At 47.5% G+C, this 72,089-nt stretch overlaps 1 protein-coding gene across 1 annotated transcript; it reads right to left on the reverse strand.

Moving 5' to 3' along the window:
• Positions 1 to 45,304: 45,304 nt before the first annotated feature.
• On the reverse strand, positions 45,305 to 47,163 carry LOC123058891 (tyrosine decarboxylase 1-like). Its single transcript, XM_044481564.1, has one exon. The coding sequence runs from the start codon at positions 47,061 to 47,063 to the stop codon at positions 45,570 to 45,572; it is 1,494 nt and encodes a 497-aa protein (XP_044337499.1). The 5' UTR covers positions 47,064 to 47,163; the 3' UTR covers positions 45,305 to 45,569.
• Positions 47,164 to 72,089: the final 24,926 nt, after the last annotated feature.

Raw genomic sequence — 72,089 nt, forward strand, 5'->3', positions numbered from 1 at the left:
CATATGCCAAAGGATGGCTTATCATGGTGGGGGCGAGTAGAACATCGCCGGTGCCTGGAAACGGGATGAGGCAAAGACATGCACGCCGGCGAATCTTACCCAGCTTCAGGGCTCTCCGGGGAGATAATACCCCTACTGCTGCTCTGTGGGGTCTCCGCATGATCACTATGGCAAAGTGCTTACACGATCGCTCCTTGAGCTGTTTCCTGGAGGTAGGAGAGGGCATGGCTAGCTCTCTCCCTCCTATATGATCTGGTCTAGAGCTAATGGGTTCCAACCCTTAGCATGGGTGCCCTGGGGGGTTTATATAGGCCTACCCCCCAGGGGTACTATGGTAATCTGGCTGGATGCGGTCCCAGCCATCAGCGCCTCTGGCCTCCGTCTTCTCCGCCGACTGCTGGGGCCCGCCGACTGGTGGGCCCCGCCGACTGGCCTGGTACGGAGCCGATAGGCCGCGTCCGCCGCGGGCGGGTCTTGCCGGCTGCTGATTACTGTAGCCGTGCTTCTGATCACGCGGGCTTGATCATGGGGTCGTGGCAATAGCCCCGCCGCCTGGCGGGCGATCACTATTGCCACTCTCCATCACATCTTGATTAATGGTGCATGGGCCCCGGGAGAGGGTTCGGCCGACTCCCCGGGGCCTGCTCCAACGGGTTGGACTGGTGGTCCTCCTGCTGTTTCCTGGGGTCTCACTGACTGGTGGGACCCGCTGCCTCTGGGCCGTACAGACAAGCCATCGTGGGTGCAGTATTCGATCCTGTAGTGCTGATCTCAGGGCCGGCATGGCAACAGTGCCACGCCGCACGGAGATCTTCAGGGGTACGGCGTGCTGTGGCCATGCCTGCCCTTGGTAAGGGGCGGGAGTTGGCTTTACTATAGCCAATCCCCTGCCCCGTCCCTCTTGATGAGGTCATGGGGTTTGTTGGAGTCGCAGGCCAACTCCCCAAAGCAGGCTTCTCTGGAAGTCATCAGTCAGGAGTCGGCTTACCCCGCAGTCGTCCCTAGGACTCGGCCGTGAGTGGTCAGTCGGCCGTCTTGCCGTCGGCTCCTTAGAAGGTGGCTCTTCGCCCTGGGGTCTTGAGGGGCGCAGCCTGCCCCGATGTATTGAAAGGTTCCGGGGCTCGGGTTGGCCTACCCGTGGCCCATTACTCCGATAGTAGTCCCCAAAGCTGGTGAGGCGCCGCGGACGATTGGCCGAGAAGCCTCAGCAGTTTCTCTTTCCGGGTGCTCAACACATGGTCTTTGATTGACTTCTGCCGGGCCGACTAGAAGGAGTCGGACTCACCCAATTCTGACTCGCACAACATTTGGAACGTCGCGGCGGGATCCAAGTAGCGTGCTAGCTAAGCCTCCAGGTCGCTGTCCGTTCTAGGCCTGTCATCCGATGACACGTGGCTGGGCCATTCTGCCAGCCTACGCGCACGACGGGACAGGCCCATAGGCACGGCCCGCCACTACCGCGCCTCGGCGCCCGAGCGGATCCGTTGCGGCCCCGGAGGACGCTTGGGATTCCCATGGAGTTACTGTGCACAGTAACTTTGTTGTGGAACGTGGGGGTCATGGGGACGTGGGCGCAGTAAATCCCACGACCGCCCCCTTGGCTTCGCAGCCCACGAGGCTATAAGTAGGGGAAAGAGGGGGGCACGCGCGCCCCTCCTTCCCACTACTCCTCGCTCTCCTCCTTCTTACTGCTCCTCGCTCCCCTTCTTCTTCTTCTTCTTCACTCCGCCGCGCGCCCAAGCTCCGACGAACACCGCGGCGATCAGCTCGTGATGAATTCTTCCTCTGCCGCCGCGCCTCCCCCGGTGCGCTCCGGCACTTGGGACGGCTCCTAAGTTCATGACGACCACATCGAATTCCTCCGCAAGACTCGTCGGCTCCCCGGCGAGGATCACGTGCGGGTGCGTCTTGCGCAGAAGGGGGAGATTACCCCCACGCCGCAGGAGGGCGAGCAGGTCATCTTCCGCTCGCACTACTTGCGCGGGTTGGGGCTGTCGGCGAGCGGGTCATCTTCCGCTCGTAGTGCTTGCGCGGGTTGGAGCTGCCGGCGAGCAGTTTCTTCCGATCCTTCCTGGAGTTCTACGGCCTCCAGCCGCACCACCTCACCCCCAAACGGTGGTGCTGCTGTCCGCCTTCGTGGCCTTGTGTGAAGGCTTCCTCGGAGTCCTCCCCACCCTCGAGCTCTGGGGGGAGTTCTTCTTCTCGAAGCTCGGCACCCAGGCTGCAGGCCTGCCGGCTCAATGCGGCGCTTTTATCGCCGTGCGAAGGTTGGGGGCCGACAACCCCTTCCCCACCATCTCGCTAATTAAGTCAGTGAAGATGTGGCAGAGATCGTACTTCTACCTCAGGAGCGTCTCCCCGAGGGGCGACTGGGTCAACCTGCCGGCTTTTGAAGCCGGCCCGCCGGCTGGGAGGCTGCCCAACTGGTCGTACCGGGCCAAGTCGCTGACGCCTGCGGGAGCCGGCGCCGTTGCGCGACTCTGAGTGCTGACGCAATCGAAGGGCTTGACTGGTCTAGACCTGCTGGCTGCCTTCGTGGCGCGCCGAGTTCTCCCGCTCCAAGGTCACCCCCACATGATATGCCAAATGAGCGGGCACCACGACCCGAGTCGGATGTGCACCAAGGACATGCCTCACGAGGAGGTGGCCTACATGGTGAACTACTTCTCGGACAGCAAGCTCCTGGAGGATCGGCGGTTCGGCAAGGAGCCGTACTCCCGCGCCAACCCCCCGCCCGTGGTGAGTTGCCTTTTCTTTCTTTCTTTGGATTGTCTTCTTTCTTGCCGAGTTTGTTTTGACCAGCCGGCTTTGGTCAGAATCCCCCCTCCATCCACTAGCCGGCACCTCGGGGCCGGCCCGCAAGTTCCTTGCCGACCGGGCGGAGAGCGACATCGACAACCCTGACCTGGGGGTGGCGGCTCTGGAGGACAACGCCGAGGGAGGAGGAGGAGCAGCAGGCGGCTCCATGCCTTCAGCCGCTTTCGCCGACTGGCCTGACAACGATGCCGAGGGGGCATTCGCCCCCTGCCATCGGCCAGGAGCCAGCTAGCATGGCGCGGGCTCTTCTGCCGCGCCGGGCGCTCCGGGCGGCAGGAAGAAGCGTAGGGCCGTGCCGACTTTGTTCGGCAGTCGGCCGAAAAAACCCAAGGGTTCGGCCGCGGCGACCCGGTGGGACGAGGCGGCTGCGAAGGCCATCCGCTTCCGTAAGGAAGTGAAGAAGTCGCCGCTGGTCTCCGCGTGAGTATTCTGTCTCAACGCTTTATTCTTTCTTTGTGGCTTTGTCTGAGTCTTTTGCTTGCTCCCCTTGCTTCAGGGCTCCCCTTACTCTTGAGAGGGTCACCGCCACCTCCGTCATGGGGTCAGCGGAGACGTCCGCCACCACCCGGCGGATTGACCCCGCTACTGACCTCCGGGAGGCAACAGAGTGAAATGCGTAGGAGAAGCGCAACGAAGAAGAGGCCGCTCACCTGGCGAAGGCGGAGGCCAATAGGGCGGAGGCCTCCGCCAAGAAGAAACTGGCGGATGCCGAGGCCATCACCGCGACGAAGCGGCATGCTAAGGAAGCCGCGCACCGCCAATCGGCGGTGTTCGTCATCCCGCTGAACTCTGCGCCGCCGCCTCTGGAGTTCATGGGGCAGACTGGGGAAGCCAACGGCGAGAACCCCATCATGGAGAGGGAAGGCGACGACTCCTGTATGCCGGACGTGATCGTTCCGCCGCCGCCTCCGCCGTCGTCTGGGAGCCCGCAAGGCAAACAGCCAGCGGACCCTCTGGTGCTGCCGACCGAAGACGAGGCCGTGGCGAGGCTACTCCTCCAAGTCGGCTCGCCAACGCACCACCGTCTGGAGAAGGCGACTTCGGCACCCCGCCCCTTGGAGGCCGGCACCACCAACTCGGCGATCCCAGACGTCGAAGCGATGAGCACCACACCCATTGGGTGGGTGCGAGGAGGCGGCACAGGGCCGCTGAACCAAGCGCTTCTGGACGTCCAGGCGAAGCTTCGTGCTGAGGGCGACGCTCTCCAGAATTGCACCAAGGCGTACCTGGCATCGCGGGCAGCTGTCCGGGTATGTTTTTTCCTTTGGTCATTGTTTTCTTGTTCCTCTCTATGGGGGCGCGCCAGCGCACCCACTGGGTGTAGTCCCCGAGTTTCGGGCTGGCTGCTGAGCAGGTGGCCCGGAACTCCAATTGATGAACTCTGGGTATTAACTTTTTGTCTGAAACGCTTGTCGCAGGATTACCACAACCTCCGCGTTACTGCCTTCAACCATAACGTTGAAGAGTTGGGCAAGCAGACTGCCGATTTGTCGGAGAGCCGGAGTAAGTCCTTTTTCTTCTTTGCGGGGGCGCGCTGGCGCACCCACGGGCTGTAGTCCCTGAGATTCGGGCCGATTGCTGAGCAGTCGGGCCGGATCTCCCCGGCGACCTTCTTTATTGATGACTTAACACCTTCTTTCTTCCTTCTTTTCAGGAGCCAACGCTGCTCTTCAACAGCAGCTGAGCGAAGCCAACTCCGCATTGCGTGCCAAAGGGGAGGAGTGCAGCAAGCTCGCCACAGAGCGTGACCTGCTGGCCACTCAATTGGCAGAGCAGAGGGAGCTGCTTGTGAAGACGCAGAGGGAGGCGGAAGAGACGGAAACAGCCCTCCTGGCCGAGTTTGCGAGTGAGCGCTCCTCCTAGTCTGACAAGGAGGCGATGCTGGCCTCCGGCTTCCATGAGATTGAAGACATCGTTGATGGTGTGTTTCTTTACTTTCTTCGAGCTGCCGATTATAAGTCGTGCCGACTTCTGGTTTTTGACTTGCTTCTTCGTTTCTTCCGTCTTGGTAGACTTCTTTCCTGGGCACTCACTGGCCGCCATCCAAGCCATCGAGGCTGACCGTGAAGGTCGGAGGGCGGAGGGCGCAGATATTGCCGCTGACGCCCCCGAACCCTTGACGAGCACATCCTGAGCATCGAGGCTCACCTTCGGCCGACTCACCGGATGCTGCGCCGGCTTCAGTGCGTCGGTGCCCAGGCGATTGCCGCCCTGTGGCCGGACATGCAGGCTCCGCGCACCCCCAGCCTGACGGCCGACTGGCTAGAGGTCGCGGCTGGTCGTCTTGAGGCCTGGAAGGGTTCTTCGGCCCGAGCTAGAGCGCGCCGAGCCTTGGAGTTCGTCAAGGCATGGTATCCGGGGCTGGATCTAGACCGGCTGGCCACACTTCGGTTGGAGGCCCAGCCGGAGTTGGCAGCTGCGGAAGATGCCCTCGTCAAGCGTGTTGCAGCGATCGCGGAGTACACCGACACCAGCATCTTTGTCCCCGAGCGGTCTGAAGATGGCGAGGAGGTACCGCCGGAGTGGTTTGGGATGAACCCAGACTACGGCGAAGACTCGGCGGAGGTGATTGGCTCTAGCGTTGAGGAGGAAGGCGAGGCGGAGGACGGAGGCGAGACGGAGGTGCCAGAAGACGGAGCAGACGGCCAGCCTCAGCTCGACCGCGCCTCCAGCAACGAGCCGCGTGCGACCGAGCCGACTGCCGCCGGAGGCGATCAAGCCGAGACTACCCAGCCGGCCGCCCCAACGACTGACGCTGCCGCCTCCTCCGACCCTCCAAATCCGTCTGCTGCTTCCTAAGCTGCCGCCTTATCTTTATTTTATCTGCTTTAGTAGTCTTTGAAGAACTTGTTAATTCGCACAATTCCACCCGCGGGGTGTATTTTGAACTTCTGCTCGAAGATTCGGCCAAGGGCCTATGTTATGTAAATATATTTATCCGAGTTCTATCTTTTCTTGCTCATTGCTCTTTTGTCTTTTTTCCTATGCCGCTTTCTCTTAGTTGCCTGCCTTGCCAATCGGACAGCCGCTCTGCGGACTGCCACTAGATCAAATGCTTGGCTACTTTGGGAAGGCAAGTACTTAGCCGTTTTTAAGAGTTTTTGAGCAAGTTGAATAGAAGGCGGCAATCCGACTACTCGAGAGTCGGTTTGCAAAAAGGCTAGAAGCCATCTTGAACTATGCTTTATGCTTTGAGTCCTTAGCCATTTTTCATGCGAACGCCCATTCTACCTTACTGCTACCCACCGTACAGTCGCTCTGTGAGCTGCGGCTTCTGACAGGAGACGGTTTAGGCGTTTACACACTACTTGTCCGGCTGCAGGAAGCATTTCATAGTGCAAGGCGGCAAGTCCCTGGGCCGACTTGTCGAGCCCGGTGCCAAACGGCATAACAAAGAGTAACATATCTGTAGGCATAATTTTTATCATACAGACAAAAGGGGGCAGTCCCCGAGCTCATCTCGGGGGGCCCGAAGTCTTGGTACTTTAATACAAAAGGTAGCGTGGTACATACTGCATCAACTGTAAAATCTTCGGAGGAGATTTGGATTCCATGGCCGCTCTGTCTCCTTGCCGGAGTCATCCCTCTTGCGTGATCGGGGCTTCTGAGCGTCAATCAGGTAGTAGGAGTCATTGCCCAGTACTTTGCTGATGATGAAAGGGCCTTCCCAAGGCGCCGACAGCTTGTGCTGGCCGGCCGTTCGCTGGATCAGCCGGAGCACAAGGTCGCCTTCTTGGAAAGATCTTGACTTGACCTTCCTGTTGTGGTATCGGCGCAGGCTCTGCTGGTAGATGCTGGACCGGCTGAGTGCCAACAGCCAGCCCTCTTCCAGCAGATCGACGTCGTCTTGTCGTGCTTCTTCTGCTTCCTCCTTAGGGTACATGGTGACTCATGGGGAGTCGAACTCTATGTTCGTTGGGATGACGGCTTTGACACTATAGACGAGGAAGAAAGGCGTGAAGTCGGTTGACTTGTTTGGAGTCATGCGCAGACTCCAGAGGATGGCTGGTAGCTCGTCGAGCCAGCAGCCAGCCGAGCGCTCCAGAGGCTCGATCAGCCAGGGTTTGATGCCAGATAGGATGAGGCCTTTTGCTCGCTCCACCTGGCCGTTTGACTATGGGTGGGTGACGGACGCTAGGTCCAGTCGGATGCCCTGTGTTGCGCAGAAACGGGCCAAGGAGCCTTTGGCAAAGTTTGTGCCGTTGTCGGTGATGATGCTGTGTGGTATGCCATACCGAATTGTGATATCGGAGATGAAAGTTATGGCAGTCGGACCGTTCAGCTTCTTGATTGGCTTTGCTTCTATCCACTTGGTGAACTTGTCCACTGCGACGAGTAAGTGAGTTAAGCCACCTCGTGTTGTCTTGAATGGTCCCACCATGTCTAGACCCCAAACTGCAAAAGGCCAGGCAATGGGGATGGTCTTGAGTGCAGAAGCCGGCTGGTGCGGCTTGGAGCTGAACTTCTGGCACCCTTTGCATTTTGGACCAATTCATTGGCCTCTTCTAAGGCAGTCGGCCAGAAGAAATCATGTCGAAAGGCTTTTGCGACGAGTGCTCTTGAAGCCGCATGGTGGCCGCACTCGCCTTGATGGATGTCTTTGAGAATTGCTTGGCCTTGCTCTGGCTCTACGCAGCGCTGGTAGACACCAGTGACGCTGCGCTTGACCAGCTCTCTGTTGACTATGGTGTAGGCTGCCACCCGGCGTTGTACTTGTCGAGCTGAGGTCTCATCAGTCGGCAGCTCTTTGCTTACCAGGAATTTGAGGATGGGCTGGGCCCATGAGGGTGCTGCTATTTCTTCGACTGCCAGAACTGCGACTTGGACGAGGGCGGTTGGGCTGGGAGGCGGCGGGTTGGAGTCAACAACCGCTTGCTGGGTTAATGAAGTCCCCATGCTTACTGGAGCGGCCCTTGGGTCGAGTTCTGGAGTCTTCGAGTCCGCCGCCGCAGTCCCCGGGCCGGGTACTATGGTCCCTGGGCCGGCCTCGACTGTGCCGGCTTTGGAGTCGTCTGCCAAAATCCCCGTACCGTCTGCCGGGGCTCTGGAGTCGGATCCGACCTCCTCGGGGGGAGCCGGTACAAAGATGGAGTCTGATTCTGGTGAAGGCTTGACAGACGGCTTGAGGAGGCGTTGAAGGGCAACGCCGGATGGTATTGCTTGGTGGGTAGAGTCGATTCGTGCCAAGGCGTCTGCTTGGTCGTTGTCATTTCTTGGCACATGGAGGAATTCACACCCCTCTAAATACGCACTGAGTTGCTGCACGAGGAAACGGTAACTCGCCATGTTTGCATCTTTGGCGTCCCAGTCGCCAGATGACTGTTGGACCACTAAGTTCGAGTCGCCATAACACAAGATCCGGCGAATGCCAAGTTCTTTGGCAAGCCGGAGCCCGTGAATGAGCGCCTCGTACTCGGCGACATTGTTGGAGGCGGCAAAATGGATTTGCAGTGCGTATTTGAGCTTGTCACCTTTAGGAGAGGTGAGGACGATGCCGGCTCCCAAGCCGGTGCGCATCTTGGAGTCGTCGAAATGCATTCGCCAATGGGTGGAGTCAGGCGCTGGAGGTAGGTACTGGGTCTCGGCCTAGTCGACGAGGAAGTCGGCCAGTGCTCGTGACTTGATGGCGGTGCGGGGCTGGTAGTGGATGGTGTAGGGAGCCAGCTCTATGGCCCACTTGGCCACTCGGCCAATAGCATCTCGGCTTCCGATGATCTCGGCAAGTGGGCCGTGCAGACCACAGTGATCGGATGCTCTTGAAAGTACGGCTTCAATTTCTTGGCAGTAAAGTGTATGCCATAGTACATCTTCTAGTAGTGGGGGTAGTTCTGCTTGGAGGTCGACAGTACTTCGCTCAGGTAATATACCGGTCTCTGGACAGGTAGTGCCTTGCCTTCCTACTTGCGTTCCACTACAATGACCGTGCTGACTACCCGGCTAGTGGCGGCGATGTACAGGAGCATGGGTTCCTTGGGAGTTGGAGCTGCCAGGACGGGTGGAGTAGTCAGCATCTTCTTCAACTGGAGAAAAGCTTCATTCGCCTTATGGTTCCACTCAAAAAAAAGTGGTCTTCTTCATGAGTTGGTATAAGGGGAGAGTTTTCTCGCCCAGCCGACTAATGAATCGGCTGATGGACGCCAAGCAGCTGGTGAACTTTTGCACATCCAGCAGTCGGCTGGGTACCTCCATTCTCTCAATGGCCTTGATCTTTATAGGGTTGCATTCTATGCCGCGTTCAGAGACCAGGAAGCCAAGGAGCTGGCCGGCTGGTACTCCGAAGACACACTTCTCGGGGTTGAGCTTGATCTGGAATCGGCACAGGTTCTCAAAGGTCTCCTTGAGGTCTTCCAGCAGTGTTCCACGCTTTTCCGTCTTCACCACTACGTCGTCTACGTAGACGTGGGCGTTCCTGCCGAGCTGCTTGAGGAGGCACTTCTGCATGCAACGCTGAAAGGTGGCGCCGACATTCCTTAAGCCGAACGTCATGGTGAGGTAGCAGAAGGCTCCAAATGGCGTGATGAAGGCGGTCTTCAGTCTGTCAGCCAGGTTCAGCTTGATCTGGTGATATCCTGAGTATGCATCCAAAAAACTCAACAGCTCGCATCCGGCTGTGGAGTCTATCACCTGATCAATTCTCAGTAGAGCAAATGGGTCCTTAGGGCAGGCCTTGTTGAGGCTCGTGTAGTCAATACACATTCGCCACTGCTTGTTCTTCTTTAGTACCAGGACTGGATTTGCTAGTCATTCTGGAAAGAATACTTCCATAATGAAGCCGGCTGCTAGGAGTCGGGCTATCTCTTCTATGACAACTCTTCTCTTCTCTTCTGATAGGCGGCGCAGGGGCTGCCTGGCCGTCTTTGCATCGGATCAGACATGTAACTTGTGCTCGGCGAATTCCGTCGGTACACCTGGCATGTCTTTGGGGGACCATGCGAAGATGTCCCGATTCTCACGGAGGAAATCGACGAGCTCGCCTTCCTATTTGCTGTCGAGGTTCACGCCTACGACAGCGTACCTCTCCGGGTGCTCCAGATCCAAGGGTATCTTCTTTGTCTCTTTGGCCGGCTTGAACGAACCCTTAGCCTCCGACTCCTTTGGGTTGGGCGATACCTCTGGCTACTTGTCGGCCATCGCCAACACTCGCTCAAGGAGCCACTTCTCGGCCACGATCACCAGGGACTCGGCTAGCCGACTGCTCTCAGCCGCACAGGCAGACGACTTCCAGTAGTCGCCGGCTACAGTCAGAATACCCCTGGAACTGGGCATCTTCATTTTGAGGTAGGCGTAGTGGGGGACCGCCATGAACTTGGCCAAGGCGAGTCGGCCGAGTAGCGCATGGTATGGGCTCTCAAGGTCCACCACTTCAAACCAAACCGACTCTCGGCGGAAGTGATCTTTGTCTCCGAAGAGGACGTCCATCAAAATCTTGCCGATTGGTGAGCAGAAAAGCCCAGGAACAATGCCGTGGAACACAGTCCGGCTGTTCTGAAGCTGTCTTTGCTTGATTCCTAACTTCTCCATGGTGTCCTTGTACAGGATATTGATGCTGCTGCCTCCGTCTATCAGAACTCGCGAGAAACGTGCGGCTCGTTTATCCGGAGCAAAGGTGGCGTCCAAGACCAAGGCATAGGAGCCCGGACTCGGCATCACCTCTGGGTGGTCAGCCCTGCTCCAGCCGATGGGCTTCTCGGACCAGTGCATGAACTCTGGCGTCTCTCATGCTACCGCATTCACCTATTGTCGCTGCAGCCGTCTACTGTGTCGATCATTGGCCATACTGGTAAACACCATGTAGGCTTCGTGTTCTTCAGGGTATTCGTCTTGTACTGCACCGACTGGCCTGATAGCCGACTGCTGGGGCGGAGGCGGAGGCGGCTGCCCTGCATGCGGGGGAGGCAGGAGGCCGTCTCCCTTGGCGATCCTGGTGTGCCAGTGGCACTTCCGGGTGGTGTGATTCGACGGCTTTGCGCCGCTATGGAAATTGCAAGGCCCATCCAGAGTCTGCTCGTAGGAGAAGGCCGGCAACCAGTTGGGCTTGCCGCCTTTCGATTGCTTGGGCGGAGGCTGCCCATCCGGCTGCTGGGCTTCGACGGTCGCGACCTGCTGGCTGCTGGAAGCCGGCAGCAGGGCCTTGTGCTTGTGGTCGCCCTGCTGTTGTCGCTGATTGGCATCTCCCCCCGGAGTCCTTGGAGCTTGAGGGGCTACTTTGCCAGTTGTGCTGATTTGAATCTCCGCCTTCTTGGAGGAGTCGGCCGTGGCGTACTTGTCCGCTATGATTAGCAGCTCGTCGAGGATTTCCGGCTCGTCGCAGAGGAGCTTGTGCTTGAGGAGGGTACCTTCTCTGCACCCCGCCGTGAAGTACTCGATGGCCTGCACCTCGTGCACGCCCTCGCAGGAGTTCCGAAGCTTGGCCCAACGCGTGAGGTAATCGCGAGTCGACTCGTCGGGGCCTTGTACGCACAAGGGGAGCTGACGAGGCTTGGGAGGAAGCTTGTATGTGCTAGTGAAGTTGCGGACAAACGCTTCGGTGAAGTCGACCCAGCTGTTGATGTTGCGGGGCTTCAGGCTGTTCAGCCATGTCCGGGGCGTGCCCTGGAGCATGAGCGGAACGTACTTTACGGCGACATTCTTGTTGCCATTTGCTATGCTGACAGCCGTGGAGTAGTCGACTAGCCAGTCTTCCGGCTTCACGGAGCCGGTATACTTGGGCGTGTCTCTTGGGAGCGTGAACCCTCTGGGAAAGGGCTCGTCTCGAATGCGGGGTCCGAAACAAGGCGGACCCAACTCGTCTTCTTCTTCCAGTGCTTGGGATCGGTGAAGTCGGTCGATCCGGTGGCGGGCGTCATTCTCTCCGACTCCCTCTCGGCGGCCATGGCGATCGCCGAGAGTCAGATGGTCAACAGGCGGCAGGGAGACTCGCCTCTCCTTGCGAGGGGGAGGGGGCGGAAAGTCGTCCCGTCGTTCCACTGCTCTCGAGCGGCCATCTCGGTCGCGCTCTATGGTAATGTGAGTCCGACTCTGGCTGACAGCCGGATCCTTGTCTATTCTTCCTCGGGCGCCGCCAGTCGGCATCTGAGACGTCGCGCCTTGGTCTCGGTGAAGGTCGTCGTTTTGCCGCTGCGAAGCCTCCGTGTGGCAGCCGGCCTTGTTCTCCACGGTAGTCGCGTCGAGGAGCCGCTGGACTCGCTCCATCATCAGGTGGCGTTCTTCGCCCTCGAAATTGTCCAGCTCGTCCACCGCTGCCTGGGCGGCTCGGATGTTCTCCGCTGGTGTAGCATACACAGGGTGGCCGGCCCCAAACAGATTGGCGATGGCTATGTCGCGCTGCTGGACCGCGCCAAGGCGGCTGGGCCCTGCCGGGGCTGGCGAGCCGCCAACGGCGCGATCCATCTCCCGCTGGTAGGCTTCTGACAAGCGTCTCATGCTGGCCAGCTTCTTCGCGCCTTCGACGAGCTGAAGGCGGCGCGCCTCCAACGTCTCTGCGTCAGCGTCTTCTGGAATGGGCGCAATTAGGTCTTGTAGCGCCGCGCTGAGTGAGTCGTGCGCTCCTCCGCTGGGGAGCTCGTCATGACTGATGATGAGCAACTCGGTGACGGTGCTTCCATCGCTCTCCGCGCGAGGGACAGGTTTGTCGTAGACCACCACATTAGTGGGGAACGCGTCGAGCGACGCGGTGTCGGAGTCCACCAGCATCGGGTCGGTGGAGCCTATAGACTCCAAGTCTACGACAGGCTCACCGGAAACGTGGGGTTGATCGAGGAGGCCCGTGAGGAGGCTCTCGAAGCTGCCCGTGCCTGCGTTGGATGGAGGTTCGTCGGAGAGGCGAACCTCGACGACAAGTTCGGCCAGACAGCTGGCTGCGAAGGTGATCTCAACGCCGCGCAGCGCGTCGGCGCAAACTCCGTATGGCAAGCCTGGCTGGCTGCGCTCGCCAGGGAGGAAAAGGGTTCCCGTCCAGAATAGGTCTCCGTACGGCGGTGCACCATGCCCCACGGTGGGCGCCAAATGTCGGTGGTTTGGTGCGACATATGCCAAAGGATGGCTTATCATGGTGGGGGCGAGTAGAATGTCGCCGGTGCCTGGAAACAGGATGAGGCGAAGACATGCACACCGGCGAATCTTACCCAGCTTCAGCGCTCTCCGGGGAGATAATACCCCTACTACTGCTCTGCGGGGTCTCCGCATGATCACTATGGCAAAGTGCTTACACGATCGCTCCTTGAGCTGTTTCCTGGAGGTAGGAGAGGGCAGGGCTAGCTCTCTCCCTCCTATATGATATGGTCTAGAGCTAATGGGTTCCAACCCTTTGCATGGGTGCCCTGGGGGGTTTATATAGGCCTACCCCAAGGGGTACTATGGTAATCCGGCTGGACGCGGGCCCAGCCGTTAGCGCCTCTGTCCTCCGTCTTCTCCGCCGACTGGTGGGCCCCGTCGACTGGCCTGGTACGGAGCCGACAGGCTGCGTCCGCCGCGGGCGGGTCTTGCTGGCTGTTGATTACTGTAGCCGCGCTTCTGATGACGCAGGCTTGATCAGGGGGTCGTGGCAACAGCCCCGCCGCCTGGTGGGCGATCACTATTGCCACTCTCCATCACATCTTGATTAATGGCACGTGGGCCCCGGGGGAGGGTTCGGCCGACTCCCCGGGGCTGGCTCCAATGGGTCTGACTGGTGGTCCTTCTTCCGTTTCCTGGGGTCTCACTGACTGGTGGGACCCGCTGCCTCTGGGCTGTACAGACAAGCCGTCGTTGGTGCAGGATTCGATCCTGTAGTGCTGATGTCAGGGCCGGCATGGCAACAGTGCCACGCCGCACGGAGATCTTCCGGGGTATGGCGTGCTGCGGCCATGCCTGCCCTTGGTAAGGGGCGGGAGTGGGCTTTACTGTAGCCACTCCCGTGCCCCGTCCCTCTTGATGAGGTCATGGGGTTTGTTGGAGTCGCAGGCCGACTCCCCAAAGCCGGCTTCTCTGGAAGTCGTCAGTCAGGAGTCGGCTTACCCCGCAGTCGTCCCTAGGACTCGGCCATGAGTGGTCAGTCGGCCGTCTTGCCGTCGGCTCCTTAGAAGGCCTTGGGGTCTTGAGGGGCGCAGCCTGCCCCGATGTCTTGAAAGGTTCTAGGGCTCGGGTTGGCCTACCCATGGCCCATTACTCCGACATGCAGCCCACTGATGAAGGCCCAATAGAGAAGCCCATAATTAACTGGAAGGGAGGCTCTCACATGAATCCGGCCCAGGTACATGCTCATGGTCCCCTCAACATAAATAAGTAAATAAATAAATAAATAAATAAAGCTAAATGCTCATGCACTAGTTCTTTGGGAAAATAGGTAGCCCAGTATTTCTTTTTGAAGAATACGCAAGCTAGGCCTATTTGTTTTTTTCAAATTACTGGACTGCAAATCTTTCCAGACGAGGAGGGATGCATTCCAGCCTGGCTTAAGAGTATGGTCAATGTCTGTTAAAAGTAATATCAAAAAGGGGTTAAAATTTCCAAAAAAAATTATAGCAAATGGGATATAAGTTTTTTTTTTGTTTTTGTTCTTCACTGATATCTTATACATATTTCATTGGATTTAACATGACATAGTACTAATTTATTTTTAAATTTGTTTTAGTATGGCTATTAATTTTTGGATTAAGAATATTTCGTTCCCCAGCAAAAATTTGCGATTTTTTTCAAAATTTCCCACATATTTAGTTAATTTTTTGACCCTGGTACTGACCAAAAAATGGCCAGCAATTCTAAAAATGGAAAACGGGTTGTAATAAATTCCATATGAATTAGAAAATGAGTAAAAATTATAAAAATAATAGCAAATGGGCTGTACACGCCACAGATTTCGAGGCTGACTTGTTTACGCAAGGCTTTGTTAGTGAACACACGATTCTAGCAGCAGTGACTGTTGGATGTCCATCCAACAACCGACGTGCTTCTTCAATCTCTAATCTTCCTGCTCCTGCCGCCTAAACTAGCACCGGCGGGACTGCCTGCTCCCTCCTCTTGTGGCCCGCTATGATGCCGCGCAGGCTTCCCCGGCCCACACTACTCCCTCCGCTGGCCTGGCCGCACACAATCAACTGCCTCCTTATTACGCGAAAAAATGATTCCTCCCACTGACATCTGGGGCGCACCGGTTGGGAGGCTGACCTATGGGCCTACTAAGTTGACGCGTACGTAGGGCTTGTCAACTTAGTCAACAAACGATTCTAGCAGCAGTAATCGTTGGATTTGAATCGAACGGTCCTGCTGCTTCTTCAATCGCTGCTCTTCTTGCACCAGCCGCCCAAACCAGCGCCGGGGAGACCGCCTGCTCCTGCCTTCAGTGGGCGGCTGTGCTGCCGTTGAGGCCTCATCGCCCCCTACTACTCCCACTGCTAGCCAGGCCCTGCGGCGCACACCGCAGTCGAACCAGTGAACCCTCGTACTCCTCTCCGCGTGGGCATCCACTGCCGCGTCTTCCCCGGCTCCGCGTCGTCCCCTTCCTAGGCCTCGCCGTCGTCCACCGCCTTGGTGCTCTCGGCGCGGCATGGTCAACGTGGTCAACGACATTCCATCGGAAGAGTGCTGTACATGGAGAGGTTGACAGCTGGGTCCATGGCCACAGCCCAGTTTTTTTGTGATTTGCCAAGTAAGTCGCTTTGTCAGGCCTGTTGGGCTGCAAATCTTTCAAGATGAGGAGAGCTTTCATTCGGCTGGCCGGGAAAATGGCCCATCAGTAATGAGAAATGGGATGTACGTTTTTAAAACACATCAAACCGGCAATTAGTTTCAAATATCTTTTTTTCATTTCGAGATTACATTTATGTTTAAAATCAGTTTGAATGTGAGTCGAAATTTCGGGATTAAAAACAGTTCGGACCGCACCGAAATATGCAAAATTTCATATAATTTTTTAACCGTGGCCACAATATGGGCTGTAATACTAACAAAAAGAATATGGGCTCCAAAAAAACCTTAATAATTAGCAAATGGGCTGTAAATTATTAGAAATAATGGTAGATGGGTTGTATGTTGTTTTTCACAGATTTGAGGCTTTCCTAAAAAAAGTTTGACGCACAAGCAGTGACTGTTTGATGGCCATCCAACGGCCGTCGTGCTTCTTCAATCTCTGCTCTTCCTGCTCCAGCCGCTCAAACAAGCGCTGGCGGGACTGCCTGCTCCCTCCTCCCTGCGGCCGGCTCTGCTGCCGCACAGGCCTCACCGCCCCATCGTACTCCCATCGCTAGCCTATCCATCCCTCTACTCACCCACACCTGTTGTTATTCTCCAACGACGGCAGACAAACCAGTAAACTCTCGTACAGTCGTACTCCCCTCCGCGTGGGAAACAACTATCGAGTCTTCCCTGCCTCCGTGTCGTTCCCTTCCTAGGCCTTGTCGTCGTCCATCGCCCTGGTGCTCTCGGCATGGCCTGGTCAACATGGTCAACGACCAACATGCATCTGAAGTGGACTGTACGTGGAGAGGCCGACAGCTGGGTCCACGGCCGCACGCAAGGAAATGCCTCCTTATTACGCACAAAATAATGATTCCTCCACCTGACATCAGGGACCCACCGAAAGGGCCTCTGTATTTCGCGAAAAAATATTACCATCGCTGACAGCTCGGACCCACCAGCTATATCTTTGCACGCAAGGAAGTGCCTCCCTATTATGCACAAAAAAAAGAATACTCCCCCTGTTAGCTGGGACCCAGTATAGTGGCAGGCTGACTTGTGGGCCTACTAAGTTGATGGGCACGGAGGGCTTTGTCAACTTAGTCAATATGCATGATTCTAGCTCCAGTGACCATACGATGTCCATCCAACGGCCGTAGTGCTTCTTCAACCTCTGGTCTTCTTGCTCCAGCCGCCCAAACCAGCGCCGGTCGTGCCTCGTGCTCCGGCCTCCCGTGGCCGGCTGCGATGTGGCGGAGGCCTCACCGCCCCCTACTACTCCCACCGCTGGCCAGGCCATCCCTCTACTCACCCACACTCCCTGTTATTCTGCGGCAACGGCAGCCTCACACCGTAGCAAACCAGTGAACCCTCGTACTCCTCTATGCATGGGCATCCACTGCCGCGTCTTCCCCGGCTCCGTGTCATCCCCTTCCTAGGCCTCGCCATCGTCCACCGCCCTGGTGCTCTCGGCCCGGCGTGGTCAACATGGTCAAGGAACGGCTTCCATCGGACGTGGACTGTATGTGGAGAGGCTGATAGCTGGGTCCATGGCCGCAGCAAGGAAGTGCCTCCTTATTACGTGCAAAATAATTATTCCTCCACCTGACAGCGGGGACCCACTGGACAGGCCACCGTATTTCGCGAAAAAAACGTTTCCCCCCTGACTGTTGGGACCCACCAGCTACATCTTCGCACGCAAGGAAGTGCCTGACAGTCGGGACCCACCTGGTCAAAGCGTACGTAGCGTTGTCATTCTGATCGCGAACATGTACGTATATATATACTGGTGGATGTAGAGGCGTGCACGTGTCGTAGTAGAGGCGCGCACGTAGCATGTACACGTATGTACAACGGCCAGGGTGCAAGAAAGAAAATACGGCCACGTATGTGTACATACGGGCGGGGTCTCGAACGCCTACTCGCGCATACGTACGGCCAGGGCTCGTGTACATGGCTGGGTCGGAATGGAGAAACAGCGTCTTCATCGTGTTCATGGGGAGGCAATGCAATGCGTCGTGTTCATGGGGAGGTAACGGAATGCGTCGTGTTCATAGGGAGGCAACGGAATGCGTCGTGTTCATCAGGAGGCAACAGAACGCGTGGGAGTCAACCGGCTGGGTCGGAACGGAATGTGTGGTCGTGTTCATTGGGAGGGCTTGGACGGAACAGGCGATGGAAACGAGGCCTGGCGTACCGCAGAACGGAGGAAACGGCCTTGTGTTCGACCGGCTACGTTCGAAATAGGATCATGTTCATCGGGAGGGGTCTGGCGTACCGCAAAACGGAGGAAACGGACCTCCTACGGTCGAAACGGGGTCCTGCTGATCGAGAGGGGTGTGGCGTACCGTAAAACGAACGAAACGGACCTCCTACGGTCGAAACGGGGGTCCTTATGATTGGGAGGGGTGTGGCGTACCGCAAAACGGACGAAACGGACCTCCTACGGTCGAAACGGGGGTCCTGTCCATCGAGAGGGGTGTGGCGTACCGCAAAACAGGACTCCACGGGATACTGTTCATCTCCACCGTCGACCTCCTCCAGCCTCCACGGGCTACCATCGACCTCCTCCAGCCTCCATGGGCTCCTGTTTATCCAGCCTCCACCGCGCGCTACTCCACCGGCTACTGTTCAACCACCCCTCCACCGTTTACTGTTCATCCAGCCCTCCACACCACGTGGTCCTGTTCAACCACCCCTCCCCGGGCACCCCTCCACCGTCTACTGTTCATCCAGCCATCCACACCACGGGGTCCTGTTCATCCAGAGGCAATGCCACCGCTCACTATTCATCCAACCCCCCTGCAACACTCACTGTTCATCCAATCGATCGGCTAAGTTAGCAGCAGTAGCGAAGGAATCGCTCGATCGGGTTCAGTTATTAGCCATCGATCGATCGCTCAGGTTCAGTAACGCGTAGCCTGTAGTACAATCGCTCGGGTTCAGTTAGAGCCCAACGCCTCGCACGAGTTCAGTTAGAGCCAACGCCTCGCACACACGCGCGTACGTGTACAAGAGAAACGCGCATCGCTCAGCCCCTGACCTTCCACCGTAACCCGGAACTCCCCGGAATTTTCCTCCCCCTCGCTTCTACCACGGTTTTTTCTGTCATGGACGGCCCAAAGAATGTCATGCAGCTGCGTCTCCGGCCCTCCCAAGACGAAAAGCCCATTTTCTATCATGATTTTTTGTCATAGAAGTAGGAACCCACCACATCTATGATGATACCGGGTTTTGTCACAATTATCGTCATAGAAGTGTCATATGTATGATAGGAAAAAAATTCGTTTGACCCAAAATGTCATAGATGTGTCTTTTTTTGTAGTGCATGTCCGATCATCATGTGAGATGGAGTAGTTTTCAATGGTGAACATCACTATATTGATCATATCTTCTATATGATTCACGTTCGACCTTTCGGTCTTAGTGTTCCGAGGCCATATCTGCATATGCTAGGCTCGTCAAGTTTAAACCGAGTATTCTGTTTGTGCAAAACTGGCTTGCACCCGTTGTAGATGGACATAGAGCTTATCACACCCGATCATCACGTGGTGTCTCGGGACGACGAACTTTGGCAATGCTGCATACTCAGGGAGAACACTTTTATCTTGAAATTTAGTGAGAGATTATCTTATAATGCTACCGTCAAACTAAGCAAAATACGATGTATAAAAGATAAACATCACATGCAATCATAATATGTGACATGATACGGCCATCATCATCTTGTGTCTTTGATCTTCATCTCCAAAGCATCGTCATGATCTCCATCGTCACCGGCATGACACCATGATCTCCATCATCTTGATCTATATCATTGTGTTGTCACATGGTCGTCTCACCAACTATTGCTCTTGCAACTATTGCTATCGCATAGTGATAAAGTAAAGCAATTATTTGGCGCTTGCACCTTACACAATAGAAAGACAACCATAAGCCTTTTGCCAGTTGCCGATAACTTCAACAAAACATGATCATCTCATACAACAACTTATATCTCATCACGTCTTGACCATATCACATCACAACATGCCCTGCAAAAACAAGTTAGACGTCCTCTACTTTGTTGTTGCAAGTTTTACGTGGCTGCTACGGGCTGAGCAAGAACCGTTCTTACCTATGCATTAAAACCACAACAATAGTTCGTCAAGTTAGTGTTGTTTTAACCTTCTCAAGGACCGGGCGTAGCCACACTCGGTTCAACTAAAGTTGGAGAAACTGACACCCGCCGGCCACCTATGTGCAAAGCACGTCGGTAGAACCAGTCTCGCGTAAGCGTACGCGTAATGTCGGTCCAGGCCGCTTCATCCAACAATACCACCGAACCAAAGTATGACATGCTGGTAAGCAGTATGACTTGTATCGCCCACAACCCACTTGTGTTCTACTCATGCATATAACATCTACAAATAAAACCTGGCTCGGATGCCACTGTTGGAGAACGTAGTAATTTCAAAAAAAAATCCTATGCACACAAAGGATCATGGTGATGCGTAGCAACGAGAGGGGAGAGTGTGTCCACGTACCCTCGTAGACCGAAAGCGGAAGCGTTAGTACAACGCGGTTGATGTAGTCGTACGTCTTCACGATCCGACCGATCCAAGTACCGAACGTACGGCACCTCCGAGTTCAGCACATGTTCAGCTCGATGGCGTCCCACGAACTCCGATCCAGCAGAGCTTCGAGGGAGAGTTCCGTTAGCATGACAACCTGATGACAGTGATGATGATGCTAACGATGTAGGGCTTCGCCTAAGCACCTCTACGATATGATCGAGGTGGATTATGGTGGAGGGGGGCACCGCAAACGGCTGGGAGAGATCAACAGATCAACTTGTGTGTCTAGAGGTGCCCCCTGCCCCCGTATATAAAGGAGGGAGGGAGAGGCCGATCCTAGAGGGGGGCGCGCCAAGTGTGGGGAGTCCTACTAGGACTCCCAAGTCCTAGTAGGATTCTCCTTTCCTTTCCAGAGTAGGAGAGAAGTAAAGAGGGGGAGAGGGAAAAGGAAAAGGGGGCTACACCCCTTGTCCAATTCGGACCAGAGGGGGGGGCGCGCCTCCTTCCTTTTGGCCTCTCTCCTCTATTCTCGTATGGTCCAATAAGGCCCAATACTTCTCCCGGTGAATTCCCGTAACTCCCCGGTACTCCGAAAATACCCGAATCACTCGGAACATTTCCGATGTCCGAATATAGTCATCCAATATATCGATCTTTACGTCTCGACCATTTCGAGACTCCTCGTCATGTCCCCGATCTCATCCGGGATTCCGAACTACCTTTGGAACATCAAATCACATGAACTCATAATACAATCGTCACCGAAACTTTAAGCGTGCGGACCCTAGGGGTTCGAGAACTATGTAGACATGACCGAGACACGTCTCCGGCCAATAACCAATAGCGGAACCTAGATGCTCATATTGGCTCCCACATATTCTACGAAGATCTTTATCGGTTAAACCGCATAACAACATATGTTGTTCCCTTTGTCATCGGTATGTTACTTGCCCGAGATTCGATCGTCGGTATCTCAATACCTAGTTCAATCTTGTTACTCACAAGTCTCTTTACTCGTTTTGTAATACATCATCCCGTAACTAACTCATTAGTTACAGTGCTTGCAAGGCTTATAGTGATGTGCATTACTGAGTGGGCCCAGAGATACCTCTCCAACAATCGGAGTGACAAATCCTAATCTCGAAATACGCCAACCCAACAAGTACCTTTGGAAACACCTGTAGAGCACCTTTGTAATCACCCAGTTACATTGTGACGTTTGATAGCACACAAAGTGTTCCTCCGGTAAACGGGAGTTGCATGATCTCATAGTCATAGGAACATGTATAAGTCATGAAGAAAGCAATAGCAACAAACTAAACGATCAAGTTCTAAGCTAACGAAATGGGTCAAGTCAATCACATCATTCTCCTAATGATGTGACCCCATTAATCAAATGACAACTCTTTGTCTATGGCTAGGAAACATAAACATCTTTGATCAACGAGCTAGTCAAGTAGAGGCATACTAGTGACACTCTGTTTGTCTATGTATTCACACATGTATCATGTTTCCGGTTAATACAATTCTAGCATGAATAATAAACATTTATCATGATATAAGGAAATAAATAATAACTTTATTATTGCCTCTAGGGCATATTTCCTTTAGGTTTTCCCTTGAAGAGGAAAGCGTGGTGCAGTAAAGCAACGTAAGTATTTCCCTCAGTTTTGAGAACCAAGGTATCAATCCAGTAGGAGACCAGGCGCGAGTCACCTCGTACCTACACACACAAATAAGAACCTCGCAACCAACGTGATAAAGGGGTTGTCAATCCCTGCACGGCCACTTGCAAGAGTGAGATCTGATAGAGATGATAATAGTAAGGTAAAATATTTTTGGTATTTTTATGATATAGATTGAAAATAAAAGATAGCAAAATAAAGTAGATTGGAAACTTGTCTGATGGAAAATAGACCCGTGGGCCATAGGATTCACTAGTGGCTTCTCTCAAGATAGCATAAGTATTACAGTGGGTGAACAAATTACTGTCGAGCAATTGATAGAAAAGAGAATAATTTTGAGAATATCTAGGTATGATCATGTATATAGGCATCACGTCCGTGACAAGTAGACCAAATCCTGCATGCATCTACTACTATTACTCCACACATCGACATCTATCCAGCATGCATCTAGAGTATTAAGTTCATAAGAACAGAGTAACGCCTTAAGCAAGATGACATGATGTAGAGGGATAAACTCATGCAATATGATGTAAACCCCATCTTTTTATCCTCGATGGCAACAATACAATACGTGTCGGTTCCCTTTCTGTCACTGGGATCGAGTATCGCAAGATTGAGCCCAAAGCTAAGCACTTCTGCCATTGCAAGAAAGATCAATCTAGTAGGCCAAACCAAACTGATAATTCGAAGAGACTTGCAAAGATAAACCAATCATACATAAAAGAATTCAGAGAAGATTCAAATATTGTTCATAGATAAACTTGATCATAAACCCACAATTCATCGGACCTCGACAAACAAACCGCAAAAGAAGATTACATTGAATAGATCTCCAAGAGAATCGAGGAGTACTTTGTATTGAGATCCAAAGAGAGAGAAGAAGCCATCTAGCTACTAGCTATGGACCTGAAGGTCTGAAGTAAACTACTCACACATCATCGGAGAGGCCATGGAGTTGACGTAGAGGCCCTCCTGTTGGAAATATGCCCTAGAGGCAATAATAAAATGGTTATAATTATATTTCCTTGTTCATGATAATTGTCTATTGTTCATGCTATAATTGTGTTATCCGGAAATCGTAGTACATGTGTGAATACATAGACCACAACATGTCTCTAGTGAGCCTCTAGTTGACTAGCTCGTTGATCAATAGATGGTTACGATTTCCTAACCATGGACATTGGATGTCATTGATAACGGGATCACATCATTAGGAGAATGATGTGATGGACAAGACCCAATCCTAAGCATAGCACAAGATCGTGTAGTTCGTCTGCTAAAGCTTTTCTAATGTCAAGTATCATTTCCTTAGACCATGAGATTGTGCAACTCCCGGATACCGTAGGAATGCTTTGGGTGTGCCAAACGTCACAACGTAACCGGGTGGCTATAAAGGTGCACTACGGGTATCTTTGAAAGTGTCTGTTGGGTTGGCACGAATCGAGACTGGGATTTGTCGCTCCGTGTGACGGAGAGGTATCTCTGGGCCCACTCGGTAGGACATCATCATAATGAGCTCAATGTGATCAAGGAGTTGATCACGGGATGATGTGTTACGGATTGAGTAAAAGAGACTTTCTGGTAACGAGATTGAACAAGGTATAGGGATACCGACGATCGAATCTCGGGCAAGTATCATACCGGTAGACAAAGGGAATTGTATACGGGATTGATTAAATCCTCAACATCGTGGTTCATCTGATAAGATCATCGTGGAACATGTAGGAGCCAACATGGGTATCTAGATCCCGCTGTTGGTTATTGACCAGAGAGATGTCTCGGTCATGTCTGCATGCCTCCCGAACCCATAGGGTCTACACACTTAAGGTTCGATGATGCTAGGGTTATAGGGAAAGTTTGTCTGTGGTTACCGAATGTTGTTCAGAGTCCCGTATGAGATCCCGGACGTCACGAGGAGTTCCGGAATGGTCCGTAGGTAAATAATAATATATAGGAAGTGAGGTTTTGACCATCGGAAGTGTTTCGGGCATCACCGATAATGTATCGGGACCACCGGAGGGTTCCGGGGGTCCACCGGGAGGGGCCACCAGCCCCAAAGGCTTGCATGGCTCAAGAGTGGGAAGGGACCAGCCCCTGAGTGGGCTGGTGCGCCTCCCACCAGGGCCCAAGGCGCAGCTAGGAGGAGAAAGGGGGGAAATCCTAGGCGTAGATGGGCCTAAGGCCCACCCTAGGACGCCCCCCTCTCCCCCTCTTGGCCGCCCCCTCCATACGATCTAGGGCTGCCGCCACCCTAGGGGTGGGAACCCTAGAGGGGGCGCACCCTCCTCCCCTCCTCCTATAAATAGTGGGGGTTTTGGGGCTGCCAAGGACACGGATCTCTCTCTCTCTCTCTCTCTCTCTCTCTCTCTCTCTCTCTCTCTCTCTCTCTCTCTCTCTCTTGGTGCAGCCCTACCTCTCCACATCCTCGTTCTCCGTAGTGCTTGGCGAAGCCCTGCTGGAAACCACGCTGCTCCACCGCCACCACATCGGTGTGCTGCTGCTGGAGTTGTCTTCCCCAACCTCTCCCTCCTCCTTGCTGGATCAAGGCGCAGGAGACGTCACCGGGCTGCAGTGTGTTGAACGCGGAGGCGCCGTTGTTCGGCGCTTAGATCGGAATCGACCGCGATCTGAATCGCTGAGTGTACGACTCCTCCAACCGTGTTCTTGCAACACTTCCGCATCACGATCTTCAAGGGTATGAAGATGCACTCCCCTCTCTCTCGTTGCTAGTTTCTCCATAGATTGGCCTTGGTGATGCGTAGAAAATTTTAATTTCTGCAACGATCCCCAAAAGTGTCATCATGAGCTAGGTCTATGCGTAGTTTCTATGCACGAGTAGAACACAAGTTGTTGTGGGCATCGATTTTGTCAATTTACTTGCCGTTACTAGTCTTATCTTGATTCGGCGGCATCATGGGATGAAGCGGCTCGGACCGACCTTACACGTACGCTTACGTGAGACAGGTTCCACCGACTGACATGCACTAGTTGCATAAGGTGGCTAGCGGGTGTCTGTCTCTCCCACTTTAGTCGGATCGGATTCGATGAAAAGGGTCCTTATGAAGGGTAAATAGAAATTGGCATATCACGTTGTGGTTTTGGCGTAGGTAAGAAACGTTCTTGCTAGAAACCTATAGCAGCCACGTAAAAAAATTTGCAACAACAATTAGAGGACGTCTAACTTGTTCTTGCAGCATATGCCGTGTGATGTGATATGGCCAAAAGGATGTGATGTATGAGATTGATCATGTTCTTGTAATAGGAATCACGACTTGCATGTCGATGAGTATGACAATCGGCAGGAGCCATAGGAGTTCTCTTAATTTATTATATGACCTGCGTGTCAATGAAAACACCATGTAATTACTTTCCTTTATTGCTAACCGTTAGCCATAGTAGTAGAAGTAATAGTTGGCGAGGCAACTTCATGAAGGCACGATGATGGAGATCATGGTGTCATGCCGGTGACGATGATGATCATGGCGCCCCGAAGATGGAGATCAAAAGGAGCAAAATGATATTGGCCATATCATGTCACTATTTGATTGCATGTGATGTTTATCATGTTTTTACATCTTATTTGCTTAGAACAACGGTAGCTTAAATAAGATGATCCCTCACTATAATTTCAAGAAAGTGTTCCCCCTAACTGTGCACCGTTGCGAAGGTTCGTTGTTTCGAAGCACCACGTGATGATCGGGTGTGATAGATTCTAACATTCGCATACAACGGGTGTAAGCCAGATTTACACACGCAATACACTTAGGTTGACTTGACGAGCCTAGAATATACAGACATGGCCTCGGAACACGGAAGACCGAAAGGTCGAGCATGAGTCGTATAGAAGATACGATCAACATGAAGATGTTCACCGATGATGACTAGTCCGTCTCACGTGATGATCAGACACGGCCTAGTTGACTCGGATCATGTATCACTTAGATGACTAGAGGGATGTCTATCTGAGTGGGAGTTCATTGAATAATTTCATTAGATGAACTTAATTATCATGAACTTAGTCTAAAATCTTTACAATATGTATTGTAGATCAAATGGCCCACGCTAATGTTGCAATCAACTTCAACGCGTTCCTAGAGAAAACCAAGCTGAAAGACGATGGCAGCAACTACACGGACTGGGTCTGTAACCTGAGGATTATCCTCATAGCTGCCAAGAAAGCATATGTCCTTGAAGCACCGCTAGGTGACTCACCAATTTTCCCAACAACTCAAGATGTTATGAACTCCTGGTAGTCGCGTAGTGATGATTACTCCCTGGTTTAGTGCGGCATGCTTTACAGCTTAGAACTGGGGCTCCAAAAGCGTTTTGAGCAACACAGAGCATATGAGATGTTCCAAGAACTGAAAATGGTTTTCCAAGCTCATGCCCGAGTCAAGAGATATGAAGTCTCCGACAATTTCTATGGTTGTAAGATGGAGGAGAACAGTTCTATCAGCGAGCACATACTCAAAATGTCTGGGTTGCACAACCGCTTGTCTCAGCTGGGAGTCAATCTCCTGGATGACGCGGTCGTTGACAGAATCCTTCAGTCGCTTCCACCTAGCTACAAGAGCTTTGTGATGAACTTCAGTATGCATGGGATGGAAAAGACCATTCCCGAGGTATATTCAATGCTGAAATCAGCGGAGGTGGTGATCAAAAAGGAACTTCAAGTGTTGATGGTGAATAAAACCACTAAGTTCAAGAAAGGCAAGGGTAAAAGGAACTTCAAGAAAGATGGCAAGGGAGTTGTCGTGCCCGGTAAGCAAGCTGCCGGGAAGAAGCCAAAGAATGGACCCAAGCCTGAGACTGAGTGCTGTAATTGCAAGGGAAACAGTCACTGGAAACGGAACTGCCCCAAGTATTTAGCAGATAAGAAGGCCAACAATACCAAAGGTATATGTGATATACATGTTATGGATGTGTACCTAACCAACGCTCGTAGTAGCTCCTGGGTATTTGATACCGGTGCGGTTGCTCATATTTGTAACTCAAAACAGGAGTTGCGGAATAAGCGGAGACTGGCGAAGGACGAGGTGACGATGCACATCGGGAATGGTTCCAAGGTCGATGTGATCGCCATCGGCACGCTACCTCTACATTTACCTACGGGATTAGTTTTAAACCTCAATAACTGTTATTTAGTGCCAGATTTGAGCATGAACATTGTATCTGGATCTCGTTTAATGCAAGATGGCTACTCATTTAAATCTGAGAATAATGGTTGTTCTATTTATATGAGAGATATGTTCTATGGTCATGCCACACTGGTCAATGGTTTATTCTTATTTAATCTTGAACGTGATGTTACACATATTCACAGTGTGAATGCCAAGAAGTGTAAGGTTGATAATGATAGTCCCACATACTTGTGGCACTGCCGCCTTGGTCACATTGGTGTCAAACGCATGAAGAAACTCCATGCAGATGGACTTTTGGAGTCTCTTGATTATGAATCATTTGACACATGTGAACCATGCCTCATGGGCAAAATGACCAAGACTCTGTTCTCCGGAACAATGGAGCAAGCAACCAACTTATTGGAAATCATACATACAGATGTGTGAGGTCCAATGAGCATTGAGGCTCGCGGTGGCTATCGTTATGTTCTCACCCTCACAGATGACTTGACTAGATATGGGTATGTCTACTTAATGAAACACAAGTCTGAGACCTTTGAAAAGTTCAAGGAATTTCAGAATGAGGTAGAGAATCAACGTGACAGGAAAATAAAGTTCTTACGATCAGATCGTGGGGGAGAATATTTGAGTCACGAATTTGGCATGCACTTAAGGAAATGTGGAATTGTTTCACAACTCACACCGCCTGGAACACCTCAGCGTAATGGTGTGTCCGAACGTCGTAATCGCACTCTATTGCATATGGTGCGATCTATGATGTCTCTTACCGATCTACCGCTATCATTTTGGGTTATGCTTTAGAGACTGTCGCATTCACTTTAAATAGGGATATGTCGAAATCCATTGAGATGACACCGTATGAATTATGGTTTGGAAAGAAACCTAAGCTGTCGTTTCTGAAAGTTTGGGGATGCGATGCTTATGTCAAGAAACTTCAACCAGAAAAGCTCGAACCCAAGTCGGAAAAATGCGTCTTCATAGGATACCCTAAGGAAACTATTGGGTATACCTTCTACCTCAGATCCTAAGGCAAGATCTTTGTTGCCAAGAATGGATCCTTTCTAGAAAAAGAGTTTCTCTCGAAAGAAGTAAGTGGGAGGAAAGTAGAACTTGATGAGGTATTGCCTCTTGAACCAGAAAGTAGCGCAACTCATGAAAATGTTTCTGTGGTGCCTGCACCGATTAGAGAGGGAGTTAATGATGATGATCATGAAACTTCGGACCAAGGTACTATTGAACTTCGTAGGTCCATGAGGACATGTTCCGCACCAGAGTAGTATGGAAACCCTGTCCTGGAAATCATGTTGTTAGACAACGGTGAACCTTCGAACTATGAAGGAGCGATGGCAGGCCCGGATTCCAACAAATGGCTTGAAGCCATGAAGTTCGAGATAGGATCCATGTATGAAAACAAAGTGTGGACTTGGACTGACTTGCCTGATGATCGGCGACCCATAGAAAATAAATGGATCTTTAAGAAGAAGACAAACACAGATGGTAATGTGACCATCTATAAGGCTCGGCTTGTTGCTAAGGGTTACCGACAAGTTCAAGGGGTTGACTACGATGGACCTTCTCACCCGTAGCGAAGCTGAAGTCCGTCCGAATCATGTTAGCAATTGCCGCATTCTATGATTATGAGATATGGCAGATGGACGTGAAAACGGCATTCCTTAATGGTTTCCTTGAGGGAGAATTGTATATGATGCAGCCGGAAGGTTTTGTCGATCCTAAGAATGCTGACAAGGTGTGCAAGCTCCAGTGCTCAATCTATGGGCTGGTGCAAGCATCTCGGAGTTCGAACGTTCGCTTTGATGAGATGATCAAAGTGTTTGGGTTTACACAGACTTATGGAGAAGCCTGTGTTTACAAGAAAGTGAGTGGGAGCTTTGTGGCATTTCTCATATTATATGTGGATGACATACTATTGATGGGAAAAGATATAGAATTCTTGGAAAGCATAAAGGCCTACTTGAATAAGTGTTTTTCAATGAAGGACCTTGGAGAAGCTGCTTACATATTAGGCATCAAGATCTATAGAGATAGATCGAGACGCCTCATTGGTCTTTCACAAAGCACATACCTTGACAAGATATTGAAGAAGTTCAATATGGATCAGTCCAAGAAGGGGTTCTTGCCTGTATTGCAAAGTGTGAGATTGAGCACAGCTCAATGCCCGACCATGGCAAAAGATAGAGAAAAGATGAGTGTCATCCCCTATGCCTTGGCCATAGGGTCTATTATGTATGCCATGCTGTGTACCAGGCCTGATGTGAACCTTGCCATAAGTTTGGTAGGAAGGTACCAAAGTAATCCCGGCATGGAACACTGGACAGCGGTCAAGAACATCCTGAAGTACCTGAAAAGGACTAAGGATATGTTTCTTGTTTATGGAGGTGACGAAGAGCTCGTCGTAAAGGGTTACATTGATGCTAGCTTTGACACAGATCTGGATGACTCCAAGTCACAAACCAGATACGTGTATATTTTGAATGGTGGGCAGTCAGCTGGTGCAGTTGCAAGCAAAGCGTCGTGGCGGGATCTACTTGTGAAGCAGAGTACATGGCTGCCTTGGAGGCAGCACATGAAGCAAACTAGATGAAGGAGTTCATTACCGACCTAGGAGTTATTCCCAATGCGTCCGGCCCGATGACTCTCTTCTATGACAACACTGGAGCCATTGCCCTTGCCAAGGAGCCCAGGTTTCACAAGAAGACCAGGCATATCAAGCGTCGCTTCAACTCCATTCGTGAAAATGTTCAAGATGGAGAGATAGATATTTGTAAAGTGCATACGGACCTGAATGTCGCCGATCCGTTGACTAAACCTCTTCCACGAGCAAAACATGATCAACACCAGAACTCTATGGGTGTTCGATTCATCACACTGAAACTAGATTATTGACTCTAGTGCAAGTGGGAGACTGTTGGAAATATGCCCTAGAGGCAATAATAAAATGGTTATTATTATATTTCCTTGTTCATGATAATTGTCTATTGTTCATGATAATTGTCTATTGTTCATGATAATTGTCTATTGTTCATGCTATAATTGTGTTATCCGGAAATCGTAATACATGTCTGAATACATAGACCACAACATGTCCCTAGTGAGCCTCTGGTTGACTAGCTCGTTGATCAATAGATGGTTACGGTTTCCTGACCATGGACATTGGATGTCATTGATAACGGGATCACATCATTAGGAGAATAATGTGATGGACAAGACCCAATCCTAAGCATAGCACAAGATCGTGTAGTTCATCTGCTAAAGCTTTTCTAATGTCAAGTATCATTTCCTTAGACCATGAGATTGTGCAACTCCCGGATACCGTAGGAATGCTTTGGGTGTGCCAAACGTCACAGCGTAACTGGGTGGCTATAAAGGTGCACTACGGGTATCTCCGAAAGTGTCTGTTGTGTTGGCATGAACCGAGACTGGGATTTGTTGCTCCGTGTGACGGAGAGGTATCTCTGGGCCCACTCGATAGGACATCATCATAATGAGCTCAATGTGATCAAGGAGTTGATCACGGGATGATGTGTTACGGATCGAGTAAAAGAGACTTGCCGGTAATGAGATTGAACAAGGTATAGGGATACCGACGATCGTATCTCGGGCAAGTATCATACTGGTAGACAAAGGGAATTGTATACGGGATTGATTGAATCCTCGACATCGTGGTTCATCCGATAAATTCATCGTGGAACATGTAGGAGCCAACATGGGTATCCAGATCCCACTGTTGGTTATTGACCAGAGAGATGTCTCGGTCATGTCTGCATGCCTCCCGAACCCATAGGGTCTACACACTTAAGGTTCGATGACACTAGGGTTATAGGGAAAGTTTGTACGTGGTTACCGAATGTTGTTCGGAGTCCCGGATGAGATCCCGGATGTTACGAGGAGTTCCGGAATGGTCCGGAGGTAAAGAAGAATATATAGGAAGTGAGGTTTTGACCATCGGAAGTGTTTCAGGCGTCACCGGTAATGTACCGGGACCATCGGAGGGTTCCGGGGGTCCACCAGGAGGGGCTACCAGCCCCGAAGGCTTGCATGGGCCAAGAGTGGGAAGGGACCCCTTGAGTGGGCTGGTGCGCTTCCCACCAGGGCCCAAGGCGCAGCTAGGAGGGGAAAGGGGGAAACCCTAGGCGCAGATGGGCCTAAAGCCCACCCTAGGGCGCCCCCCTCTCCCCCTCTTGGCTGCCCCCTCCATTCCATCTAGGGCTGCCGCCCCCTAGGGGTGGGAACCCTAGAGGGGGCGCACCCTCCTCCCCTCCTCCTATAAATAGTGGGGGTTTGGGGGCTGCCAATGACATGAATCTCTCTCTCTCTCTCTCTCTCTCTCCCTCTCTCTCTCTCTCTCGGCGCAGCCCTACCTCTCCACATCCTCGTTCTCCGTAGTGCTTGGTGAAGCCCTGCTGGAAACCATGCTGCTCCACCACCCCCACGCCATCGTGCTGCTGCTGGAGTTATCTTCCCCAACCTCTCCCTCCTCCTTGGTGGATCAAGGCGCAGGAGACGTCACCGGGCTGCACGTGTGTTGAACGCGGAGGCGCCGTTGTTCGGCGCTTAGATCGGAATCGACCACATCTGAATCGTTGCGTGTACAACTCCTCCAACTACGTTCTTGCAACGCTTCCGCATCGCGATCTTCAAGGGTATGAAGATGCACTCCCCTCTCTCTCTCTCTCTCGTTGCTAGTTTCTTCATAGATTGATCTTGGTGATGCATAGAAAATTTTAATTTCTGCAACGATCCCCAACACCTCCGTGATCAATGCCCCCTCCGACAGAGCTCCAGAAAAGGCCCCAAGATGGGATCTCTTGGGTACAGAAGGTTGCGGCGGTGGAATTAGGTTTTTGTGCTGCTCCTAGATGTTTGCGGGGTATATGGATATATATAGGAGGAAGAAGTAGGTCGGTGGAGCAACGAGGGGCCCACGAGGGTGGAGGGCGCGCCCAGGGGGTATGCGCGCCCCCCTGCCTCGTGGCCGCCTCGTTGATTGCTTGACGTCCACTCCAAGTCCTCTGGATCACGTTTGTTCCAAAAATCACGTTCCCGAAGGTTTCATTCCGTTTGGACTCCATTTGATATTCCTTTTTGGCGAAACTCTAAAATAGGCAAAAAATAGCAATTTGGGCTGGGCCTCCGGTTAATAGGTTAGTCCCAAAAATAATATAAAAGTGTAAAAATAAGCCCATTAACATCCAAAATAGATAATATAATAGCATGGAACAATCAAAAATTATAGATACGTTGGAGACGTATCAGTGGGTTGTTGTTGTTGTTGCCTTATTTCTGGACTAGCAACTGCATCAAGGCATTTTGTTGTTGGATCAACTGAGTGAGCTCCGATGGGAAGACAAATCCGGGGTCACGTCTCGGAGGCATCTGATAGGTTTAGAGGGGCGAGAATAGAATAGAGTGAGGTCTAAAGAGAGATCACTACCCATATGCACATGAGACAAACACATTTATTTTACACCACTCAATTCAAACAAGATCATACAATCGATCTAAACTATCGTTACAAAATACTCGAACTATTACTATATACATGGGGGATACTAATAGTAATACGGTGATCGACTAAAAATTTTGATCAGTGGAAGACTCCATGATATCTGCTCCAGCTTCGTCTTCGTAATCATCATCATTGTCGGGGTCGGAGTCGGTGTCGTCGATTATGATGTAGTCTTCAGGATGGTTGTCCTCCTTGGGTTTGGGATCTCCCATGAATATTCCTAACTTCTTCTTCAGGTCTTCATTCTTCTCCAGTAGTACTGCAATTTCTTCTTCATATCCATCGTGTGTAGACTTGAGTTCCTCTTCTAGCTCCATGTTCCTGGTCATCACCTTCTTCTTGTCTATGATGTTGGCGCACATATGGTTCTCCTAATGACGAATGTGTTGATTTAACTCCTGGATGTACGCTACAATGGATTTGTCTCTCCTGGTGCTAATCATCTCCCATTGCTCGTCTCGGTGTCGACATATCTGGTAGATGGTGTCCTTAAGATCCTTGTTGTATACCTCGCCTATGCGTCCAATGATGATGTGGGCGGCCATGCTTTTTCCTAGTGATCGCGTCCTACAGTCAGTGTGTGTTCTGATACCATCTTTTAGCGACCCGACCTCGGACGGTCAAGTCTCTATGCATAAGTGTCATCCTTGGATCGGTATTGCTGACACACACAGTACTCGAGGTTTTATAACAGAGTTCAATCACACACATATTACATCGAATGTCTCAAAAGAGAACTTATTACAATAATATGGCTGAAGGCCATCTAAATAAGATAACAACGGAAGCTTCGAAGGTAGTAGAGTCCATCCAACTCCACGACAAAACTGAGTGCATGACAACGACCTAGCGCACCTTACTCTTCGTCTGAAAAATCTGCAACATAATACGTCGCAGCCTGTGTAGGTCAGCACATGGAATATGCTGGCAAGATAATACTATAGAGCAATGAACAAATAACAGCTATAACTACATGCATATATGGCTGGTGGAGGCTCTATGGTTATCATTTGCATAAACCTAGTTTTTCACTACAACAAAGGAATATATTTTATTTAACTACAAGTTTGTTGAAAACATTGAGAATGGTAACCCCATCTCAATCCCAATTAAAAATTAACAACCCAACAAATTAATTAAGTAGAGTGATGAGATCAACATAATAATTCAAGTACCAGATACTCAAGGTGTCCATAACTGGGGACACGGCTAATCATGATTAGTTTGTACACTCTGCAGAGGTTTGCGCACTTTTCCGCACAAGACTCGATCTCCTCCATTGGATTTCTCGCACTTCATGGTGTTTGAGAAACGGATGACCGAGACACAGTCTTTTCAAAGAAGTCCCCTTAACTGATAGATAGGCCGGTACACCTACAATCCCCTACATCTGCTAGCCCATCATGGAAAGGATTCCCACAACTTACTCACCTACGCCAGAGCCCATAGTGGCATGTGGCTGCACACGAAAGTTTCTACCATGAATAATCTTATAATCCCTTTGAGCCTGGGTGGCAAACCATAGGATGATCACATGGATGCCTCAGGAACTCCTTGGACAGCATTGGATTCCCTAGGTGCCCACAAACCAATCCACCCAGATGTGTATTAAAGTAGCCACCTTAAGTTAAACCTTAGTAAACAATAACTCTCACAACTTTCATGAATTCTCTCAAAACCCAATCCACATCTACGAGCATAGCATAGCAGTATAAGCATAACGTAGTAACTCCCAGGGTTTGATATAAAAAGGTCAATAGGTTCCTACCTCATCAACTACTTCCCAAAACCCACATGTTAAACAAGTCCTACTCATGCAATGTTTGAGGGTTGAAACTAATGCATAAAAACTGGATATTAAAGCGAATATGATCAAAGTGTTACTTGCCTTGCTGACGATCAGAAAACCCTAGAGATTCATACTAGCAAGCTCGCGCTCCGGAAACTCTATCGTGAACAAACAATAGCATACGTAAGCACTCAAGCAAAAGAGGCAAGGTTAAAACTCAAGAGAAAAGATCCAAACTAAAAGTTCAAGTGAAGAGCTTCTATTTGCAAAAAGAATCAATCAAATCGGAGTTACGAAACTCAAACTACGATCAAAAGAAGTTCGAATTCAAATTTTCTTGAAACCAAATTTTAAATTATCAAAACCATGTTCAAGTTGATTATTTGGAAAGAGGGGAACAAGACGAAGATTTTGGCGTTGGTTTAACTGGATTTGGATAAACGAGCAAAAAGTAACGAGGGCTTGAAGTTCAGGGACAAATCTGTGAGAAAAGTATTCGCGGATAGGTCCCTCGCCAAAAATTAAAATTAAAAAGAAAAGACTATCAGACGAACGTCCGCTAACAGGGGCTAATGAACGAATTCATTCGTTAATAGAGAGGACTGGGTGACCATTCGCTAATTAGGTCAAACCGAAAATAAAAATCGAAAACCGAAACTAACCGAAAATAAACCGACGAAACCCTAAAAAACCGATCTAGGTTTTTACCTAATAAACCGACGAAAACCGGCGAGAGGCGGCGACGGCTCTGGCGAGTCCGGCGGGAGGCGACGACGAGGCGGGGTGGCAGTGCGGGGTGGCGGCATGGGCAGCGGGGTCCGACACGGGCGGCGGTAGGCGGCGACGCGGGCGGCTGCAGGCGGCGGCAGCTGCGGCGGGAGGCGAGGTGAGGTGAGGTGAGAGGGGGGGACAGCGGCGCTTATAAAGAGGAGAAGGGAGCCGGCTTGGGGAAGGGGGCAAGGAGGCCGGTGGAGTCGGAGTCGGAGCCGGACTCCAGCTCGGCCACGGTGGCGCGCGTGTGCAGAGGAAGGCGGAGTCGGTCCGAAGGATTTTTTTAACATAAGTTTCACCGCGAACAAAAATCCTAATAAAATATAAAAAATTCTAAAAATACCAGAAACAATTTTCACCGTCCAAACTTAATATTTATGACAAGATGAACATTTTTCTGGCCTAAAAATTCAATTTTCAAAAATGCAAGTTTTTCTCTAATTCAAATAAAATAGCAAATGAAATACGAATAAAATAATAGTTTGATTTAAAATTTCTTCTCCAATATTTCTCTCTTGTTGAAGAAGTCATTTTATTTTCTCTCATTTATTTTTGTTATTGGAAATAATTGGAGAGAAATTATAAAATCAAATTGATCCTATTTTCAAATTTGAAAATCAATTCAAATAGGAAAATTTGTGAAACCTCCAACTCTCTCCTTGGGTCCTTGAGTTGCTTAAGATTTCTAGGATCACAACCAAATGCAAATAAAAATATGATATGCATATGTCCTATGTATAACATCCAAATTGAAAATTGGGATGTTATAATCTTTCTGCTCCCGAGCCCAAATGAGCTCGTTGAATAGTAAAATAAAAAAATTGAAGAAAATTCAAAAAAAATTGGAGGAAATATTGATAAAAGTTCTAAGTGCTTGCAAAAATTAGTCATGGAATCACGTTCCTGTAGGGTATGGCAAAAAAAACAAATTCAGTGCTCCAAAATGCTTTTTGAAACTAGCATTTTTAGAGTACCGATTTTGTTTTTTTGCCATGCTTTCTAGGAATGTAATTTTGTGATGAATTTTTGCAAGCACTTAAAACTTTTGTCAATGTTTCTCTCAAAAAATTGGAATTATTTGAATTTTTTCCGATTTTGTTTTGATTTTACTGTTCACCCGAGCCCATTGCGAGTGACTACTCCTTTGAAGATGTTTTTCTTTTCCGGGAAAACATCCAATCTATTCATCTTCAATCATGACGGTATAACGAACACCAGATATAATAAAAGTTACATCCAGATCCGTAGACCACCTAGCGACGAATACAAGCACTGAAGCAGGCAGAAGGCGCGCCGCCATCATCACCCCTCCCACACCGGAGCTGGGCAACACTGGTTGTAGTAGACAGTCGGGAAGTCATCGTGCTAAGGTCCCATAGGACCAACGCACAAGAACAGCAGCCGCTGCCGATGAGCAGTACCGTAGATCGGGAGGCTTCAACCTGAAAACACACGAACGTAGATGAATGACAAACATATCCGAGCAAATCCACCAAGGACAGATCCACTGGAGACACATATCCACCCGCCCACCGACGATGCTAAACGCACCACCAGAACGGGGGCTAGGCGGGGAGAACCTTATTCCATTTTCAGGGAGCCGCCGCCGTCTCGCCTTCCTGAGTTGGACACAAACCCTAACAAATCTCAAAGACACATCTAAAAATGAAGCCCTCTGTAACACCCTAGATGCGGCTATATCTCTCACGTGTCGAAGCACGACTTAGAGGCATAACCGCATTGAAAGCAATGTTGCAAGTGAGGTAATCTTTGCAAACAACCCATGTAATATAATAAGGGAAAAGATACATAGTTGGCTTACAATCGCCACTTCACACAATTACATGAATAAAGCATTACATCAACCAGTTACAATCAAGGCCCGACTACGGAGCCAAAATAAAAAAAGAACCCCAAATGCGACAAGGTCCCCCGATCGACCCAACTGGGCTCCACTACTGATCAACTAGAACGAAACAACACAAAGGACAAGATCTCCATCGAGCTCCTCCTTGAGCTTGGTTGCGTCATCTGCACGGTTCAACGACACCTGGAAGCTGGTTTTGGAAGTATCTGTGAGTCACAAGGACTCAGCAATCTCGCACCCTCGCGATCAAGACTATTTAAGCTTATGGGTAAGGTGAAGGTATGAGGTGGAGCTGCAGCAAGCGACTAGCATATATGGTGGCTAACATACGCAAATGAGAGCGAGAAGAGAAGGCAAAGCGCGATCGAGAAACTATGATCAAGAAGTGATCCTAGAACAACCTACGTCAAGCATAACTCCAACACCGTGTTCACTTCCCGGACTCCGCCAGAAAGAGACCATCACGGTTACACACGCGGTTGATGCATTTTAATTAAGGTCAACTTCAGGTTTTCTACAACCAGACGTTAACAAATTCCCATCTGCCCATAACCGCGGGCACGGCTTTCGAAAGTTCAAATCCCTGCAGGGGAGTCCCAACTTAGCCCATGACAAGCTCTCACAGTCAACGAAGGATATTCCTTCTAGCGGGAAGACCCGATCAGACTCGGAATCCCGGTTACAAGACATTTCGACAAGGTAAAACTAAACCAGCAACACCGCCCGAATGTGCCGACAAATCCCGATAGGAGCTGCACATATCTCTTTCTCAGGGCACACTCAGATTGTCTTAGGTACGGGTAGGCCAGCCCAGAGTTGCCCCTGGTGGCCACTGGCAGCTGACAGGTTGGACCCACACTCAGAGGAGCACTGGCCCGGGGGTTTAAAATAATGATGACCCTTGGGCGCGCGACCCCCAAGGGAAAAGAAAAGGCTAGGTGGCGAATGGTAAAACCAATGTTGGGCATTGCTGGAAGAGTTTTATTCAAGGCGAACTGTCAAGGGGTTCCCATTATTACCCAACCGCGTAAGGAACGCAAAATCCGGGAACATAACACCGATATGACGGAATATAGGGCGGCAAGAGTGGAACAAAACACTAGGCAAAAGGCCGAGCCTTCCACCCTTTACCAAGTATATAGATGCATTAATTAAATAAGATATATTGTGATATCCCAACAAGTAAACATGTTCCAACAAGGAACAACATCTCCATGTTCCAACAAGGAACAACCTTCAATCTTCACCTGCAACTAACAACACCATAAGAGGGGCTGAGCAAAGCGGTAACATAGCCAAACAACGGTTTGCTAGGACAAGGTGGGTTAGAGGCTTCGTTCAACAATATAGGAGGCATGATAAGCAAGTGGTAGGTATCGCAGCATAGGCATAGCAAAAGAGCGAGCAACTAGCAAGCAAAGATAGAAGTGATTTCGAGGGTATGGTCATCTTGCCTGAAATCCCGCAAGGAAGAAGAACGAGTCCAACGAACGTAGTCGAACGGATCCTCACAAACGCAATGTTACCGGAACTAACCCGAAGAAGCAACACCGAAAAGAAGCAAACAACATGGTAAACAACCACCACATAAGCATGGCACGATGCACAACCAAGTATGATGCATGTCCGGTTTAATGAAGCATGGCATGGCAAAGTGCACAAGCAACCCTACAAATTATGTGGAGCTCAATATGCAACTCTGTTGCATATTGACGAAACACCACGTGACTTATTTAGTTCGATCTTGTTTATGTACCCAACAATATTAAATGTTGTTAAACATGGCAAGAGGGGAAGCAAAGTAAAACTACCTATCTAGTCAAGTTTAAATGAGGCCGGAAGCAACGAACAACAATTCCGGTAAATCCCCATATGCATATGTTAGGTTTGGTACTGTTCTGCCCTAAACCATATTTTATAGTTATTAAACATGCAAGATGATGCCACCATGTTAAACTAGGCAAAATTCTACCCCATTTACATATAAAGTTTATTAAATTCGGAGTTACGGTTATTTAGTTGTGAATTAAAGCATTTTAACATGGCATAGGAGCAAATTTAAACAAACAACATTTTAAATATTTTAAACATGGATGAAAATGACAAATTATTAAGCTAGATGAAAAACTAAGCAAGTTTCATATTAAGTTTGTTTTAATCCGATGCACGGTTTGTGAGATATTAAATGCATGAAGTTGAAGGTCTTTTCTGCAAAACTGGAAACTCTGGAATAAATAGACAAATTCACAGAACAGGAAAAAAACTATACTGGGCTGAATCTAAGGAGAGGCCCAGTAAGGCAATAGGCGCAACATAACTATCAAACGCATAGGCACATAATAGCGGAGGGGCTGGGCTATGCTCACATCGGGCCATGGGCCGAAAGTGGAGAAGCGGCTGGGCCGGATCTGGTGACAAGAAGACGTTGCTGGGTCTCGGTGCCCTCGTGGCCCAGGCGCGGGGACGATGCATGGGCGTGGTCAACGTGCAGGGGATCAAAGTGGACTTGGCGCTGGGGTGGTGCTTGTTCGTTCGGCAGAGAAAATAGCGGCAGCAGCAGACCCGGCCGAGATGAGGCCTGCAGGCGATGGACCCGGGCAAGGGGCAAGGTCCACGCGGGTGAGGAAGGCGCGGTCAACGCCCCGTTGTTGTGGCTAGTTCGATCAAAACAGGGGTCGTGCTTATCTTGTTCGTCGTCGCCAGCGAGGAAGATGGCCGGCGCGGGCTCACGGCCATGGGGGGAGGTACGGGTCCGAGTGGGAGGCACCAGACCTCGTCGACTTCGTTCCGTTCCAGGGGTGCATAGACGTAGCATGGGGCGGCGGCGAACATGGCGTCGGCGTCGGCGTTGGCCTCCTGTGAAGGATACAGAGAGAGGGAGAGGGAGATCGTGAGAAAGAAAGGTAGAGAAGCAGGAGGGGAAAGGAGCAGGGATGTTGGGGCACTCATCTCTGGCGAACTTGATCGCAGCGACGTCGGGGTACCGGAGCAAAGTGAGTTGGCGAGGGGAGGCCATGCCGTTCGACTGCTGCGTTTGGTTCCTGTGATAAGAAGCAGAGGAGGGGAGTTGAGAGACAGGGAGAGACACATGAGGAAAAGGAGAAAACGGGAGGAAGAGGAGGGCCGTCAGTGCTCATCTGTTGCTGCTGCTTGGGTGGCCGGCGACCCTCGCGCTCGGTGGGACATGGAGGAGCTCCTCTCCTCCGGATCGAACATGGGAGAGAAGGCAGCGGGGCGCTGGTTACTCGAGGTGGATGGGTGGATCAAGGGGAAGGCTCGTGAAGGCGGCGTGGTTGACTGAGCGTGGGTTGGTGAGGAGGGGATCTGGGAGGATCGCAAGGAGAGAGACAGGAGGAGCGGCGGCGGCTAGTAGGATCCCTAGAAATTAGGGATCGGTCTGATGATTGCACTGCTATTTATAAAAAGTGGGTGTGGGTAGGGCTATCTCGTCCCTCCGATCATAATCGGACAATCTCGGATAAAATAGTTAGGGAGTCCAAATAAGAAAACAGAGACATTTTGTAGATGTTTGGGGATGATCCGGATCCAACGGTGACGACTGCCCGGGTCGGGTCCGGGACAATTTCGGACGCGCACGTGAGGGGTTCGATGCACTGTGCAGAGAGGGTTTCGGACCGTGCGGTCGCATCGGACAACTCCAGAAGCGAAGAGGGGAAGGAGGATGGACTAGGTGGGCTGTGGCGAGACTGCGAGGGGGAGAAGAGAGAGAGAGGGCCTGGCATCTGTTTCCGGAGACCGAAAACGTCCGACGTTAGACCGACTATAATGTCGCTATAGTTATCCGTTGGGCTATCAAACGAACTCCGAATGCGATGAAACTTGGCAGACGGCCTACCTACAACATAACAACACCACATGCCAACTTTCAACCCATTCCGAGAATATTTTCTGGCCACTTATAAAATACTATTTCGGACATGCCGCGGGCGCGTGCGAGTGTGGTTGGGCTCAGAACGGACAACAGAGAAAACTCGATGAACCCGGACGAATGCAAGTTTTAAAACATGATGATGCAATGCACCTGATGACATGATAAGATGCAACACGCAAGCAAATGACATGACAACGACAGCGAATAACTGGAAGACACCTGGCACCTCGGCCTCGGGGCGTTACACCCTCCCACCGGCAAGGGCCGGGATCCGCCTTGCTCCCATGACCCTAAGGCCACCGGAGACGAGGCAGACCAGTGACGGCCCCGATGGGAGACAGGGGAACCCTAGTTGGGAAGGAGGCAGCGGCCTGAGGAGTCATGTAATGTTCTAGGTGTCGTGGGTTTTTGACTCCTTTTGAAGATGTTGTCTTATAGTCATGCACTTTTTGTTAAGTCGCCTGACAAATGGGTTATGCGCAATTGCTATAGGTTTTCTGATAGGATTGTGGAGACGTTGCCGCATGACATGTCCTATATATGTGGATGGTTTCAATTTTCTTTGATTTTGTAAGCGGATTTGTTTGGTATTAATGTTTAGTATTGCTTGTCACTGTTTTAAATAATTAGTAGTAGTATATGAATGTGTTTGTTAGACTAGTCGTAATGATAGTATCATAGCTAGTATCATGCATATCAACTAGTCAATTTTGATGAGGTGTCATAGCCTTAAATGAAGAAAGAGATGGTAAAGTATCATATCATGATACCGTATCATAATAAATGATATGCTACTTTGTGTCATGCATGACAACAAATAGAATACTACATGATACTAATATATGATAATATGCATTAGGGAGGTACTATCATACACTAGTATCATATGCATGATATTATTATATGATACTCCCCATTACAACCAGCCTTAATCAATGCAATGCCTGGTATTTATTGTCATTTCCCAAGAAAGTGGTTTATACGCGAAAAGCTCCTTTGGTGCACGGCGTCCAGTGGTATGCTTATTGGCACCACTCGTTTGCATGTGGATCGCCATAGCGCGGTTATAAACCAATGTATAACAGTGTAGCCGTTTTTTTACAGCATGCAGTATATCACAGGTAAATCACATTGTTTGGTCCTGAATTCATTCACTAGTAGTAGCATATGTTCCCTGATCCATCCCCTTAGTATGACGAAATCTGGAACTGGTTGCAACAAGTACCAAACTCGGCACAATTTGTCCCTTGTTAGCCTGTCCTATCACGCTCGGCCGTCTTGTCACTCGAGCATGCAATAAATTTCTTTTTTGTTTGCAGACAAGGCGATGCAATTTCTTTTTCAAACTCTTAATGTACAATTCGTCATGGTGAACCACGCTTAATGAGTCTGAAGGCAGTATTCAAGTTTTATGAAACTCTCAATGTACAGTTTAAGACAGATCCATGTTTTTTTAATCAACACAATGCAAGTTGTAATAGTCATTAGCAAAGAGCAAGGTTTTGACATACAATGCAGCACTTTATGACTCGGTTTTAATTTCCACCTAATGCACATTCCACCAGTGCTAATCGTCATTAGCACAATAGCACTAGTCACCACACAGGTAAGGAGGATTAGAATGTTTTCCTACACAAGAAATTCCATGCATTCTTTTCGTACATATTCAATTAATGGGTTGGCTGATGCATGCGCCATTTAACTCTCCGTTTTGGCCACCTGCGCGCTGATCCAGCGAGATTTCTTGCGTTGCATGCAGATCCCACCTCGCCTTGTCCCGTCCAGCGCGGCTCCCGACTTGTGCCCCAGTCCGCTCGGTCGGTGAAAACTCGTGCCCACCTATTAATGAACGGCATGCATGTTGGAGGAAATCGATCCAGTACAGCCAACCGAGCGGTGTCCTCATCCCTTTCCTCTCACTTCAGTACACATAGGAGAGGCGACTCGTTTGGCGACCTCAGTGCTTGGGCTCCCGTCGTCGATCTCGTCGGGTCCCCTAGCTTCCGCCGCTCTCGTCGGCGTCGTGAGGTGAGGGGGGCCAGATCCATGTGTGGGTTGTGTATATTGCGTAGTTTGGTGGCTCTGTAGCTAGGCTTTTGCTGTCGGGATGGGCTCCTAGGTATAGCAATTGGCTCCGGTCGGGCGGCGAGGGTGGCGGAAACGCCCGCGACTTGGTGTGCTTCGGGTGCTGCGTTGTCTCGTGGCATGTCGATCTAAGTATTGGAAATAGAAATCAGGATAGCAAAAAAAAAAAAAAAAAATCCAACCAAGAACAAATAAGTTTTTAACACTTCACCTTAGCTGACCCTCTATGTCGACAAACTCCATTTCTCATGCCAGAAAGAAACAGATCCAGATGTATCCCCGAGCCATATTTTTTAGCTGCTAGCCGATGTTTTGGCTATAGTAATACCCGAGGAATGAATGGGTCCAAGCCAACAAATGTGCGTCCCAAAACATGTACCAGGTCTTGGTTGGGCCATATCACATACCGCATGCAAAGCGGACATGTGCCAAGTTTCATATCGGGTACGAGCAACCGTGGAACAAATACCCGACAAAGGGGACAGTTGGACCATAAAGTGAGTTAAACGTACCACCTCCATGCAGTATATGCCTCGCGTATTGCTGATATATTAGAGCATGGGGCCCATTGGACCAATCATGATGCATGTAGCGCACGGCATGGATAAAGTGCGTCAATGCCACCGTGCACTAAAAGTGCGCTCCGGCTTATACGGTGTTACATCAAACAACCCTTCAAGACGCGACCTATTGTCAAGGGTCTGTCTACATCTCAATCAATTCATATTTTTTTATGTCAATTAATTCTGTAAACTGCAACTTCAGTTTCTTGAAAAGTACATTCACTATATGAAGTCACATTTTTCCAAAAAAAGTTGACTGAGAGTTAGTAAAATTGTGCATTCAACCAAATAAATCGACGAAACGAGACTTAGCTTTTGTACCGTAGTGGTCATGTCGGAATAAAGATGGGGACATCTAAACGTAAGTTGCCTCAACTTTTGTTACGATCAGTCACTTCTTTTATTTGTTCTAGAGCATCTATAGCCGAACGTCTCATACCCGTCTCAAATGTCTGGGCGAACGGCTCGGTCACTAACTAGTTACAAAAATGCGACCCAGACTGACCTTTTAAATAGGCCTCAAACGACCGGACTGAGCAGCATCCCTCATATCCGGTCCAAACCTGGGACGAATATTGGGTGCGCGGGCGCGTCTACCACGTCGGTCCGATAGCCCTACCCCACCATAATTTGCACCAAATTCATCAAACCATTCCTCCTCCTCCTCCTGCCCCCCTCCTACCTTTCTCACGTCTAAGCCCTCGCCGTCCACCACCCTTGCTCCCCATCCTCATCGCCAGCCCTGATCTGCTGCCCTAGATGTCATCTAGCCCGTCCCCGACCGCCGCAACAGAGACTCAGGAGCCTTCTACTTTCTCTAGCCTTCTTATCCCCCTATACTAATACAAAAATATAAAAATATATGTTTTCTAAGGATGAATGAATTAGTGACGTTGAAATTGTTCTTAAAGAAAAAAAGAATACTAAAGCAAATAATGACAAATTTACACAAAAATTACACATAAATTGCTCTTTCCATATTATGCAAGCATACGCATATAGTAGTGGATGTTGTGCAAAATAAAGTTTTCTACTCCCTCTGTAAACTAATATAAGAGCGTTTAGATCACTATTTTAGTATTCTAAACACTTTTATATTTGTTTACGGAGGGGGTACAAAAGAATAAATTAGTGGTATTGATATTACCCTTAAAGAAAAAAAATGATGACAAAAAGTTGCACACAATTTTTACTAAAAGTGCACAATTTTAAAAATGCAAAAATAAGCGTTTGCAGGTTGGGTACTCTAGTACTCCCTCCGTTCCTAAATGCAAGTTTTTGTAAAAATTTTACTATGGACAACATACGGATGTATCTAGATCCATTTTAGAGTATAGATTCACTCATTTTGCTTTGTATGTGGTCCATAGTAGAATCTCTCCAAAGACTTATATTTAGGAACGGAGGGAGTATAATTTCCGTTCACTATCATAAGATGTTCTAACTTTTTTTCTAAATCAAATGTATGTACTCCATTTTGGTGTACGCGTTCACTCATTTCAGTCTGTATGTAGTCCATAACTCCATATTGAAATATCCAAAACATCTTCTACTAGTGAATGGAGGGAGTTTTATAAAATATTTACGTGTATACTCACAAACACCCAAAATTCACACATATACATAGAAAATAAAAAAACACTAGAAACACCTGAAAAACAATAATAAAGAATAAAGCTAATACAAAGCTAAAATGACAAAAAAAAATCCAAGCTAGAATGAATAGAGGCATTGCTATTACCCTAAAAGAAGAACAAACTTGGGAAAAAGTTGAAATAAACGGTGATAAAACAATTGCGCTGCTGCACAATACGCAAATATAAGTAGTATATTGTAGCGCAATTACCAAATAATAATATGTTTTGCACAATTGTTGCATCAAACTGAAATTTGTATGTTTATGTTTTATCTAGTTGTTAAGTAAGTTATTAAAAATTAATCGTTTTCATGCGTTAAAATAGAATATATCTCACATCGAAGGTGATGTCTCCCACACATGTGCGCATACACACTCGCAGCTCTGATACAGCTTGACAATTTTATAGGGTTCTTCATGCTTCAGATCTAGTATACTCTTCATTTTACGTTGTGGCTCTGTTCCTCTTACCCGCAAAAAATAAGAAAAAAGGATCTGTTCCACCTTTTTTGATGCTTAATGAATTTTATTTCAGCCACCGTTGCGTTGTGGCTCGCATCGAGGGGTGACGGTCATGCCCGGAGTCCTAGGGGAGGGCGCCGACTTCCTCGGCCTTCTCCCGGACAAGCTCCCACGTGTCTTGTACGTGCCGCATCTCCGTCATGGCTCCGCCCACGGCCATACGGATAACAAACTTGCCGTCCACCACGAAGTGCGTCATGAACGCCCGCCCGCTGGCGTTCATCGCCACGAGGAGCCTACGGTTCAAGCCATCAACGGCATCGCCGTCGCCCTCGTGCCCTGGACGGAGGCGGAAGGTCACGAGGGAGAACCTCGTCGGCGCTACCACCTCGAACCGCCCGTCGGCCTTCAGCTCCTGCTCGAACCACTTGGCCATCTCGACGTGCCGCCGTACGTACGCCCGCATGCCCGCCCCGCCGTAGCGGCGCAGGACCACCCACAGCTTCATGGCGCGGAATGGCCGCGACAGCGCGATCTGCCAGTCCTTGTAGTCGACCACGCCTGCGCCCGCACCTCCATCTGTGACGTTGCTGAGGTACTCTGGGTTGGTGGACAGCGCGGAGGTGAGCGCGGCCGGGCTTGCCACCCACAGGCAGCAGCAGTCCATGTTGGTGAGGAACCACTTGTGCGGGTTCATGCTCACCGAGTCCGCGAGCTCGGCGCCGTCGATGTGATGCTGGAACTCGGGGCAGATCAGGGCGCTGCCGGCGTACGCGGCGTCGACGTGCAGCCACATGCTGTGTCTCCGCGCCAGCTCGCCGAGGTCCCGCACCGGGTCGACCGCGCCGAGCCCGGTGGTGCCGACCGTGGCGCACAGGTACAGCGGCACGAGCCCGCTGGCCACGTCGGCCTCCACGGCGTCGCGGACGCTGTCCGAGGTGAGGCCGTAGCCCGACGACGCCGACGTTGGGATGACGCGGAAGTTGGACCGAGTGATCCCCACGATCCTCGCGCCCTTCTGGAACGTGCAGTGGCTCTGGTCCGAGGCGTAGACCACCAGCCTCAGGATGCCCTCGTGGCCGAGCCTGCTCAGCGCGCGATCGCGCGCGGCCGCGAGCGTGCACACCACGGCCTCGCAGGTGCTCCCGTGCAGCACGCCGCCGCCGCCGCCGCCGGAGAAGAGGAAGCGGTCCGGGAGGCCCATCAGCTTGCCCATCCAGTCCACCACGGCGCTCTCGAGCTCGGTGGCGGCCGGCGAGGCGACCCGCATGAACGGCACAATGTTGAGCCCGGCGGAGAGCATCTCGCCGGCGAACCCGGCCGTGCTGGCGTTCATGGGGAAGTAGCCGAAGAACTTGGGGCTCTGCCAGTGGGTCAGTGCCGGGACGATGTGAGTGCGTACCTCCTCCAGTATCACGTCGATGGGCTCACCGTTCTCCGGCGGCGCGTCGGGTAGAAGCGCGCGGAGGCACCCCGGCAAGTCCTGGGGCTGGACCGGATACGTGTCGACGTCGCGGTAGTAGTCGGCGAGGAAGTTGATCACGGCGCGCGACTCCCCGGCGAAGGTCTCGGGGTCCAGCGAGGATAGCGCGTCAAATGGTGCTCCACCCGTCGCCATGGTATTGTAGTGTCTGCGCTTGCGGGTTCGCGTACACGTGAGAAGGACACGGGTTGCTACTTTGTGATGAGCTCGGGCTTTTGGCAGTTGTACGTTAATACTGTGCGCATCGTGTATATATAGTACTACTGCAGTACTCCCTCTGTCCTTGGAAGGGTATACTTTCAACTTTGTTGGAAAGCTAAACTCTTTTATGTTTGACCATATTTATTCAATAATACACCAACATTTATGTCATTAAATTAGTAGCATTAGATTTATGATAAAATATATTTTCATTATATACCTATTTGGTTTCACAAACATTGATATATTTTTATACAAACTTGGTCAAACTTTAAGATAATTTGACCCTCCAACTTTGTTAGAAGTACACTCTTTCAAGCACGGAGGGAGTAGTTGTTATCCGCCAAAAAGGCCGTAAGTCTACCTACAATGAAAGTAACATAGGCAATAACATCACACATATCTAGATTGGTTGCCAGGCTGATCTGTTAGTTGTAAGATTTCTATTGTATAGGTATCCTATTCATTGAGCACAGATCTAGTTAACAACAACCAGATCATAGCCATTGTGATCTGTTCGGCTGCTCTGCCTAACACCGCGGGCGGAGCTACATGTGTTTTTGGGTGTACAAATATACATCCGTTATTTTTGCCAAGACGTTGACAATTCATGTATAACTATATGCACAAAATAAATTATAAACTCTAGTTAATTTGTGATTTTTAGGGAAATATGTACACCCATTGTCTGGTGGCTGGCTGGCTCTGCCACTGTCTAACACCCACGCGTCCTGATGTATCCATCGAACGCTTCACCTATTTTCATACCGTTTAACGGCGAGTAATTACTTACCAAAGTAAAATGAGTTGCGTACCTATCATCTTTTTAAATTTGCCTCTTTCAAAAGTTTGAAATTTACTTGAAAATGTAACGTCCATAGGCATATAACATGCATGTACACCTGCATAATTTAGTGAAAAAATGCACATAGCCAAGAAAATGCACCTCTGGATACCATACTACTATACGACTCACCGCCATATCAATTTGGTTTGTTAGTATACCCTATATACGATACATGTGATCATACTTTTTTGCGCCAAATCTTACAAGTTGACATAGAATATTGATACACGTGAATTTGTTTCGGAATACTTTCCTCAAATTTTATTTCCATTTTGAGAGACACTGCCTTACAATGAAAAATAATACGTAATTCACTTCAATGTGACATACATAATTTCAAATCTAGGGTTTTGATCACTAGTAGACTAGGAGTACAGCCACCCTAGACGTGACAACTTGGATCTACACCCTATATATATAGTTGACAGCGGACACATGTGCGGGAAATGCACTTGTGCCGACACGCCATTAGGAGGGTGATAATCTAGTTGTACTAGTACTGCTATAACTTCACGAACACAGGTGATGCATTTCCTCGTGGCTTAGTTGTCAATGTCAGCAATAAATTTCATAAATCACTCTGATTCACGATTGGCGTTGCCTTTAATTGGTTGCCGTTTAGATACACGTATCACGAAAGCAGCATGCATGCACGCCCATTATGAGGCAAATGGAGAAGCAGATATCTTATGGTACAAAAAAGCTATACTATCTCATAGTAGAGTATCTGACTGGAGCCTACATGTCCTACTTGGTATAATTAGGCTGTGGTACCAATGATATTGCTGATTTTATGAACCGGGAAGCTATGGAGGTGCAAAGAGCTACTCTCTTCGTAGGGAGTTTTCCATATCGCACTAGAAAATTCCACAGCAAATTCACATGCTTGCTTCCTTTCAGACACACAGAGAGAGGGGACACTGCCACATGGATGAATAAATACTATTCCCTCCTTCTAGGTGTGTAAGTCATCTTACGAAAACCAAATAATCCCAAAACACTTACGCACGGTGCATTAACTTATATCTCGTTTCTTGTTTCTTGACATATCAACCAATAAGAGATGTGGGGTGTGCATGTTTTTAATAACTTAACACTACCAAACACTACATGCAGTGGTTAATTCATTGCATGCAATGCTATTAATTAACAAATAAACATTAAGTTCTCTTGTTTTCTCCTCCTTTTTGGTCACGGTGCATAATTTAAGATGACTTATTCACCTAGATGGAGGGAGTAGTACATGTTAATTCCTTAGAGGGAATGAGTTGTTTAGGAGTATTATGTGTAGCATATACTATAATTATTTTTTTTAAGATCCAGGGTCACCGACTTCATTGATTTAGGAAAAAGCAGCGGGAAAAACATAGTTGATCAAGTGATCATGGTTTACAAGAGCCGAGATGATCAAACAAGGAAAACTAAAAAGGAAAAAAATAAACCTATGGAGTTTTATCTCACTGCATCTTCCCCGAACGGGGGTCAAGGCATCGCGCTCCTGCTAGCCGCCAGAGCTCCAGCGTGCCCCTGATGGCTCGCTGAACGTCTTCTGTCTGTGGCATTTTTCCTCTGAAGACACACGCGTTCCTCTCTTTCCAAAGTTCCCAGGTAATCAGCAGCAACATCGACCTGAAACCCTTTCTGCAACTTTGTGGCGTCAGGGCGGTTAGCCGTTCCCAGTGCCTGAGAGAACTGTGACTCGTTTCCCGCTTCTCTTGCAGTGCTGCACAGCCAGACCTTGAAGACACCGTCTGCCAGATTGATCAAGCGAAAGGGCAGTCCCAGAAAAGGTGTGTCGAGCTCTCCAAATTTCTGTTGCAGTAGACGCAGAAATACCCATTAGGCCATCCTCGGAGTTGTAGACAATCGTTGCGCCATAGCCTGTCCTGGTGGAGAAGCCAGGCGAAAATCTTCACTGTGCCCGGCGCCCAAGCCTTCCAGCATGCTGCTTTGATTCCCGAAGAAGGAACTCCATTAATTTGGACGTTGTATGCAGCTCTGGCCGAGTAAGAACCTCCTCCTCCTCCTGCCACCCAGGTGATCTTGTCCTCTTCAGTGGAAAGGACAGTGCCTGCACCCTGAATTTTCCTCCACATTTGCAAGAACTCGAGAACAATTTCTTCTGTGTTTCCATGCCGTAGGTCGCGCACCCATTTGTCATCTGTCAAAGCGTCTTCTACCGTCCTATTCTTCCTTATTGAGTGCTGAAACAAGGTTGGGAACTCGTGGTGCAGCGTGGTAGGCCTGATCCAATTGCATGTCCAGAAAAGCGCAGTTTTTTCGTTGCCCAATTGCACTGAGGTAGCAGATGCAAACAGCTCACGGTCTTCATTATCACATGGGGCTGGGAAGTTCATCCATGGCCGCTGCAGCTGCTGTCAAGCAAGCCACAACCATCTCAACCGAAGAGCTGTACTGAACCGTTGGAGGTCCAGCAAGCCGAGCCCCCCCTTGGCCACCGGGAGGCAAACTTTTCCCCAGGCTACCTTGCATTTGGCGCCAGTTATGTTTTCATCTTGTGCCCATAGGAATTGCCTCCGAGCTTTGTCCACCTCTTTGAGAATTTTCTTTGGCACTTTGAGGACTGTCATAGCAAAAACCGGCAGTGCTGTCAAGACTGCACGCACTAGCACCCGCCTACCGGCCATGTTCATCAATTTTCCTTTCCATCCAGCGAGCCTTGAGCGGATCCGGTTGATTATGAATTGGAAATGCACCAGTCTCAGCTTCCTTGGAGAGATTGGCAGCCCTAGATATGTAGTTGGGAAGGTGGACTGCAGACCCCCAAAGTTTTGCAGAACCTCTGTTAACTGAACATCACCACAGTTTATTGGGATGACTGAAGATTTTGCCTGGTTCAGTTTTAGCCCTGTGGCCTCCCCCAAATCTGTTTAGTAGATAGAGCAGCGTGTCCACTTCCTCCTTCACAGGGTTTGCGAAAATGACGGCATCATCAGCGTATAAGCTTATCCCCATGCTGATGCCACAGCCCGGCAGGTCAGCGATCATTTCTTCCGCTGCAGCAGCCTCCAGGAGGCGGTGAAGAGGGTCGATTGCAATGATGAAAAGCAGGGGAGAAAGCGGATCGCCCTGCCTGAATCCGCAACCATGGGATATGGTTGGGCCCTACGTTCCGTTTAGCATGCAAGAGGAGGAGGCATACGAGAGGAGCAACGCGATCCAATTTCTCCATCTTGGCGGGAAACCCATTCTCTGCATGAGCTCGAGCAAATATTCCCAGGACACTGAATCGAAGGCTTTTGCTATGTCTAGCTTGAAGAATAGCGCCTTCTTCTTCGTTCTGTGCAACATCTTAACACAGCTCTGCACATAATGATAGCTATCGTGGATGCATTTGCCTTTTTGGAAAGCAGTCTGCGCCGGTGAAATGATTGCACTAAGAGCCCATGCCAGCCTTGCAGAGAGGACTTTTGAGATGAGCTTTGCAACCGAGTGTATCAGGATGATCGGTCAGTAGTGGTTGACCTCAGAAGCTCCATTCTCTTTTGGCAGCAGCGTGATCAGGGCAGTGTTGATCTCTGCAAAGTTTTGCCCCGCTAGCTGATGAAACTTGTGAAACACAGCCATGATATTGTCCTGGATGATGTGCCAACAAGAACGATAGAATTGGCCTGTGAAATCGTCAGTTCCGGGTGCATTATCCGCTGGGGAAGAAATGATAGCAGCCCAAACCTCGGCCATGGAGAATGACGAGTCTAGGCCTTGCGGGTCTATCATGGGGATGACCAGCTTGTCCCAGTTGAGAGTGGTTTCTCGATCTCCTTGCTTGCCCAGAAATCTGGTGAAGTGATCATGAAGGATCCTCTCCTTCCTGCATGATCGAAAACCTCCGAGCCGCCCTCTCTGAGAGAATGTATGAAAATTTTCCTCCTTCTAGCTCTCATTTTTGCATGGAAAAGCTTAGTGTTCACGTCCCCCGTGCGTAGCCAGGTGATCCTGGAAGCTTGCTTTCGCCTTGCCCTCTCAATGGCTACCAGCCCAAGCACCTTTACCTTGAGCTGCTTTCTCAGTTGAAATTCTGCTACCGTGAGCCTTCTGTTTTCTTGCGCCACATCGAGCAAACGGATGACTTCATTTGCAATATGCAGTTGCATTTTTGCTTTACCAAAAGTGGCCTTGCTCCAGATCTTCAAGTCTGCCGCAGTACGCTCAAGCTTCCTCTTGATTCTAACAAAGGGGCAGGCATGCGACACCGGTCTTTGCCAGACACGAAGAACTGTTTCCGTGAAGTGCGGAAACTTAGGCCAGAAATTTTCAAATCTAAACCTAGCTCTTTGTCCTGGCATATCCGCGGCAGCAAGCACCAGCGGGCAGTGGTCAGATAAGGACGTTGAGGCAGCAACCAACAAATGCTCATGGTGCAACTCTTCCTAGAGCACGTTGCAGAATATTTTGTCGATGCACAGAGAGTAGGATTTTCTGTTTCATTGCTCCATGTGAAACGTCGATTTTTGCACTTGATCTCCTTGAGCCAAGCCAGGTCTATGGCTCTATGAAATTTTCCAATCATTCTCATGTTTATGTTTGAATTGTTATTATGTCTTGCTTGATAGATCATGTTGAAGTCGCCATTGATCATCCATGGTTCATAAATAGATGGGGCGGCAGCAGCGATCTCTGCTAAGAAATTCTCTATCTGCGCATCAACATACGGACCATAGACTATGGTCATCCAAAAGTGCAGCCCGGAGTTCAGCTCGTGCACCCTAGCAGTGATGGAGAAGCTACCTAAGTAGTGAGAAACTACATCGACTACATCTTTATCCCAGAAGATCGCCTCACCACCTCTAGTCCCGATCGCCGGCAACACCACACACCCCTGCATTCTACTACCTCCTATTTCCGTAGCTACCGTTGTCATCCAAGTTTCAATTTTGGTTTCCTGTAGGCAGAGCACCACTACTCTATGAGAAAAAACTACGTTGCTGATGACCGTGCGCTTTGCCGGGCAGTTTAAACCCCTAACGTTCCAGGACATGAACACTAAATTGCCGTCATTCATCAATGAAACTAAATTTGCTCCGCCAACTAAAGATTCTACTAGCACCGTACAAAAACACCTTACAACATATTGATGACCCACAAGTGTAGGGGATCTATCTAGCCTTTTCGATAAGTAAGAGTGTCGAACCCAACAAGGAGCAGAAGGAAATGATAAGCGGTTTTCAGCAAGGTATTCTCTGCAAGCACTGAAATTATCGGTAACAGATAGTTTTGTGATAAAATAATTTGTAACGAGTAACAAGTAATAAAAGTAAATAAGGCGGAGCAAGATGGCCCAATCCTTTTTGTAGCAAAGGACAAACCTGGACAAACTTCTAATATAAAGTAAAGCGCTCCCGAGGACACATGAGAATTATCCTCAAGCTAGTTTTCATCACGTTCATATGATTCGCGTTCGGTACTTCGATAATTTGATATGTGGGTGGACCGGTGCTTGGGTACTGCCCTTACTTGGACAAGCATCCCACTTATGATTAACCCCTATTGCAAGCATCCGCAACTACAACAGAAGTATTAAGGTAAACCTAACCATAGCATGAAACATATGGATCCAAATCAGCCCCTTACGAAGCAACGCATAAACTAGGGTTTAATCTTCTGTCACTCTAGCAACCCATCATCTACTTATTACTTCCCAATGCCTCCCTCTAGGCCCAAACAATGGTGAAGTGTCATGTAGTCGATGTTCACACGGCACCACTAGAGGGATGACAACATACATCTCATCAAAATATCGAACGAATACCAAATTCACATGACTACTTATAGCATGACTTCTCCCATGTCCTCAGGAACAAACATTACTACTCACAAAGCATATTCATGTTCATAATCAAAGGGGTATTAATATGCATAATGGATCTAAACATATGATCTTCCACCAAGTAAACCAACTAGCATCAACTACAAGGAGTAATCAACACTACTAGCAACCCACAGGTACCAATCTGAGGTTTGGATACAAATATTGGATACAAGAGATGAACTAGGGTTTGAGATGAGATGGTGTTGGTGAAGATGTTGATGGAGATTGAACCCCTCCCAATGAGAGGATCGCTGATGATGACGATGGTGATGATTTCCCCCTCCCGAAGGGAAGTTTCCCTGGCAGAACAGTGATACATCCATTTTGCATAATGCTTTTATATCGATATTTATTGCATTATGGGATGTTATTACAAATTATGTCACAATACTCATGCATTTTTCTCTCTTATTTTACATGGTTTACATGAAGAGAGGGAATGCCGGTAGCTGGAATTCTGGGCTGGAAAAAGGAGCAAATATTAGAGACCTACTCTGCACATCTCCAAAAGTCCTGAAACTCCACGGGAGTTATTTTCAGAATATATATAAAATCCTGAGCGAAGAAAGCACCAGAGGGGGGCCACCCACCATCCACGAGGGTGGGAGGCGCGCCCTACCCCCCTGGGCGCGCCCCCTGCCTCGTGGGCCCCCAGGTGGCCCTCTGATGCCCTCTCTGGCTATATGGAGTCTTTCATCGAGAAAAAAATCATAAGCAAGCTCACGGGAAGAAACTCCGCCGCCACGAGGCGGAACCAATCTAGGGCTCCGGCAGAGCTATTATGTCGGGGAAACTTCCCTCCGGGAGGGGGAAATCATCACCATCGTCATCACCAACGATCCTCTCATCGGGAGGGGGTCAATCTCCATAAACATCTTCACCAGCACCATCTCATCTCAAACCCTAGTTCATCTCTTGTATCCAAACCTCAGATTGGTACCTGTGGGTTGCTAGTAGTGTTGATTACTCCTTGTAGTTGATGCTAGTTTGTTTACTTGGTGGAAGATCATATGTTCAGATCCATTATGCATATTAATACCCCTCTGATTATGAACATGAATATGCTTTATGAGTAGTTATGTTTGTTCCTGAGGACATGGGAGAAGTCTTGCTATAAGCAGTCATGTGAATTTGGTATTCGTTCGATATTTTGATGAGATGTATGTTGTCATCCCTCTAGTGGTGTCATGTGAACGTAGACTACATGACACTTCACCATTGTTTGGACCTAGAGGGAGGCATTGGGAAGTAATAAGTAGATGATGGTTGCTAGAGTGACAAAAGCTTAAACCCTAGTTTATGCGTTGCTCCATAAGGGGCTGATTTGGATCCATGTGTTTCATGCTATGGTTAGGTTTACCTTAATACTTCTGTTGTAGTTGTGGATGCTTGCAATGGGGGTTAATAATAAGTGGGATGCTTGTCCAAGTAAGGACAGTACCAAGCACCCGTCCACCCACATATCAAATTATCAAAGTACCGAACGCGAATCATATGAACGTGATGAAAACTAGCTTGACGATAATTCCCATGTATCCTCGGGAGCGCTTTCCTTTATATAAGAGTTTGTCCTGGCTTGTCCTTTGCTACAAAAAGGATTGGGCCATCTTGCTGCACCTTATTTACTTTTATTACTTGCTACTCGTTACAAATTACCTTATCACAAAACTATCTGTTACCGATAATTTCAGTGCTTGCAGAGAATACCTTACTGAAAACTGCTTATCATTTCCTTCTGCTCCTCGTTGGGTTCGACACTCTTAATTATCGAAAAGGCTATGATAGATCCCCTACACTTGTTGGTTATCAAGACTCTTTTCTGGTGCCATTGTCGGGGAGTGAAACGCCTTTGGTAGGTGGAATTTGGTAAGGAAAAATTTATATAGTGTGCTGAAATTTACTGTCACTTGTTACTATGGAAAGTAATCCTTTGAGGGGCTTGTTCGGGGTATCTTCACCCCGACCAGTAGAGCAAAGAGTTGCTCCTTAACCTACTGAACCTATTGAAAATGTTTACTTCGAAATTCCTTCGGGTATGATAGAGAAACTGCTAGCTAATCCTTTTGTAGGAGATGGAACATTGCATCCCGATTTACACTTAATCTATGTGGATGAAGTTTGTGGATTATTTAAGCTTGCAGGTATGCCCGATGATGTTATCAAGAAGAAGGTCTTCCCTTTATCTTTGAAGGGAGAGGCATTGACATGGTATAGGCTATGTGATGATATGGGATCATGGAACTACAAACGATTGAAATTGGAATTTCATCAGAAGTTTTATCCTATGCATCTTGTTCATCGTGATCGTAATTATATATATAATTTTTGGCCTCGCGAAGGAGAAAGCATCGCTCAAGCTTGGGGGAGGCTTAAGTCAATGTTATATTCATGCCCCAATCATGAGCTCTCAAGAGAAATGATTATTCAAAAAAATTACGCTAGGCTTTCTCTTAGTAATCGCTCCATGCTGGATACTTCTTGTACTGGATCTTTTATGATGAAGACTATTGAATTCAAATGGGATTTATTGGAAAGAATTAAACGCAACTCTGAAGATTGGGACCTCGACGAAGGTAAGGAGTCAGGTATAACACCTAAGTTTGATTGTGTTAAATCTTTTATGGATACCGATGCTTTCCGTGAATTTAGCACTAAATATGGACTTGACTCTGAGATAGTAGCTTCTTTCTGTGAATCCTTTGCTACTCATGTTGATCTCCCTAAGGAGAAGTGGTTTAAATATATCCTCCCATTGAAGTAAAAGTAGTTGCACCTATTAAAGTTGAAGAAAAGACTATCACTTATAATGATCCTGTTGTTCCTACTGCTTATATTAAGAAACCACCTTTCCCTGTTAGAATAAAGGATCATGCTAAAACTTCAACTGTGGTTAACAAAAGTAATATTAAGACACACAAACCCCCTGAGCAAGTTAAAGTTGAACCTAGTATTGCTATGGTTAAAGATCTCTTGGCCGATAATATTGATGGGCATGTTATTTACTTCTGCAATGAAGCTGCTAGATTGCTAGACCTGATGCTAAAAATAAACATAGACCTGTTGTAGGCATGCATGTTATTTCCGTTAAAATAGGAGATCATTGTTATCATGGCTTATGTGATATGGGTGCTAGTGCAAGTGCAATACCTCATTCCTTATACAAAGAAATTATGCATGATATTGCACCTGCTGAGATAGAAGACATCGATGTTACCATTAAACTTGCCAAGAGCGATACTATTTCATCGGTTGGGATTGTTAGAGATGTTGAAGACTTGTGTGGGAAAGTTAAATACCCTGCTGATTTTCTTGTTCTCGTTTCCCCACAAGATGACTTTTGTCCCATTATATTTGGTAGACCCTTCTTGAATACTGTTAATGCTAAAATATACTGCAATAAGGATATTGTTTCTGTTGGTTTAGGGGATATGTCTCATGAGTTTAATTTTGCTAAATTTCGTAGACAACCCCATGACAAAGAATTGCCTAGTAAAGATGAAATTATTGTTCTTGCTTCTATTGTCGTGCCTCTAGTGATCCTTTAGAACAATATTTGCTAGACCATGAAAATGATACGTATATGAATGAAAGAAGGGAAATAGATGAAGTATTCTTTAAACAGGGACCTATTTTGAAACACAACTTGCCTGTTGAAATCCTAGGGGATCCTCCTCCACCCAAGGGTGATCCCGTGTTTGAGCTTAAACCATTGCCTGATACTCTTAAATATGCTTATCTTGATGAAAAGAAGATATATCCTGTTATTATTAGTGCTAACCTTTCAGAGCATGAAGAAGAGAAATTATTGAAAACTCTGAAGAAGCACAGTGCTGCTATTGGATATACTCTTGATGATCTTAAGGGCATTAGTCCCACTCTATGTCAATACAAAATAAATTTGGAGAAAGACACCAAACCAGTTATTGATCACCAACGATGGTTAAATCCTAAGATGAAAGAAGTGGTAAGAAAGGAAATATTAAAGCTCCTTGAAGCAGGTATAATTTATCCCGTTGCTGATAGTCAGTGGGTAAGCCCTGTCCATTGTGTCCCTAAGAAGGGAGGTATTACTGTCATTCCTAATGATAAAGTTGAATTGATTCCGCAAAGATTTATTACAGGTTATAGGATGGTGATTGATTTCCGCAAATTAAATAAAGCTACTAAAAAAGATCATTACCCTTTGCCTTTCATTGATCAAATGCTAGAAAGATTATCCAAACATACACATTTTTGCTTTCTAGATGGTTACTCTGGTTTCTCTCAAATACCTGTGTCAGCTGATGATCAAGAAAAGACTAATTTTACTTGCCCTTTCGGTACCTTTGCTTATAGATGTATGCCTTTTGGTTTATGTAATGCACCTGCTACCTTTCAAAGATGCATGATGGCTATATTCTCTGACTTTTGTGAAAAGATTTGTGAAGTTTTCATGGATGATTTCTCTGTTTATGGATCCTCTTTTGATGATTGCTTGAGCAACCTTGATCGAGTTTTGCAGAGATGTGAAGAAACTAACCTTGTCTTGAATTGGGAGAAGTGTCACTTTATGGTTAATGAAGGTATTGTCTTGGGGCATAAAATTTCTGAAAGAGGTATTGAAGTTGACAAAGCTAAATTTGATGATATTGAAAAGATGTCGTGTCCCAAGGACATCAAAGGTATAAGAAGTTTCCTTGGTCATGCCGGTTTTTATAGGAGGTTCATTAAGGACTTCTCAAAAATTTCCCGGCCTCTGACTAACCTATTACAAAAAGATATTCCTTTTGTCTTTGATGATGATTGTGTAGAAGCATTTGAAATACTTAAGAAAGCCTTGATTTCTGCACGTATTGTTCAGCCACCTAATTGGAATTTACCATTTGAAATCATGTGTGATTCTTATGACTATGTTGTAGGTGTTGTTCTAGGACAAAGAGTTGATAAAAAAATTAAATGTTATTCAATATGCTAGTAAAACTCTAGACAATGCCCAGAGAAATTATGCTACTACTGAAAAGGAATTCTTAGCAGTTGTATTTGCTTGTGATAAGTTCAGACCTTATATTGTTGATTCTAAAGTAACTATTCACATTGATCATGCTGCTATTAAATATCTTATGGAAAAGAAAGGTGCTAAACCTAGACTTATTAGATGGGTTCTCCTGCTACAAGAATTTGATTTGCATATTATTGATAGAAAGGGAGTTGAGAACCCCGTTGCAGACAACTTTTCTAGGTTAGAGAATGCTCTTGATGACCCACTACCTATTGATGATAGCTTTCCTGATGAACAATTAAATGTCATAAATGCTTACTACTCCATGGTATGCTGATTATGCTAATTACATTGTTGCTAAATTTATACCATCTAGTTTCACATACCAGCAAAAGAAAAAGTTTGTCTATGATTTAAGACATTACTTTTGGGATGACCCACACCTTTATAAAGAAGGAGTAGATGGTGTTATTAGACGTTGTATACCTGAGCATCAACAGGAATGGATCCTATGCAAGTGTCACTCTGAAGCTTATGGAGGACACCATGTTGGAGATAGAACTGCACATAAGGTATTGCAATCTGGTTTTTATTGGCCTACTCTCTTCAAGGATGCCCGTAAGTTTGTCTTATCTTGTGATGAATGTCAAAGAATTGGTAATATTAGTAGACAATGCCTATGAATTATTCACTCGTTATTGAACCATTTGATTTTGGGGGCTTCGATTATATGGGACCGTTCCCTTCCTCTAATGCGTATACACATATTTTAGTTGCTGTTGATTATGTTACTAAGTGGGTAGAAGCTATCCCAACTAGTAGTGCTGATCATAACACCTCTATTAAGATGCTTAAAGAAGTTATTTTTCCGAGGTTTGGAGTCCCTAGATATTTAATGACTGATGGTGGTTCAAATTTTATTCATGGTGCCTTTCATAAAATGCTTGCCAAGTATGATGTTAATCATAGAATTGCATCTCCATATCACCCGTAGTCTAGTGGTCAAGTAGAATTGAGTAACAGAGAGCTCAAATTAATTTCGCAAAAGACTGTTAATAGATCTAGAAAGAATTGGTCCAAGAAACTTGATGATGCATTATGGGCTTATAGAACTACATATAAAGATCCTATGGGTATGTCTCCGTATAAAATGGTTTATGGAAAAGCATGTCACTTACCTCTTGAATTAGAACATAAGGCATATTGGGCTATTAAAGAGCTCAATTATGATTTCAAACTTGCCGGTGAGAAGAGGTTATTTGACATTAGCTCACTTGATGAATGGAGAACCCGGGACTATGAGAATGCCAAACTGTTTAAAAAAAGTTAAAAGATGGCATGATAAAAGGATACAAAAATGTGAGTTCAATGTAGGCGACTATGTATTGTTATACAACTCTCGTTTAAGATTTTTTTGCAGGCAAAGTTCTCTCTAAATGGGAAGGTCCTTACATCATCGAGGAGGTCTCCGTTCCAGTGCCAAAAAAATCAACAACTTCGAAGGCACAAATCTGAGGGTGGTGAATGGTCAAAGAATCAAACATTATATCTCAGGTAATCCCATAAATGTTGAAACTAATATCATTGAAACCGTAACCCCGGAGGAATACATAAGAGACACTTTCCAAAACGTTTGAGACTCCGAAAAGGAATAGGTACGTGGTACGGTAAGTAAACCAACTCCAAAATAGTTCTAATGGCAACTTTTCTCCGTTTTGGAATATTTAAGAAAATAGGAAAATAAGAAGTAGTCCGGGAAGGACACGAGGCTTCCACGAGGGTGGAGGGCACGCCCTACCCCCGGGTGCGCCCCCTGCCTCGTGGGCACCTCGTGTGCCCTCCGGACTCCGCTTTCTTGCTCGATACTTCTTTTGGTCGGCAAAAATTCATTATATAATCTCCCGAAGGTTTTGACCACCGTATCACGCAAATATCTTCTGTCTTTGTTTCGAGCTGTTTTTCTGATAGATCTAGATCGCCATGGTGACTTCAAGTGCCCCCAAGGACAAGTTCTTCGAGAAGGTCATCAACCCCTACCTCGCAAAGGTGCCGCAACACCCTCAAACCATTGAGATGCGTGAGGGGTTGCTGCACATCCACGATGCTGATGGACCAAGGAGGGCCGGAAGCATGGAGACAAGGCTCGAGGTATTGGAGCAACAAGTTTTCAAGTGCCAGGAGATGGTGGAACATGGACTAGACTCCAATCATATAATGATCAAGGAGTTCACCAACAACCACAAGATGGATGCCAAGGACATTGGGGAGGCCATCTTCAAGCTTCATGAGAAAATCAAGCACCTCCAAGCCCAGATCTATGACCTGCAAAATCAAAAATGTGAGTATGAATATAGATTCAAGAGGATGAGTTTGGCTGCAGATTTAAGGATCACGGAGACTCGATCATCCTTCTATGATGGTGAGCCTATGCCTCGGAAGAGGGACGACAAGCCTACATCATCAACAACTCCATCTCCTTCGCCGGCAAAAGAGATATCATCACATGGGTATGGGCACTCCCCTTGGCAACTGCCAAGCTTGGGGGAGGTGCCCCGGTACCGTATCACCATCACTTTTATCTTTACCATTTTTCTTAGTTCGATCCTTTTGATAATATCTTGATCTAGTAGAATAAAGTTTTAGTATGATCTAGTTTTGAGTTTTGCTCTATGGTCCTTCTATGTAATCGAGTCCGCGAGCTTTATATAATAAAAATTAGTGTTGAGTCAAGGGCTTGATTATCTTGCTATGATCTTGAGGGAATAAAATAAAATAAAAGAAATAAAAAGAAATAAAGAGATCATAAGGATCTTATGGAGAGTAATGACTTCACATATAAGAGTATGATGAATAAAAATTGTTGAGAGTTGACAAACATAGTTTTGGTCATCGTTGCAATTAATAGGAAGTAATAAAGAAAGAGAGGTTTTCACATATAAATATACTATCTTGGACATCTTTTATGATTGTGAGCACTCATTAAAATAGGACATGCTGAAGAGTTGACGTTGGACAAGGAAGACAACGTAATGGGTTAAGTTTTCTTACATCTGAGATAAATTATATTGTCATGGATCGTCCAACATGTTGAGCTTGCCTTTCCCTCTCTTGATAGCAAATTTCTTTGCACCAAGTAGAGATACTACTTGTGCTTCCAAATATCCCTAAACCCGTTTTGCCATGAGATTCCACCATACCTACCTATGGATTGAGTAAGATCCTTCAAGTAAGTTGTCATCGGTTCACGCAATAAAAATTGCTCTCTAAATATGTATGATCTATTAATGTGGAGAAATAAGCTTTATACGATCTTGTGATGTGAAAGAAATAAAAGCGACGGACTGCATAATAAAGGTCCATATCACAAGTGGCAATATAAAGTGATGTTCTTTTGCATTAAGATTTTGTGCATCCAACCATAAAAACGCATGCCAACCTTTGCTTCCCTCTGCGAAGGGCCTATCTTTTACTTTTATCTTCTACCTTATATAAGAGTCATGGTGATCTTCACCTTTCCTTTTTACATTTTATCCTTTGGCAAGCACAATGTGTTGGAAAGATCTAGATATATATGGCTAATTGGATGTGAGTTTTCATGAACTGTTATTGTTGACATTACCCTTGAGGTAAAAAGTTGGGAGGCAAAACTATAAGCCCCTATCTTTCTCTGTGTCCGATTATAACTTCATACCCATAAGTATTGCGTGAGTGTTAGAATTGTGAAATACTAAATGATAGTTGAGTATGTGGACTTGCTGAAAAGCTCTTGTATTGACTCTTTTCGATGTTATGATAAATTACAATTGCTTCAATGACTAAGATTATAGTTTGTTAGTTTTCAATGAAGTTTATAATTCATACTTGAAACTATGAGTGAATTGTTACTTTAGCATAAGAGATCATATGACAATGTATATATATATATGTTGTTGTTCTAAGAATGATCATGATGCCCTCATGTCCGTATTTTTTTATCAACACCTGTATCTCTAAACATTGTGGACATATTTTTTGATTTCGTCTTTCGCTTGAGGACAAGCGAGGTCTAAGCTTGGGGGAGTTGATATGTCCATTTTGCATCATGCTTTTATACTGATATTTATTGCATTATGGGTTGTTATTACACATTATGTCACAATACTCATGCCTTTTGTCTCTTATTTTACAAGGTTTACATGAAGAGGGGGAATGCCGGCAGCTGGAATTCTGGGCTGGAAAAGGAGCAAATATTAGAGACCTACTCTGCACATCTCCAACAGTCCTGAAACTCCACGGGAGTTATTTTCAGAATATATAAAAAATACTGAGCAAAGAAAGCACCAGAGGGGGGCCACCCACCATCCACGAGGGTGGGGGCGCGCCCCCCTCCCTCGTGGCCCCTCTGGTGGCCCTCTGATGCCCATCTTTGGCTATATGGAGTCTTTCGTCGAGAAAAAATCATAAGCAAGCTCAAGGGAAGAAACTCCGCCGCCATGAGGCAGAACCTTGGCGAAACCAATCTAGGGCTCCGGCAGAGCTGTTCTGCCCGGGAAACTTCCCTCCAGGAGGGGGAAATCATCACCATCATCATCAGCAACGATCCTCTCATCGGGAGGGGGTCAATCTCCATCAACATATTCACCAGCACCATCTCATCTCAAACCCTAGTTCATCTCTTGTATCCAATCTTTGTATCCAAACCTCAGATTGGTACCTATGGGTTGCTAGTAGTGTTGATTACTCCTTGTAGTTGATGCTAGTTGGTTTACTTGGTGGAAGATCATATGTTCAGATCCATTATGCATATTAATACCCCTCTGATTATGAACATGAATATGCTTTGTGAGTAGTTATGTTTGTTCCTGAGGACATGGGAGAAGTCTTGCTATAAGTAGTCATGTGAATTTGGTATTCGTTTGATATTTTGATGAGATGTATGTTGTCATCCCTCTAGTGGTGTCATGTGAACGTCGACTACCTGACACTTCACCATTGTTTGGGCCTACAGGGAGGCATTGGGAAGTAATAAGTAAACAATGGGTTTCTAGAGCGACAGAAGCTTAAACCCTAGTTTATGCGTTGCTTCGTAAGGGGCTGATTTGGATCCATATGTTTCATGCTATGGTTAGGTTTACCTTAATACTTCTGTTGTAGTTGCGGATGCTTGGAATGGGGGTTAAGCATAAGTGGGATGCCTGTCCAAGTAAGGACAGTACCCAAGCACCGGTCCACCCACATATCAAATTATCAAAGTACCGAACGCGAATCATATGAACATGATGAAAACTAGCTTGACGATAATTCCCATGTGTCCTCGGGAGCGCTTTCCTTTATATAAGAGTTTGTCCAGGCTTGTCCTTTGCTACAAAAAGGATTGGGACATCTTGCTGCACCTTATTTACTTTTATTACTTGCTACTCGTTACAAATTACCTTATCACAAAACTATCTGTTACCGATAATTTCAGTGCTTGCAGAGAATACCTTACTGAAAACTGCTTATCATTTCCTTCTGCTCCTCGTTGGGTTCGACACTCTTACTTATCGAAAAGGCTACGATAGATCCCCTACACTTGTGGGTAATCAAACAGCTCCGTCGGAGCCCTAGATTGGTTCCGCCAAGGTTCTGCCTCGTGGCGGTGGAGTTTCGTCCCGTGAGCTTGCTTATGAGTTTTTGCTAGACGAAAGACTCCATATAGCCAAAGACAGGCATCAGAGGGCCACTAGGGGGCCCACGAGGCAGGGGGCGCGCCCCCATGCACCCTCGTGGATGGTGGGTGGCTCCCTCTGGTACTTTCTTCGCCGAATATTTTTTATATATTCTGAAAATAATTCCCGTGGAGTCTCAGGACTTTTGGAGATGTGCAGAATAGGTCTCTAATATTTTCTCCTTTTCCAGCCCAGAATTCCAGCTGCCGGCATTCCCCCTCTTCATGTAAACCTTGTAAAATAAGAGAGAATAGGCATAAGTATTGTGACATAATGTGTAATAACAACCCATAATGCAATAAATATCGATATAAAAGCATGATGCAAAATGGACGTATCAACTCCCCCAAGCTTAGACCTCGCTTGTCCTCAAGCGAAAGCCGAAATCGAAAAATATGTCCACATGTTTAGAGATAGAGGTGTCGATAAAAATAAAATGCGGACATGAAGGCATCATGATCATTCTTTAGAACAGCAACATATATATATATATATATATATATATGTATGTATGTATGTATATATTGTCATATGATCTCTTATGCTAAAGTAACAATTCATTCACATACTCAAGTATGAATCAGAAACTTCATTGAAAACTAACAAACTAGAATCTCAGTCATTGAAGCAATTGTAATTTATCATAACATAGGAAAGAGTCAATATAAGAGCTTCTCAGCAAGTCCACATACTCAACCATCATTTAGTTTTTCACAATTGCTAACACTCATGCGATATTTATGGTTATGAAGTTTTAATCGGACACAGAGAAAGATAGGGGCTTATAGTTTTGCCTCCCAACTTTTTACCTCAAGGGTAATGTCAACAATAATAGTTCATGAAAACCCACATCCAATTAGCCATATATATCAGGCTCTTTCCAACACGTTGTGCTTGCCAAATGATAAAATGTAAGAAGGAAAGGTGAAGATCATCGTGACTCTTGCATGAAGTATAAGACAAGAATAAAATATAGGCCCTTCGCAGAGGGAAGAAGAGGTTGTCATGTGCTTTTATGGTTGGATGCACAAAATATTAATGCAAAAGAACATCACTTTATATTGCCACTTGTGATATGGACCTTTATTATGAAGTTCGTCGCTTTTATTTCTTCCACATCACAAGATCGTATAAAGCTTATTTTCTCCACACTAATAAATCATACATATTTAGAGAGCAATTTTTATTGCTTGCAACGATGACAACTTACTGGAAGGATCTTACTCAATCCATAGGTAGATATAGTGGACTCTCATGGCAAAACTAGGTTTAAGGATATTTGGAAGCACAAGTAGTATCTCTACTTGGTGCAAAGAATTTGCCTAGCATGAGAGGGAAAGGCAAGCTCAACATGTTGGATGATCCATGACAGTATAATTTATCTCAGATGCAAGAAAACATAACCCATTACGTTGTCTTCCTTGTCCAACATGAACTCTTTAGCATATCGTACTTTAATGAGTGCTCACAATCATAAAAGATGTCCATGATAGTATATTTATATGTGAAAACCTCTCTTTCTTTATTACTTCCTATTAATTGCAACGATGACCAAAACTATGTCTGTCAACTCTCAAAAACTTTTATTCATTATACTCTTTATATGTGAAGTCATTACTCTCCATAAGATCCATATGATCTCTTTATTTCTTTTTATTCTTTTTCTTTTATTCCAATCCCTCAAGATCATAGCAAAATAAACAAGCCCTTGACTCAACACTAATCTTTATTATATATAGCTCACGGACTCGATTACATAGAAGGATCATAAAGCAAAACTCACAACTAGATCATACTAAAACTTTATTCTACTAGATCAAGAAATTACCAAATGGATCGAACTAAGAAAAATGGTAAAGATAAAAGTGATGGTGATACGATACCGGGGCACTCCCCCAAGCTTGGCAGTTGCCAAGGGGAGTGCCCATACCCATGTGTTTATGTTTCCTTCCTCGGAGGTGGTGATGATGGAGTTGTTGATGATGTAGTCTTGTCGTCCATCTTCCAAGGCATAGGTTCACCATCATAGAAGGATGATCGAGTCTCCAGGATCCTCAAATCTACAGCCAAACTCATCCTCTTGAATATATATTCATACTCATAGTTTTGGTTTTGCAGGTCATAGATCTGGGCTTGGAGGCACTCGATTTTCTCGTGAAGCTTGAAGATGGCCTCCCCAATGTTCTTTTCATCCAACTTGTTGTTGTTGGTGAACTCCATGATCATTATATGATTGGAGTCGAGTCCATGTTCCACCATCTCTTGGCACTTGAAAACCTATTGCTCCAATGCCTCGAGCCTTGTCTCCATGTGTAGGATCTGTTCCTGTTCATGCTCAGGTACACAACGTCTAATAACACCATCTACTCCTTCTTTATAAAGATGTGGGTCATCCCAGAAGTAATGTCTTAAATCATAGAAGAACTTTTTCTTTTGCTGGTATGTGAAACTAGGTGGTATGAATTTAGCAACAATGTAATTAGCATAATCAGCATACCATGGAGCAGTACGAGAAGCATTTATGACAACTAATTGTTCATCAAGAAAGCTATCATCAATAGTTAGTGGGTCATCAAGAACATTTTCTAACCTAGACAAGTTGTCCGCAACGGGGTTCCAGCTCCCTTTCCATCATAATATACAAATCAAATTCTTGTAGTAAGAGAACCCATCTAATAAGTCTAGGTTTAGCATCTTTCTTTTCCATAAGATATTTAATAGCAGCATGATCAGTGTGAACAGTTACTTTAGAATCAACAATGTAAGGTCTGAACTTATCACAAGCAAACACAACTGCTAAAAATTCTTTTTTCAGTAGTAGCATAATTTCTTTGAGCACTGTCTAGAGTTTTACTAGCATATTGAATAACATTAAATTTCTTATCATCTCTTTGTCCTAGTATAGCCCGTATAGCATAATCACTAGCATCACACATAATTTCAAATGGTAAATTCCAATCAGGAGGCTGAACAATAGGTGCAGAAATCAAAGCTTTCTTAAGTATTTCAAATGCTTCTACACAATCATCATCGAAGACAAAAGGAACATCTTTTTGTAAAAGATTAGTCAGAGGCCGAGAAATTTTAGAAAAGTCCTTAATGAACCTCCTATAAAAAATGGCATGACCAAGGAAACTTCTTATACCTTTAATGTCCTTGGGACACGACATCTTTTCAATAGCATCAACTTTAGCTTTATCAACTTCAATACCTCTTTTAGAAATTTTATGCCCCAAGAATACCTTCATTAACCGTAAAGTGGCATTTCTCCCAATTCAAGACAAGATTAGTTTCTTCACATCTCTGCAAGACTCGATCAAGGTTTCTTAAGCAATCATCAAAAGAAGTCCCATAAACAGAGAAATCATCCATGAATACCTCAACAATCTTTTCACAAAAGTCAGAGAATATAGCAGTCATACATCTTTGAAAGGTAGCAGGTGCATTACATAAACCAAAAGGCATACGTCTGTAAGCAAAGGTACCGAAAGGGCAAGTAAAAGTTGTCTTTTCTTGATCCTCTTTTGACACAGGTATTTGAGAGAAACCAGAATAACCATCTAGGAAGCAAAAATGTGTATGTTTGGATAATCTTTCTAGCATTTGATCAATAAAAGGTAAGAGGTAATGATCCTTTTTAGTAGCTTTATTTAATTTTTGGAAATCAATTACCATTCTATAACCTGTAACAATTCTTTGTGAGATCAATTCATCTTTATCATTAGGAACAACAGTAATACCTCCCTTCTTAGGGACACAATGGACATGACTTACCCATTGACTATCAGCAATGGGATAAATTATACCTGCCTCAAGAATCTTTAGTATTTATTTTCTTAACACTTCTTTCATCTTGGGATTTAACCGTCGTTGGTGATCAACAACCGGTTTAGCATCCTTCTCCAATTTTTTTGTGCTGGCATAAAGTGGGACTAATGCCCTTAATATCATCAAGAGTATATCCAATAGCAGCATGGTGCTTCTTCAGAGTTTTCAATAATTTCTTTTCTTCATGCTCTGAAAGGTTATCACCAATAATAACATGATATATCTCTTTCTCATCAAGATAAACACATTTAAGAGTATCAAGTAAAGGTTTAAGCTCAAACACGGGATCACCCTTAGGTGGAGGGGGATCCCCTCGAATTTCAACAGGCAAGTTGTGTTTCAAAATAGGTCCCTATTTAAAGAATATTTCATCTATTTCCCTTCTTTCATTCATAAACATATCATTTTCATGGTCTAGCAAATATTGTTCTAAAGGATCACTAGGAGGCACGGCAATAGAAGCAAGACCAATAATTTCATCTTTACTAGGCAATTCTTTATCATGGGGCTGTCTACGAAATTTTAGCAAAATTAAACTCATGAGACATATCCTTATTGCAGTCTATCTTAGCATTAACAGTATTCAAGACGGTCTACCAAATATAATGGGACAAAAGTCATCTTGTGGGGAACCAAGAATAGAAAAATCAGCAGGATATTTAACTTTCCCACACAAGACTTCAACATCTCTAACAATCCCAACTGGTGAAATAGTATCTCTATTGGCAAGCTTAATTATAACATCTATCTCTTCTATCTCATCAGGTTCAATATCATGCATAATTTCTTTGTATAAGGAATGAGGTATTGCACTTGCACTAGCACCCATATCACATAAGCCATGATAGCAATGATCTCCTATTTTAACAGAAATAACATGCATGCCTATAATAGGTCTATGTTTATTTTTAGTATCAAGTCTAGCAATTCTAGCAGATTCATTACAGAAGTAAAGAACATGCCCATCAATATTATCGGCCAAGAGATCTTTAACCATAGCAACACTAGGTTCAACTTTAATTTGCTCAGTGGGTTTAGGTGTATTAATATTACTTATGTTAACCACAGTTGAAGCTTTAGCATGATCCTTTATTCTAACAGGGAAAGGTGGTTTCTCAATATAAGCAGTAGGAACAATAGGATCATTATTGATGATAGTCTTTTCTTCAACTTTAATAGGTGCAACTACTTTTACTTCAATGGGAGGATTATATTTAAACCACTTCTCCTTAGGGAGATCAACATGAGTAGCAAAGGATTCACAGAAAGAAGCTACTATCTCAGAGTCAAGTCCATATTTAGTGCTAAATTCACGGAAAGCATCGGTATCCATAAAAGATTTAACACAATCAAACTTAGGGGTTATACCCGACTCCTTACTGAGGGAGTCCTGGATTAGGGGGTGTTCGAGTAGCCGGACTATACCTTCAGCCGGACTCTAGGACTATGAAGATACAAGATTGAAGACCTCGTCCCATGTCCGGATGGGACTTTCCTTGGCGTGGAAGGCAAGCTTGGCGATGCGGATATTCAAGATCTCCTACCATTGTAACCGACTCTGTGTAACCCTAACCCTATCCGGTGCCTATATAAACCGGAGGGTTGTAGTCCGTAGGACATCAAATCCATATACAACAATCATACCATAGGCTAGCTTCTAGGGTTTAGCCTCCTTGATCTCGTGGTAGATCTACTCTTGTACTACCCATATCATCAATATTGATCAAGCAGGAATAGGGTATTACCTCCATCGAGAGGGCCCGAACCTGGGTAAAAACATCGCGTCCCTTGTCTCCTGTTACCATCCGGCCTTGACGCACAGTTTGGGACCCCCTACCCGAGATCCGTCGGTTTTGACACCGACATTGGTGCTTTCATTGAGAGTTCCTCTGTGTCGTCGCCTTTAGGCCCGATGGCTCCTTTGATCATCAACAATGATGCGGTCCAGGGTGAGACTTTTCTCCCCGGGCAGATCTTCGTCTTCGGCGGCTTCGCACTACAGGCCAATTCGCTTGGCCACCTGGAGCAGATCGAAAGCTATGCCCCTGGCCATCAAGTCAGGTTTGGAAGCTTAAACTACACGGCTGACATCCGCGGAGACTTGATCTTCGACGGGTTCGAGCCACGGCCAAGCACGCCGCACTATCTCGAGGGGCATGATCTAGCTCTGCCTCCGGACAGTGTCCTGGAGGCCGCACACGCACCGGTTGCGACCCCTAACTCGGAGCCTATTGCACCAATCGAGGATGAGCGGTTGGACGTCACCTCGAGGGCTGCGATCTCAAAGGCGATCGAGCCGAACGCGAGCCCCGTACTCTGCATGACCCGTGACTCCGAGGATCCGGACTCCCCCCCCCCGGACTCCGAACCCCCCGCGCCCCTGCCAATCGAATCCGATTGGGCGCCGATAATGGAGTTCACCGCCGCAGACATCTTTCAGCACTCGCCTTTTGGCGACATCCTGGATTCTCTCAAGTCTCTCTCTTTATCAGGAGAGCCCTGGCCGGATTACGGTCAGCGAGGATGGGATACGGACGATGAAGAAGTTCAAAGCCCACCCACCACCCACTTTGTAGCCACTATCGACGATTTAACCGACATGCTTGACTTCGGCTCCAAAGACATCGACGGTATGGACGACGATGTAGGAGACGAACAGGAACCAGCACCTGTAGGGCGCTGGAAGGCCACCTCGTCATATGACATATATATGGTGGATACTCCAAAAGATGGAGATGGCGATGGAACAGTGGGGGATGACACCCCCAAGAAACAGCCAAAGCGCCCAGCGGCGCCGCTCTAAATCCCGCCAAAGCAAAAACGGTGATTCCGGCACGGGAGATAATACTACCCCGGATAGCGCCGAAGAACACCCACCTCAGCAAGATTCGGCACAGGAAGATGGAGAAGCCAGCCCTCATGAGAGAGCGGCAGACCGAGAGGTCGAGGATGATAACTATATGCCTCCCTCCGAAGACGAGGCAAGCCTCGATGACGACGAATTCGTCATACCATCAGACCCCGCCGAACAAGAGCGTTTTAAACGCAGGCTTTTAGCCACGGCAAGCAGCCTCAAGAAAAAGCAGCAACAGCTTAGAGCTGACCAAGATTTGCTAGCTGACAGATGGACTGAAGTCCTTGCAGCCGAAGAGTATGAACTCGAACGCCCCTCCAAGAGTTACCCAAAGCGCAGGCCGCTACCCCGATCAGAGGAGGAAGCACCTACATCACCAGCGCATGACATGGCAGACCGGCCACCTCGCGGCCGCGACAGAGAGGCCTCTCGGCCCTCCACCCAAGCCATGCCCGACGCCGCTCAACTAAGGCACGGGAAAATGCGCCAGACCTGCGAGACATACTGGAGGATAAGGCAAGACAAACAAGATCGATCGACGGATCACGCAGGTGCCCTACGGCACGTGACGATGATCTTCACTCCGGATACAACAAATCCGGCCGGGCCTAACACAACAGACATAGCTCTTCCGAGCTGCGTCGTGATATAGCCCAGTACAGAGGCGCCGCACACCCGCTATGCTTCACGAATGAAGTAATGGATCATAAAATCCCAGAGGGTTTCAAACCCGTAAACATCGAATCATACGATGGCACAACAGATCCGGCGGTATGGATCGAGGATTATCTCCTTCACATCCACATGGCACGCGGCGATGATCTACACGCCATCAAATACCTCCTGCTCAAACTTAAAGGACTAGCCCGGCATTGGCTTAACAGCTTGCCAGCAGACTCAATCGGTTCTTGGGAGGACCTGGAAGCCGCATTCCTC

The sequence above is a fragment of the Triticum aestivum genome, chromosome 3A, assembly GCF_018294505.1.
Source record: "Triticum aestivum cultivar Chinese Spring chromosome 3A, IWGSC CS RefSeq v2.1, whole genome shotgun sequence".
Classification (NCBI taxonomy): Eukaryota; Viridiplantae; Streptophyta; class Magnoliopsida; order Poales; family Poaceae; genus Triticum; species Triticum aestivum.

What these genes read in the sequence shown, in the direction of transcription:
- LOC123058891 (XM_044481564.1), bottom strand. Translation starts at nt 47,063, where the DNA reads ATGGCGACGGGTGGAGCACCATTTGACGCGCTATCCTCGCTGGACCCC.